Source organism: Carcharhinus amblyrhynchos, chromosome 12, assembly GCF_965287045.1.
Source record: "Carcharhinus amblyrhynchos chromosome 12, sCarAmb.v2.hapA, whole genome shotgun sequence".
Lineage (NCBI taxonomy): Eukaryota > Metazoa > Chordata > Chondrichthyes > Carcharhiniformes > Carcharhinidae > Carcharhinus > Carcharhinus amblyrhynchos.
In genome coordinates, this window is record NC_137335.1 from 48,797,465 (window position 1) to 48,858,412 (window position 60,948).

General features: G+C 43.3%; 1 protein-coding gene across 2 annotated transcripts; it reads right to left on the reverse strand.

Moving 5' to 3' along the window:
* Positions 1 to 18,709: 18,709 nt before the first annotated feature.
* nek2 (NIMA-related kinase 2) lies at positions 18,710 to 55,531 on the reverse strand. 2 transcript variants are annotated; one of them, XM_080199801.1, is made up of 9 exons: positions 55,306 to 55,531; positions 41,772 to 41,989; positions 38,627 to 38,864; positions 38,196 to 38,278; positions 30,216 to 30,342; positions 25,823 to 26,045; positions 24,597 to 24,651; positions 22,069 to 22,142; positions 18,710 to 19,746 (listed from the first exon to the last, which is right to left on the reverse strand). In XM_080199801.1, exons 1-9 carry the CDS (start codon positions 55,399 to 55,401, stop codon positions 19,520 to 19,522), a joined length of 1,341 nt encoding a protein of 446 aa, XP_080055927.1. In that variant the 5' UTR covers positions 55,402 to 55,531; the 3' UTR covers positions 18,710 to 19,519. The 2 variants fall into 2 exon arrangements, with proteins under 2 accessions (XP_080055927.1, XP_080055926.1); XM_080199800.1 differs by having other exon boundaries at positions 38,627 to 38,867.
* Positions 55,532 to 60,948: the final 5,417 nt, after the last annotated feature.

Consider the following 60,948-nt stretch of genomic DNA (forward strand, 5'->3'; position numbering starts at 1 on the left):
GGAAAATGGCACAGAGAAAAACATGCAGTACTTTCCCTCAGGAGATTGCATGAGTATATTTCATTAGCTATATATATTTCTTTTATTTCTCTATGCCTTCCATCCTTAAGGTAGCATTTGTACACGTTCACTTGTTGACAAAATAGAAAGCCTGCTGTTGTAACGAATGGGGCTTTGCTCCATGGTATTTATCCTAAATTTACCCTTCACAATGCTGAAGCCTTTTGACTTGCTGCCTGCCATATTTTCATCTACTTTATCATATTATATGGCTGATGAATATAGTTTCTGATTTGAAAAGACCATCCTCACATAGCACATATCCACTTCAAACTTAGCAAGCACACACACAAGAATTAGTTGTGCATTCTGTTACTCATCGATCAGGGGATACTATCTCAAAATCAACAGAATCAAATGTGTTTGTTTTGGAGGAGGTCTTTCTATAAATTTATTGATTATTTGTTTAACTTTGTGAGCATGTGTAACATATAATTATCCAACAAAAGTTACAGGAATACTGGTAAAAAATCAAATCAACACGTATCACGTATTATATGTACCGAAGAGTAATTCTAGGCTCACTATTGAGAAATACTGGTCAAGGTTCATCCTGATAACAGTGGTCCTTATCCACTTCTACTGACCCTAATCTTTGACATTTTAGTCCTGAATTTTTCTTTGGCGACCTTCTGTCTAATGAGACAATGATTTGCATGTTGGTGGTGTATTCTGTGTTAAAAATCACCTGGCATGACTCAGCAGTCCCACTCTAGCATGGCACTCACTGTTGCATTTGCTTCAGAGGAGATGATGATCTGAAATGGTGCAGGATTTGCTAGCCTTTGTTACCTTTGGACTTTCTCCTTGGCCAGTTGAGCTGTCTGTTTCTCCTTGACTTCTCCAGTGCCTCTCCAATCAGCCCCTAGAGGTCATGGCTGTCAACAGCTGTTTCCCAGTTGTTTATGTCAATGTCTGCTATCTTCATATCTCACTTGCAGATATCCTTGTCGCAAAGACATGGATGGCCGGGAGGTCATTAACTAGTAGCCAGTTTACTATACAAAAGGTCTTTGGGTATATGACCATCATCCATTTGATGGACATGGCTAAGTCAGCACAGGTATAATTAGTTTTGCAGTGAATAAATGCTGGAATTGGCATACCCCAGGATCCTGACTTGTCCTGCCAATAAATTCTGAAGATGTGTCTGAGACAGTGAAGGTGTAAACAGTTCAGCTTTTTCTTCTGCCTCATCCATGTCATCTAGGTCTCACATTTTAGCAGAGTGCACTGAGGGTGTAGGATTGATACACTCATATAAGGTAAAGGCAAAATACTACAGAATCTGGAACCTGAAACAAAAACAAAAAATGTTAGAAAATCCTCAGCAGAACTGACAGCATCTGTGGAGAGAGAATAGAGCTAATATTTCAAGCCAGGATAGATCCTTCATCAGAGCTGATAGGTTCAGTTTGGTATTCTCAGTTCATTTCAGTTTTTCCACATTCTCTTGCCGAGCTTGAACACAACAACTGCAGCTTTTGCAATGCATGTGTCTTAATCAGCAACAAGTGAAATATTGCTGGTGATTGTGGAACCTAGATATGTGAAGCTATCAACAATTTCCAGTGTTATATTGTCAATGCTAATAGATGGCAGTATGGCAATATCCTGGATCAAGACGTTTGTCTTCATGGTGCTGATGATTAAACCTAACTCGGTATACACATGAGAGAGGCTGTCCATTTTCTGTTGAAGATGTTCTTCCATATGGACTGCAAGTGCGGCATATGTTAGCGTATAACCACTCTCTGCAGAGAACTTGCTACACTTCCGCTTTGGATTTCAGGTAGGCAAGGTGAGTAGCTTTCTGTTAGTTCAATAAGCAGAACTTTTTGTACATGGAGCTGAAGTATATGACAGCAGAAAATATTATGCTAAAGAGTGTTGATGCCAGAATGGAATCCTGTTTTGACCCACTGTCAATCTTAAATAGTTCCAATGTTGCCCTTTCATAGCTGACATTACCCATCATATTGTCACAGAAGGTGGAGATCAAACCGGATCATTGAACCTGGTGGCTGTGGCTGTGGTGAGTGACTGATTTAAAGTAAAAACCGCTTTTCTCCTGTACTTCCGGTTCTCGGGGCTTGTTAGAGTGTAGTTTACTTCCGTACCGGAAGTTAGGCCGGGGATTGTCGTTAAGGGGGAGCGGGGGGTATAAATAAGGGGTAGCAGCATAGAGCGGGCAGCGTCGGGAGCGGGCAGCGGAGTGAGTGGGAACTGAGTGAGAAGGGCTTTGGCTTGCTGGGCTTAGGCGAGAGCAGGCTTAGAGAAGGTGAGAGACAGATTCCTACCTTGGGCACTTACAGGAGGTTGGGACATGGTAGGGAATATAGGGAGGAATGTAAGTTGTGTCAGGTGCCACATGTGGGAGTTCATGGTGGTGTCACGTGTCCCCAAGGTCCACATCTGCAGTAAATGTTTAGAACTGCAGCGCTTGAGGGCCCGGGTCAGGCAACTCAAGGGGCGGCTGGAAGATGCGTTTCTAGTCAGGGAGAACGAGGAGATAATGGCTGGGAACCATGAGAAGGAGGAGGTCTCAAGGGCTGAAGAGAAGGGAGGATGGACGACTGTTAGGAGGGGAAAGAGGAAGAAGAAGAGCAGTCAGGGTCCCCCGGCCTCCCCAGAGGCCCCCCAAGGTTCGTCGACAGGGGCACAGAAAGATAGGCAGGAGGGGGAGACTAACTTAGAGGGACAGAAGGGGGCTGGCAAGGTGATAGTGGTAGGGGACGGGAGGGTCAGAGGTATCGATAGGAGGTTCTGTGGACAGAGGCGTGACTCCAGGATGGTGGTCTGCCTCCCTGGAGCAGGGATCAAGGATGTAACGGACAGGGTAAAGGGAATTTTGAAAGGGGAGGGGGCACAGGCTGAGGTCATAGTACATGTAGGGGAGGGGGACATAGGAAGGAGGAGTAGGGTAGAGGTCCGTAGGCAATTTAGGGAGTTGGGGGCCAAACTAAAGAGTAGGACCTCTAGGGTGGCACTGTCTGGGTTGTTGCCCAGTACCAGCAGGGCAAAGAACGACGAGATCATGCAGCTGAATGCATGGTTGAGGGATTGGTGTAGGGTGGAGGGCTTTACTTTTGTGGATCACTGGGAGGTGTTTAGGAGAGAAGGGCAATTGTACAGGAGGGGTGGGGAGAATTTGAATGGGAGGGGAACTAATGTCTTAGCGGGGAGGTTAGCTGGGGTGTTTATGAAGGGTTTAAACTAATATGGAGGGGGGGTGGGGAGGTGGCTGGGAGAGAGTCGAGTGAAAGGAAAAGTATCAGGGAGAAGGCGGTTCCGAGGGACACTTGTGGGTTGAACTGTGTCTGTTTCAATGCTAGGAGTGTGACAGGGAAAACGGATGAGATTAAGGCCTTGATGTTTGTGAGGCAGTTAGATGTGGTGGCTGTAACAGAGACATGGCTAAGGGAAGGGCAGGACTGGCAGCTGAATGTTCCTGGGTACAAGTGTTTTAGGTGTGACAGAGGAGGGTTGAAGAGAGGTGGAGGGGTGGCACTGTTAGTCAAGGAAAGCATCGCAGTAGTGCAGAGGGAGGACAATATAGAAGAGATAGGGATTGAGTCACTGTGGGTGGAGTTGAGGAATAAGAAGGGGGAGATTACGTTGCTAGGGGTGTATTATAGGCCACCCAACAGCCCGAGGTCAGTGGAGGAAGGCATTTGCAGGGGCATTTTGGATAGGTGCAGGAAGAATAGGGTGGTTGTAGTGGGGGACTTTAATCTTCCTGGAGTGAATTGGAGGGGGCCTAGAGCTGGGGGTACGGAGGGAGAGGAGTTTGTGAAATGTGTTTTGGAAGGGTCTCTAGAGCAGTATGTAACTAGTCCGACTAGGGGAGGGGCTATACTGGATTTAGTGTTGGGTAATGAGCCGGGGCAGGTGGGAGAGGTAGAGGTAGGCGAACATGTGGCTAATAGTGACCACAAGTCCGTCTACTTTAGGATAAAAATGGAAAGGGACGAGTGCCGGCCGAACGGGAGTGTGCTGAACTGGGGAAAGGCGAACTATGGCAGGATTAGGAGGGAGCTGCAGGACACTGATTGGGAGGGACTGTTAGCTGGCAAGTCCACGGTTGGCAAGTGGGAGGCTTTTAAGGACAAAATGAAATGGTTGCAGGGGAGGTATGTTCCGGTTAAGCGGAAGGATGGGAAAGGTAGGATTAGAGAGCCGTGGATTACAGGGGGTATTGAAGACTTGGTCAGGAAGAAGAGGGAGGCGTATGTTAGGTCGAAACGACTGGGTACGGAGAATGCGCTGGAGGAATATAGAGAGAGTAGGAGGGAGCTAAAAAGGGGAATTAGAAGGGCGAAGAGAGGGCATGAAATGGCTTTGGCTGGTAGGATTAAGGAAAATCCGAAGGCATTTTATTCCTACATTAGGAGCAAGAGAGTAGTTAGAGGGAAAATTGGTCCTCTTAGGGACAAAACTGGGGAGATATGTATTGAGTCGGAGGGAATGGGGGAGCTCCTGAATGAATACTTTGCGTCGGTATCCACGAAGGAGAGGGGTTCGGAATCTTGCGGTCTGTTAGAGGGAGCTGAGGATCAGCTGCAGGAAATATCTATTACGAGGGAGGAAGTGCTAGGGCTTTTAGGTAGCGTAAGGACGGATAAAGCTCCAGGGCCTGATGGTATTTATCCCAGGCTGCTTAGGGAGGTGAAAGATGAAATTGCTGGGCCTCTGGCGCAAATCTTTGTCTCTTCTTTGGACACAGGTGAGGTCCCAGAAGACTGGAGGGTAGCAAATGTGGTACCGCTGTTCAAAAAAGGTAGCAGGGATAACCCTGGAAATTATAGGCCGGTGAGTTTGACATCGGTGGTAGGGAAATTAATGGAAAAAGTACTTAGGGGTAGGATGTATGAGCATCTGGAGCGTTGCGGTCTGATTGGGGATACACAACATGGCTTTGTTAGAGGGAGGTCTTGCCTTACGAATCTGGTGGAATTCTTTGAGGAGATGACAAAAACGGTTGACGATGGGAGAGCCGTTGATGTCACCTATATGGATTTCAGTAAGGCGTTTGACAAAGTCCCTCATGGTATGCTGGTAGAAAAGGTTAAGGCGCATGGAATACGAGGTCAGGTAGCTAGGTGGATTGAGAACTGGCTGGGTAATAGGAGACAGAGGGTAGTAGTGGAGGGGACTTTGTCCGGCTGGAGGCCAGTGACCAGTGGTGTGCCGCAGGGCTCGGTACTGGGACCTCTCCTCTTTGTAGTATACATAAATGACTTGGAAGAGAGCGTAGGTGGTGTGATCAGCAAGTTTGCTGATGACACCAAGATGGCAGGGTTGGCGGGTACCGGAGTGGATTGTGAGGTGATACAACAGGATATAGATAGGTTGGTGCAGTGGGCAGATAGGTGGCAGATGGAATTTAATCCTGACAAATGCGAGGTGATGCATTTTGGAAGGAATAATGTAGAGAGGAGCTATGTGATTAAAGGTAGACAAATTAGGAGTATAGAAACACAGAGGGACCTGGGAGTGCAGGTTCACAAATCCATGAAGGTTGCAACACAAGTGGAGAATGTTGTCAGGAAGGCTTATGGAATGCTAGCCTTTATAGGAAGGGGGATAGAGTTTAAAAGCTGCCGTCTAATGCTTCAGTTGTATAGAACGTTGGTTAGACCGCATTTGGAGTACTGCGTCCAGTTCTGGTCACCTTACTACCGGAAGGACGTGGAGGCTCTGGAAAGGGTGCAGAGGAGGTTTACCAGGATGTTGCCTGGCATGGAGGGGCTGGGGTACGAGGAAAGGTTGGAGAAACTGGGACTGTTCTCCTTGGAAAGATGGAGATTGAGGGGGGACATGATAGAGGTATAAAAGATACTGAAGGGAATAGACAGAGTCAATAGTGAGAGACTGCTCCCTAGATTGGTAACAAATACAAGAGGACATGATTTAAGGGTGAGGGGGGAGAGATATAATTTGGATATGAGAGGAAGGTTCTTTACGCAGAGAGTTGTGGGGGTATGGAACGCGCTACCGAGTAGGGTGGTGGAGGCGGGAACGTTGGACTCGTTTAAGGTTCAGTTAGATAGACACATGAGTGAAACGAGGATGGAGGGTTATGGTAGGGGTATTAAATAAGGGTTAGAACCTCGGGAGAGACCGGAAAGGCAGGCTTGTGATTAACGTTTTTGTCTTTTATTCCGCAGATGGAGGTCCACCTCATTGTCAAACGAGGGGCATGCACACGGTGGGTCGTGCGTGGGCTACTCTTGGAGGTTCCAGGAGTGGCCTAGTACTTCGTGTCGGTGTGTGTGCTTGATCCTGGACCGGTAGAAGGGCGCCGCAACAGCTCGGTGACTAGCACTGCTAGCTGTGCAGATACATGGATTTGGGCCTGTGTCTGTGGGAGTTTGTGCATTCTCCCTGTGGATGCGTGGGTTTCCTCTGGGCGCTCCGGTTTCCTCCCACACCCCAAAGATGTGCTCTTAGGCTGATTGGTTTTACCAAATTGACACTATTCTCCCCTGAATCTGGCTAAGTCAGGGGTTCTATTCGTAGACACGCAGGGTAGAATAGGTGTAGGGTGATGCGGCGGCGCGGGCTTGTTGGGCCGAAGGGCCTGTTTCCCGTGCTGGGTTGTTCTTTGTTCTTTGTTTGTTCTTTGAACAGCCTCTGTGGCCACCAATTTTCTTTAGCAGCTCAAATGACAGTTTCTGCGCACATGGCTAAATGCTTTGCTGAGTTCATTGGAGGCACTAAATAGGGGTCTCCCTTGTTTATGGCATTTTACTTGCACATGCCAGAATGAGAAATCACACTGGGGTTCAGGATAAATGTATTTAGCCAGAATGTGCAGCCTGCAAAGGACAAAAGGAATAAATTGTTTTCCACAATGCTCAGCAGGAAATTGACTTGAGTTGTTGCAATCAGTGCAGTTGCCCTTGCCACAGTCTTTGCAACATGCACATCCCAAGGCGCTGCCCCCTCCTGCTGCAGAGGTAGTGAAGTTTGAGCATATGCTGCAAGAATGTTAATTTCCTTTGCTTGATGAGTTCAAGTGGTATGACTCGTCACCTGGACCTTTGTAAGAGTGTAAATGACTTTGCTGAGCTCATCCACTGTGGGTTTGATAACCAGGACTTCCATGGTGGGTAAGCTGATAATCGGTAATAATGGGCAGGATCCTGCCATGGGCTGTACTCTATGGTAAATGTCATCCTCACTTTGAGGCACTACTAAAGAGACAGAAAATACATCATCTCAAACTGTTGGACACATAACAATTTTGGGTTAGTGAAAATATTAATTGTTCAAAGTTTAAAGTTTTAAACTTTATTTATTAGTATCACAAGTAGGCTTACATTAACACTGCAATGTAGTTACTGTGAAAAACCCCTAGTCTCCACAGTTCAGCGTCAGTTTGGGTACACTGATGGAGAATTTAGCATGGCCAATGCACCTCAGCAGCATGTTTTTCAGACTGTGGGAGGAAACCAGACTACAGGAAGAAACCCATGGAGACACAGGGAGAACGTGCAGACTCCACAAAGACAGCGACCAAGCTGGGAATCGAAGCCGGGTCCCTGGCGCTGTGAGGCAGCATTGCTATTGTAGTCTGTTTCTGCTAGGTCAATGAGAAAGAAGACCTGAGACCAGCACAAATGACTATGAGCGTGGTTAGTAATATAGGATAAGTAAAATTGGAACAGTTACAAAATTGATAACAAGTTGTGTGAACCACTGCTAGACTCATTAACCACAGCAGAACTGGGAGTGTGTTTCCAGGAAAGCCTACAATAAGAACCATAGTTTATAAAGAAAAGATTTCACATATCAAGGAAGGGGATAGCTTTCATCGTTTTGTTATTTTACCTGATGTAGTAACAAAAGTCATGCTGTGTTAGCAAAAGGGCAATATGACATTTTTGAAAACAGGTTACTGCACCAAGTAACCATCACATGTACTGAGTGATAATCTGCCCCAAGGAAAAACCCTAACTTCTGCTAGAATGAATCGGAGACAATTTCAACTGTTGATAACTTAATGTTGGGTAGAATAGGGCTTTCAAAAATGTATAAAGTATATATATAAATATGCCATTGAGTGACTTCAGCTTTTTGATCATAGAATTTTATGGAATTTACAGCATAGAGAGCATGTCATTTGGCTCAACTGCTCAATGCCAGTGTTGGTGATTCAAATGGGCCACCTCTCACTTTAGCTCATCTAATCCAATCAATAACCTTCCAATCCTTTCTCCATCATGTACTTATCTAGCCTCCTCTTAGATGCATCTATGTTATTTACCTCAACTGTGGTAGCAAATTCGACATTCCACCACCCTCTAGTAACGAAGTTTCTTCTGAAGTGGATCTATTCATGATTATAGCATTTGTAGCATTTTTGGAGGAAGGGGAGCATAAGATTTAAGAGAGGAATAGCCATTCTGCCCCTAAAACCTACTCCACCAGCCACTGAGATCATGGTTGATCTGGTGTGGCCTTAATTCCACATTCCTGCCCATCCCCCATTATCCTTGACTCCCTTGATAATCAAACATCTGTCACCTCAGTCTTGGATGTATTCAAAGATTCCAGCCTCCATTGTTCCCTGGGTGGGGGGTGAATTCTAAAATCTACTGGTCTTTTGAGAGAAGAAATTTCTTCTCAACCCTATCTTAAATGGAAGACCCCTTATTTTGAAATGTGCCTTATTATTCTAGATGGTCCTCAAGGGGGAAACATCTTTTCAGCATCTATTCTATCAAACCCCCTCAGAATCTTATATGTTTTAATAAGATCACCTCATATTTTTCTGAAATACTATGAATATAGACACAACATGCTCACCCTCTCCTCATAAGACAACCCTTTATCCCAAGAATCAACCCAGTAAATCTTCTCTGAACTGCCCCCAATGTAAGTATGACCCCCTTAAGTAAGATAACCAAAATTCCACACAGTATTCTGGATGTTCTTTAATCAATGACAAGCACAGTTGTAGCAAGACTTTCCTCTTTTACACTCCAAACCCCTTGTAATAAAGGCCAATATTCCATTTGCCTTCCTAATTACTTACCTCCATGCTGACCATTTGTGATTTTAGGAATTCTGAATCTTGGAGTCACAGTATCATAATTTCCATGCACCATCAGTTACTCAGGTAAGTTTATTTTATTCTTTCACTGGTAAAGCCAGCATTTGCCAACCATTTCTGATTGATCTTGAGAGGTGATGGTGAATTGCCCTTTTGAACCATTGTAGCCCATCTGGTGTAGATGCAGTCGGTTCTACAAGGAAGGAAATTCCAGGTTTTTGACCCAGTGACAGTGAAGAAATGGCACTTTATTTTCAAGTCAGATGGTGTGTGACTCGGAATGAAACTTCTTTGGATTAAACATTTTTAGTACTACTTATGTGCACGTGTATGTGTGTGTTGTGTGTGTTGAATATTTAGCACACTGTTTCCACCTAGTGGCAATTGTAAATGTAAATTCTTGCATACATTACATATGACTATAACAAAAATCTATGTAAAGTGGCATGGTTATCCTCAAATACTTCAAGTATACAACATATAAGAAGTCTGGAAAAATGGTTGAAAAGGAACTTCTCAAACCTAAATGCATAATCCATTGGTAGAAACAGGTGAATGTGATGCTCATTTTCAAAATGGCTGGCAAAACACATGAACTACTATAGATTAATTAACTGTGTAAAGCAATTGAATTGATTATCATAGAACTGTGTAATTTTTATCATAGAAGGTGATCATTGAGTACACCTTATCTGTGCCACTCTTTGCTATGGTGTGGAGATGTTGGTGTTGGACTGGGATGGCACAGTCAGAAGTCTCACAGCATCAGGTTATAGTCCAACAGGTTTATTTGGAATTACGAGCTTTCAGAGCACTGCTCCTTCACCAGGTGAGGAAGGACTCAACTGATGAAGAAGCAGCGTTCCGAAAGCTTGTGATTCAAAATAAACCTGTTGGACTTTAACCTGGTATTGAGAAATTTCTTACACTTTGCTATGACAATCCAAAACTAACTCTACCACTCTGCCTCTTTTTAGCTTTTACTTTTTTCTGCTTCAAATACTTGTCTAGATTTTGCTTAGATTTCTGAGGAATAATAACCTGTCTTGGTCACTCCCTTGGCACAACAAACATGTGGAAAGGCACTTCCAATCTCTCTCCTCATTGTGTTAGCCAATTGATGACCCCCTGCTCATTTCCTATCCAATTAAAGGAACCAAGCTTTCCCTGTTCAGCTATCTAATCCTGTTTTGGTTTTAAAAACGTCAATTAAGTACTTTGGAACATTCTGAGGTTGTAAATGTGGTATATAAATGCAACTCATCCTTTCTTCATTAGTTTTTAAACTTCATTATGGCCTAGTCTTCTCTATTGGAAATAGTCCCAAAATCTCAACTCTCCTCATAACTATAGCTGTTGTTCTTGACATCATTCAAGTGAATCTACACTGCACGTGTCCTAGGTATCTAATGCTGTGTATATAAGGTGGCCTAAACTGCACACAGTACTCTAGTTTTTAATCTAAGCTTTCCCCTATATAAACTTACCATCATTTCTTTAGACCTCATTGCCCTATTTATAAAACTTAAAGTATTATTGGTATTCTTTCATGGCCTTATCTATCTGCACTCATATTGTTAGCAAATTTTGCATTTGATTTTTTTCAACTTGGTGTTCAACCATGTCTTTCACCATATTTCATGGGTGCATAGAAGCAGGGGTATACCATTGAACTCCTTGAGCCTGTGTTAGATTATGGTTGATGTATTTATTCATCAATGGTGTTTACCCGCCTTTTTCCATATCCATCTGTTGATACAATTACCTAACATAAATTGATTGATATCAGCCTTGGAAAATGTCAAGTGATCCAGGATCCATTGCACTTTGGGAAAGTGAATTGCAGATTTCCACACCAAGATGCTTCTCTTTTCACTCCAAAAATAACATAGCTCTAATCTTAAGATTATGAAGTATCATTATGGATTCCCGTACCAGAGGAAATAATTTCTCAATCTATCTCATTAAATCCCTTATTCATTTAAAACATTTTGGTTAGGTGATCCCCTCAATTTCTTAACTCAAGGGGTGCAAGCCAAGTGCAACCTGTCCTCATAACTTAACTCTTTAAACCCTGGTTTTGCTACATCAAATGAGCTATATAAATGCAAGTTGTTTTCTTTTTGGTAGTGGTGGTGGTACCCTTTATGCTCTACCTCCAAAAATGCAGTACTTAAGACTTCTTCATGGGGCAGCATGATGGCACAATGGCCAGGAACCCAGGTTTGATTCTGGCACATTCTCTCCATGTCTGCATGGCATTCCTCTAGGTGCTCCAGTTTCCTCCCAAAATTGAAAGATGTGCAGTATAGGTGGACTGCCCAGGTCAATTTATCCCTTAGTGTCCAAAGATGTGTCTGTTAGGTGGATTAGCCATGGTAAATACGCAGGGTTGTGGGGATTTGGCAAGATGCTCTTTCAAGTGGTCAGTCGAGACTCGATGGAACAGATGGCCTCCTTCTGCACTGTGAGGATTCTGTGGTTCATATAAAATTGTATTTCAATATTTACTATTCCATTCATCTATCTGTGCCCTCGTCAAATCTTTTACACTCTTCTTTACTAAGACCCTACTTTTGTAACATCAGTAAATGTTGACATTGTGGTCTCTAGGTCCACATACAAAGTGTGCACAATGCAATTGGTTTCTTCAAATTTCAACAGCATACCTCCAATTTTTGCATCCAAAACATTTATGCATACGGTGAAGAATAATGGCCTAACATAGCATCATTTCCTACTTCCTGCATTTTTGAGTAACTTGCTTTAATTCCAGTGCCCTATTTTCTTAACCATTTTGCAACTAACTCTTGAGGTACTATTTCTATGTTTTTTGGAGTATAAACCCCAATCTCTCAGGACTTGCACAACCCTGGTTTTAATTACAATTACTACTTCTTATAACCAAAATGTAAAATTTGACATTTACCACTGTTTAATTCCCTTTAGTATCTTTTGCTCACTCCAACATCTTGCAAGTTTCCTTTGGACTTCAACATTATTCACTGAACATCTATTTTACTATATTCTGTAAATCTGGACACATCTCCCCATCCTATGTTCAAATCACTCATGAAACAGAAGAGATCTCAGAACAACATCTTGTGAGAAACCATCCTTATATTTAATCTGATTAACTTTTATTTGTTTGTTTCCTCCCTTTTAACAAATTTTAATCAATTTTGTTCCTAATCCCCATGGCCCTTGATTTTCTCCAATACCTCCTAACTTTGCCAAAGGCTTTTTGAAAGTCACCACATCAACTGCAATTCCTCCATCCACCATATCCACCACTTCCTCCAAGAACAATACGATTAAACAACTGTGATCTTCCTTTGAAATATGGCAAGTTACCGCCAGTTGTACTCATTTGCAACCATTCAAAAAGGTTCTTCAAACTAAATTAGTTTTTTAGCTGCAAAGGCACTGGTAGGCTAATTTTAAAAGTTTTTAAATATAAATAAATAAGTTTAGGAGGCATCTTGACAGATACAGGAATAGGCAGGCAATAGAGGGATTGGGACAGGTAGAAACAAAAAATCTTTAGTTTAGAAAGGCTTCATGTGTCTGTGCAGGTTTGGTGGGCCAAAGGGCCTATGCCTGTGCTGTACTATTCTTTGAAAAACTACTTAATTTACTGAAAAATGATTAGTAAGCAGCCCAGTTTTTTTTTTGACAATTGTTCTCAGTGATTTAAAATCAGGTTGATGGTGCACTGGACACTCATTAAGATGCTTATTGTTTGTAATAAATCATTTTTGCAGAGAGATCTGGATAGGCTGAGTGAGTGGGCGAGGACCTGGCAGATGGAGTATAAATTTAGCAAATGTGAGGTTATCCACTTTGGTAGAAATAATAGTAAGAGGGATTATTATTTAAAGGGCAAAAAGCTACAGCATGCTACAGTGCAGAGGGACCTGGGGGTCCTTGTCCACAAAACGCAAAAACCTAGTCTGCAGGTGCAGCAGGTGATCAAGAAGGTGAATGGAATGCTGGCCTTTATAGCGAGGGGGATAGAATATAAAAGCAGGGAAGTCTTGCTGCAACTGTACAGGGCACTGGTGAGGCCACAACTGGAGTACTGTGTGCAGTTTTGGTCACCACATTTGTGAAATGATATATTGGCCTTGGAGGGAGTACAGAGAAGGTTCACCAGGCTGATACCAGAGATGAGGGGGTTAGCCTATGAAGAGGGATTGAATAGACTGGGTCTGAACTCGTTAGAGTTTAGAAGGCTGAGGGGGGATCTTATAGAGACGTGAAAGATAATGGAGGGGCTAGATAGGGTAGAGGTAGAGAGATTCTTCCCGCTTAGAAAGGATAGCAGAACTAGAGGGCACAGCCTCAAAATAAGGGGGGGGGGGTGGCGCTGGTGGGGGACAGTTTAGATCGGAGCTGAGGAAGAATTTCTTCACTCAAAGGGTGGTGAATCCCTGGAATTCTCTGCCCATTGAAGTGGTGGAGGCTACCTCACTGAATATATTTAAGTCATGGGTAGATAGATTTCTGATAGACAAGGGAATTAAAGGTTATGGGGAGAAAGCGGGAAAGTGGAACTGATCCACTTCAGATCAGCCATGATCTTATTGAATGGAGGGGCAGGCTCGAACAGCTGGATAGCCTACTCCTGCTCCTATTTCTTATGTTCTTATCTTTTTATTAATAAAACTGCGCCAGGCTACTACTACGATATATCAATGAATTAGTTTTGGAAGTGAAAGTCCAGGAGCTAAGGCACTGAATGATTGTGCCCTATGATCATATGATTTTAACACAATACCCAGGTTGGTTCCATTAAAAACAAAATAAAATTAGAACTATTTAAATTGTTGAGTTACAACTTCTTTAAATCTTACCCACTCATTGTTGTTGTACCTTTCTAATGCTGGGCACAAATGCTAATATGCTCTTGCTCATTCAAACCAACCAATTAATGTCATTTGTATTATTCTGTTTTGGATGAGTTATTCAACTTGTGCAGATGAGGATGTCAATGCTGACATTTCTGATGTGTCATCACTCAGTGCTTGAATCAGTGGTTTCACATAATTTAGATGATGGGTTTTCCTCTGTTAATCCCAAAGCAGAAAAACACCAATATAGCCATTTTATTTTCTACACCAATCATCCTCGGGCAAAACAAGTTGGGGGTAGGGTGTTAGCGTGGATAGAGGATTGGTTGTCAATAGGAGGCAGAGAGTGGGGGTCAAGGGGTGCTATTGGGATTGGTGGTTGGTGACTAGTGGAGTGCCCCAGGGGTCGGTGCTGGGGCCTCAGTTATTCACCATTTATATAGATGATCTGGAGGAGGGAACAGAGTGTATGGTGTCGAAATTTGCTGATGACACCAAGATTGGTGGAACGTCAAATTGTGCGGAGGGTGTTGACACTCTGCAGAAGGATCTAGATAGGCTGGGCGAATGGGCCAGGAACTGGCAAATGGAATTTAATGTTGGCAAATGAGAGGTTGTCCACTTTGGTAGGAATAATGGTAGGAAGGACTATTACTTACGTGGCGAAAAACTGCAGCATGCGACGGTGCAGAGGGACCTCGGGGTCCTTGTGCATGAGTCGCAAAAACCCAGCCTGCAGGTGCAGCAGGTGGTCAGGAAGGCTAATGGGATGCTGGCCTTCATAGCGAGGGGGATTGAATATAAAAGTAGGGAGGTCTTGCTGCAGCTGTATAGGGCACTGGTGAGGCCGCAGCTGGAGTACTGTGTGCAGTTTTGGTCACCGCACTTACGCAAGGATATTTTGGCCTTGGAGGGAGTGCAGAGGAGGTTTACGAGGCTGATTCCGGAGTTGAGGGGGTTGAACTATGAGGAGAGGCTGAATAAACTAGGCTTGTACTCGTTAGAGTTTAGAAGAATGAGGGGAGATCTCATTGAGATGTATAAGATGTTGAATGGGATGGATAGGATAGAGGTGGAGAGGCTCTTCCCGCTCAGAAAAGACAGTAGGACTAGAGGGCACAGCCTCAGGATAAAGGGGGGGTGGTTTAAAACGGAGTTGAGGAGGAACTTCTTCACTCAAAGGGTGGTGAATCTCTGGAATTCTCTGCCCGTTGAAGTGGTGGAGGCTGCCTTGCTCAATATTTTTAAGACGCGGGTTGATAGGTTTTTGATAGGCAAGGGGATTAAGGGTTATGGGGAGAGGGCGGGAATGTGGAACTGAGCCACGACAGATCAGCCATGATCTTATTGAATGGTGGGGCAGGCTCGAGGGGCTAGATGGCCTACTCCTGCTCCTATTTCTTATGTTCTTATGTTCTAATCTTACTTTCTTGGCAACTTCTCCTTTCCTGAGCTTCTTATCAGATTTGCTCCTTTCTTCTCCTGAAGGTAATGATGCATGTTGGTGTTGCCTTAAACAAGTAACTATTTTTCATATACGAGCATCGACAGGTTATGAACTATGTGGAGTATCAGTAACAGAACTGATTCTCACCGTATCAGATGTACATGCGCACATTTCCAGAAGTCAATGGATCAAGATTTACTTCAGATCCTTCTTTAATCTTTTCTTTCACCATAAACAATGAACCCATATGCCAAATTTAGGATCTGAAACACTACCTTAGCTATGTACAGAAAATCAAGCAGGTATGAGGATCTAAGCTTTGGCTCAATGCTTAGAGAATTCTGCAAGCATCACTCCAGAAGTTGAGTGCCTATTTGGGTGGCACAGTAGCACAGTGGTTAGCACTGCTGCTTTACAGCTCCAGGGTCCTGGGTTTGATTCCCGGCTTGGGTCACTGTCTGTGTGGAGTTTGCACATTCTCCTCATGTCTGTGTGGGTTTCCTCCAGGTACTCTGGTTTCCTCCCACAGTCCAAAGATGTGCAGATTAGGTTGATTGGCTATGCTAAGAAATTGCCCCTTAGTTTCCTGGGATGTGTAGGTTAGAAGGATTAGTGGGTATAATATGTAGGATGGGGGTAGGGCCTGGGTGGGATTATGTTTGGTGCAGACTCAATGGGTCTGCACCAAACATAATCCCTGTAGGGTTCTACGATCTATAATCTACTCTGGTAATTGACAGTTCACCCGATGAAGGAGCAGCACTCTGAAAGCTTGTGCTACCAAATAAATCTGTTGGACTTTCACCTGGTATTGTGAGACTTCTTACTGTACCCACCCCAGTCCAATGCCAGAATCTCCACATCACGTGTGCAGCAACAAGGGAGTACTGTATGCTTAGTTAGTCAGCTTCTTTTGAATCTCAGCTATTATTTGTAAACGAGCAAGAGATGGCTTGGCTAATAATTGTTCCTCCCAAACACCACCCAAAAAATAGTGATTTATTTCATTGTTTGTGGAATTTTAATGGTTGGAAACCAACTGCTATATATTCAACAATAACAATGATAACATGATAAAAAGAAGCAATTAATTAGCTAAAAAGCATTTTGGGATGTCCTGAGAACATGGCAGGTACAATATACATGTAAGATCTTTGCTCTTTATCAAATCTTATTTGATCTATTGTTTATCACATTACAGTGTATTTATCCCCAAACTGATGATTCTTAATAGATTCTTGATAGAGCAGACGCAGCACGGTTTCGTTAAGGGGAAGTCGTGTCTGACAAATTTACTGGCGTTCTATGAGGACGTGTCTAGGGCGGTGGATAGAGGAGAGCCGGTGGATGTGGTCTTTCTTGATTTTCAGAAGGCGTTTGACAAGGTACCTCACAAGAGGTTGTTGCGGAAGGTCAGGGGACATGGAGTTGGGGGTAGGGTGTTAGCATGGATAGAGGACTGGTTGTCAAATAGGAGGCAGAGAGTGGGGGTCAGTGGGTGCTATTCGGATTGGCGGTTGGTGACTAGTGGAGTGCCTCAGGGGTTGGTGCTGGGGCCTCAGCTATTTACCATTTATATAGATGATCTGGAGGAGGGAACCGAGTGTATGGTGTCGAAATTTGCTGATGACACCAAGATTGGTGGAACGGCAAATTGCATGGAGGGTGTGGAGAGTCTGCAGAAGGATCTAGATAGGCTGGGCGAATGGGCCAGGAACTGGCAAATGGAATTTAATGTTGGCAAGTGCGAGGTGGTCCACTTTGGTAGGAATAATGGTAGGAAGGATTATTACTTACGTGGAGAAAAACTGCAGCAGGCGAAGGTGCAGAGGGACCTCGGGGTCCTTGTGCATGAGTCGCAAAAACCCAGCTTGCAGGTGCAGCAGGTGGTCAGGAAGGCAAATGGGATGCTGGCCTTCATAGCGAGGGGGATTGAATATAAAAGTAGGAAGGTCTTGCTGCGGCTGTATAGGGCATTGGTGAGGCCGCAGCTGGAGTACTGTGTGTAGTTTTGGTCGCCGCACTTACGCAAGGATATTTTGGCCTTGGAGGGAGTGCAGAGGAGGTTTACTGGGCTGATGCCGGAGTTGAGGGGGTTGAGCTATGAGGAGAGGCTTGTACTCGTTAGAGTTTAGAAGAATGAGGGGAGATCTCATTGAGACGTATAAGATGATGAATGGGATGGATAGGATAGAGGTGGAGAGACTCTTCCCGCTCAGAAAGGACAGTAGAACTAGGGGGCACAGCCTCAAGATAAAGGGGGGGGTGCGGTTTAGAACAGAGTTGAGGAGGAACTTCTTCACTCAAAGGGTGGTGAATCTCTGGAATTCTCTGCCCGTTGAAGTGGTGGAGGCTACCTCGCTAAATATTTTTAAGACGCGGGTTGATGGGTTTTTGATAAGCGAGGGGATTAAGGGTTATGGGGAGAGGGCGGGAATGTGGAACTGAGCCACGACAGATCAGCCATGATCTTATTGAATGGCGGGGCAGGCTCGAAGGGCCAGATGGCCTACTCCTGCTCCTATTTCTTATGTTCTTAATACAAAACAGAATCTGAAAACGTGATGTAGGAAAAATGATTTTTGTTTTACAATGGGTGGCATAGTAGTTAGCATTGATGCCTCACAGAACCAGGGATCCAGGTTCAACTCTGGTCTCAGGTGACTGTGTGCAGCTTGCACGTTGTGTGTCTGCATGGGTTTTCTCTGGCTCTTTCAGTTTCTTCCCACACTCAAAATGTGCAGTTAAGTTGATTCGTTATGCTAAATTGTCCCTTAGTGTCAGGGGACGTCAGGTCTCACATTAGGTTTTAATCCTGGGTAACTATTCAAACAAGTCCCTTGGAACTTTGAAAGTTCCAGCACAAATACAAGGAAGATCCTGGACAGGAGGTAAACTACAATTCCCATGTAGATCTGCACATCAGGATCTCAGCAGAGTTCTAACATGCATCTTCAGTCATACGTCCATCTCCGATAATCCAGACTCTGGAAGATTTGGCCCAAAATATCTGTTTCATCAGGGATTTCAGCTTTTATCTATGTAAATTGTACGGGCTTATATGAGGGAGTCTCAGAAATACCTCATTAATTTGTACAAGTTTTTATCAAGCTTGCTGAAGAATGTCAGTTAAAAATATGTTGTTGAGATATTCAAGTATGGAAACTGCATTGAAATGTAACATTTATATAAACAAAATCTGAAGTCAAATGAGTGTAGATAAAAATGTTTTTATCAATTATAGTCATAAACAAATAATTTAAATTTACATCTAAGAATACAAAAGAATAGAAAACTAGTTACTCAGTTTTCATTATATCCCAAGACAACTTTAAACTTCAGTGGGGCAAAAAAAACTGGAGATATCCAGTTGGCCATCCGATGTATACCCTGTGCAATTTTCTTTTCTTGGGAAAGGAAAATACAGGCAAGGAATATATTGGGCAACCAGCTTGATACAGCAAGTTTACTGCCCCTACAGTCGAGTTGCCTCCATAAATTATGCCGATATAGTAGTATAGGAACACAAACTGTACATTTTTAGAAATTAAAGTTTACACATAGAATGGAAAATTAAATTGAATACACATTTTAAAATGAAGCTGTTTAGTCTAAACTAAAGTTTTCTTAAGTTATTTTACAACTTATCTGATCTCTCACAAAAATGCACTTGCATTGGTACAGTGCAAAGTATAAAAGAAATAAATGTATGATAACAAAGTCAAGAATTGGTGCATTTCAAGAAGCAGGAATAGCCTAGTATTTACTGTAAGGTGTTTCATAGCAAAGCTTAAAAGTGTAAACGTTAGTGCACTAGGGAAAGGTGATGTGCAGTTCATGTATGCAGAGCCTCAGTGGGACTGGGACAGCAACATGCCACAAGATAAAGCAAATTATGGTACAAGAAGAAAGCAGGGTGGGTGATTTTTAGTATGTTCATTATAATTTGAATGTGGAATCAGAAGTTAATATTAAATAAAGATTTGATGTACTAGCTATGCACAGTAAGAGATCATCAAAGTCAAGATAGAGCATCCTTCTACAATTCACAGCTTTTCACAGGATCTAGTTTTTAAAAATTTATCTGGTACAGGCAAACTAGCGCATGCCCAAAAGTTGTCGGCTTTTTAGTTGGTAATTTTTTTCCATTTCACATAATGCTCTGGCACGGAGATTTGCAGCTTGCAATCTTTTCTTCAGATCCAGATTCTTTGGTTTGAGTCGTTTCATTGCATCACTATCCTTGAAGTGCATGTTTTCTTTACTTTCTCCTGCAAAATGAACTTTCTTTTTCCCTGGAGAAGAACCTGTATCTATATAGTCATCTAGCAGAGAAATCAGAGATAAAAAAAAGTTCTATCATATTTTACAAGCTGTGACAATTCCAAATTTTCAAAGAAGTACAAATGATCAAAGTCTCAGTTTTTTTGAAAAAGGGACCAGCTATTAAGAAGAACCATAACATCCCTACAGTGCAGAAAGATACATAATTAATTACTTCAATATTAAAGCATGTTTATTCCACTCGTGAGCAAATCATTTGAACTGTTTTTTTTATTTGTAAAGTTAGCTTTGTAAACAATCTAGATAGTCAATCTTTTGGCAACGTTAACTACCTTAGCAATTCCATGCCCATAAATCTTCACATTCCTGCTGGTAAGGATACTGAACTCATTTTGTAGCAGCGCAGTCAACAAAAGTATAAGTCAAAATATGGAATACAACACATTCAAAAAACAGATATGATTTGTTTAGTTCCACTTAGTGGTGCCACACCACAAGGTGGAGCATTTCCTACACATGTAAATACAATTAGGGACAAAGTCAGCAATATCCAATCTGACGAGATAAGGGAATTCGTTCTCTAATTTTTCAAAGATAAAAGTAAATGTGATACCATTGGGAGAAATAATAGTGCAGTAGAATTGCATTTAAAAGTAAATAATGATTTTTAAAATAGCTTTATTAATTCAATAACAAATTTGGGAACCAATCCAGATTGTCCATTGGAGCTGTACTAACCAGAGACTCAAATTAAAAATTTTTAATGAGTTAGTAAAAATTAATAAACAGATTTTGAATAAAATACTTCTAAAGTATTTTACTTTAGGAAAAGCAATCACCCAATATGGGGCTCAAAATCACAAGAGTCCAATGATCTATCAACTGAAATAGCCAGCAGGCATAAGACCTCCCTGCATGCTACCATTTCAATTTGTTCCTCAACTTTGTATAGAAGAAAACTGATTTTCAATGAGAATACCCGATAAATCAGAAAAAAAACCCCTGAAAGCTAATATCCCATTCACATGGCAGTGCTAAACTGACCTGGGACTAAAATGATATGCATTGCCATCTTGGTAGGAGAAACTGTGCATGTGCTGGCAATCAGTGCAAAGCTGAGTGTGGTTGTGCAACTGCTCCTAGCATCTGGCCAGTGGGTATCAGGAGTTAGTGTATTTGTTTTGACAAGCTTACTAATGACAATAATGGTAAAGTTTGATGGCATTGCAACTGCAGAGGTGCACTCCCCACATTAGTTGCAATGCCTGTGATGTCACTCCCAGCAACATCCCAAAGATGCACCAAAGATATCCAAAGCTATGCAAAAGCTACAACTTGAACTGAAACTGCAAACAATACAATATCTTTTTCTCCAAAAAAACCTGCCATTTTTAATAAAAATTATATTATTTATGCAGATTAGATAATTATTGCATGAAATTGTGACAATGTTCCAGAAAACAGATTTTTCCGATCTGATGGGAGATTGGCAGATATTTTGATAATTTTAACAGATAGCATGCTGCTTTCTATCTAACCCACGCTGCATCTTTGTCAAAAGTGAAGGGACAATGTACAGAGCAGTTTCCTTTATATCTAACCACTGATGTGAATACAGGAGAAAGGTGACAAGCGAGGGGCAGCAGAAGGAGAGTGGAACGGTGAAGGTTCAGGCTAGCTGCAAACTGAACTAGGCTCACACAATCCAGCAATGGTACTAGCTGGTGGGCACACACCAATGACATCAGCAGTGAAAGATATTGCCTATGCACCAACAGACATAGCTCAAGTCAAGAGCTTACGCATATCAATTCCTTGCGCATGGCCATTTGGTGTTTGAAGTTAGTGTACAATAATTTGATGCAGCAGATGAAGGAAAAGCAAAGTGTGGGGCAGCACGGTGGCACAGAGGTTAGCACGGCTGCCTCACAGTGCAAGGACCCGGGTTTGATTCCCAACGGGTCACTGTTCATGTGGAGTTTGCACATTTTCCCCACATCAGCATAGGTTTCCTCCCGCAGTCCAAAGATGTGCAGGTTAAGTTGATTGGCAATGGCAAATTGCCCATGGCGCCAGGGGGATTAGCACGGTAAATATGTGGGGTTAAGGGGATTGGACCTAGGTGGGATTGTGAATGGCGCAGATTTGATGGATTGAACGGCCTTTCATATTGTAGGGATTCTATTCTAAAAAAGGAGTTTATAATGTATGTAGAGCAAAAATAAATATGCAAAACCCATGAGAATAATGTTGGAAATTCAGATACTTCATTAACAATTAAAATAACAGATCTGTACACCATTCATATTTATCAAAGGTCTATCCAGATAGGAGTGCCAAGTGGTTTTACCGATATTACCTACCTAACCTAAGGACTGCAGTCTTCAGTATTTGCTGTTCTTTCATCACGGTATAGTTCTTTAGTAAGCTCTCTGCTCTGTTCACAGAAAGTAAACATTTTAATTTTACAATTGCACCTGAATAAGGATTCAAGAAAGAAGACCTCACTCAGCCTCAGCAGAAATATTAAGATAAAGGCAAAATACTGTGGATGCTAGAATCTGGAAAAAAACAGAAAATGCTGGCAAAACTCAGCAGGTCTAATAGCTTTTACGGAGAGAGAATAGAGCCAAAGTTGAGTCTAGATAACCCTTTGTCAGAGCTAAAGGCAAAGAAAAGAGGACAAGATTTATACTATGAGGGTGGGTGGGTGGGGTAGGACTGGAATTAGACAAAGGTAGCATTCAGGTCACTTAATGGATGCTCTAAGCACCTTTATCGCCATTTACATTCCCTTTGTCCAAATACAGCCCCCTACAAAAAAATGAGGACTCTGTTAACTTCTGCAGTGAACATTCCATTTCTTTGTCAGGATACATAGCACATTGCGTGGGTTATTTTTCAATAACCTATAGAAGAAAAATTGAGAGGAGATCTGATAAGTGTTCATGAGAGTCTAAGCAGAAATTGTTCATGTTGATTGACAGGTTGAGAACCAGAGGACACAGATTTAAGGTTATTGGAGAAAGAACTAAAGACGACAGGAGAAAATGCTTTTTAAAAAAAAGTACAGAGAATGGTGAGGATCTGGAACATAACATCTAAAAAGGGTGATGGAGAGATTCAATCATGGCTTTCAAAGAAAAAAAATGTAGGGCTATGAGGAAAGAGCAGGGGAATAAGACCAGCTCTTGCAGAGACCCAGCATGGGCTCAACAGCCAAATGGCAGCCTTCTGCACAATAACCATTCAATGATTCTATGAAATGTAGTCATTTATCCAGCAAGGGAAACACAGTGCAATAAAGAAGAGCAAGTCAGAAATGGTAAAATCGTATCTTCTGGGTTTTTCCCATCTTAGATTTGCATTTCGTGAGATGCATCAAAACTAGGTAAAAAGAATTGGACATCAGCAAAATGAGCCAGTGAAAGCACTATACGTTCACGTTATGCCTGATGATTATTTGTACAAAATAAACTGTTCTTCAACATTGTTCTGCACCTTTAATGCACTCAAACTTCTGAGTTAACACTTAATCTGTACATTTTATGAGCATTGGCAGGTCCATAAAAAGATGTATGTTTACAAAAAAGCAGTAAATGTCAGTAAGAGGCTACTGACTATTTTGGTTTGCAAGATAGTCTCCTCGGGAAGTCATTTGTTTCTTTGATATGCAACTCATAAGGAAGACTTGTGAACATAAATGGCTTTGGAGGTGGGGGTGGCGGGAATAAGACATGGACACCAGTTCAGTTGGGCCTTAAATTTCATGGCATTCATATTTTGGTAGTCACTCCTTTAATGACCCTTTCATCTGTTATTATACTGGTACAGAACTGCACTAGCTATACTAAGTGAAATCTGGGAACTTCAGACACGAGTAATACATGTCAGTTTTAATTTAACACAACCTGTTCATTTCACACTATTTGGTAAAACAGTAAAACTTAAAGTAATTTGGGAAGAACTGAGCAAAGAATTACAGCATTCATGGAATACAAGCTGAAGATTGCAATGCACAAACCAAATATAGTTACACATACTTTGTGTTAATAAGCTTACAGTTGTGGTTTCCAGTCAAAATTAGGTACAAGATCTTATAGTTAGAAAATTGACTTGTATACAGATAAGAACATAAGAAATAGCAGCAGGAGTAGGCCATCTAGCTCTTCGAGCCTGCCCCGCCATTCAATAAGATCATGGCTGATCCGAAGTGGATCAGTTCCACTTTCCCACCTGCTCCCCATAACCCTTAATTCCCTTATCTATCAGAAATCTATCTACCCATGACTTAAACATATTCAACAAGGTAGCCTCCATCACATGGGCAGAGAATTCCAGAGATTCACCACCCTTTGAGTAAAGAAGTTCCTCCTCAACTCCTTTCTAAACTGCCCCCCCCACCCCCCGTTATTTTGAGGCTGTGCCCTCTAGATACAATTAATATAGTTAACATTAGGTTTTTCTGCCTTTATTTAATGGAGAGAGCATATGCATTGCATAATTGAGACACAAGAGTTAAAAAAGTCTCTCTGTAATAACACCAATAAATCCCCTTCTTGTTCGTTGCACTTGCATTAGATTTCAGCAATCACAACACACAAAAACAAGCATGTATTTTTAGAATGCTACTGAGAAAATTGGTTTTAAACACAGGGACTTACTGACTACACTGTACTAGAAATCACCCCCAACAGGAGTGATATCATTCAGCCACTGTAGCTTTCACCAGTGCTGTTTCAGGAACATGACAACTTTTCAAAAATCACTTCAACAAGAAGTTCTCCAATAATTATTTTTCATATGGGGTGGAACATTGAAATTAGATTCAAATGTACAAGTCTGCTACCTAATGTCCATCGTTCAAAAGAAAATGCTAGTAAGCTGTTACCTAGAAAACTTTTCTTCTGCCAGTCTCTCTCGAATGCAAAGCTCCCGCTCGCGTTCTAAAAACAAACAAATGAAGTCAATAGTAACTATAGTTTTCACATACATTTTTACTATTTAACATATTCAAAATCTACTTTTTGCTTGCAGGGTAATAAACTGAAAGAGATACGCTAATAGTTTGGTGCACGAAGTTATGCACTGATCAAACATACAGGCCATAATTTCGCCAGTTCATTTCACCCATCAGTGGGCAGTGGCAAGGTGCTAGGCTGGCAATGCCCACCGAGCACCTTGCCACTGCCCATCAGCCAGTGCCTGAGGGGTGGGGCCACTGCATCTGCGATCCGGGGATGTGGGCTCACCATTGGTCTCAGGCCCCTGTGATTGGGGGCGGGATGGGGGGGAGAGTTGTTGGTTTGTTGGCTAGTTACAATAGCAAAGGCCTGACAGCTCTCTCTCTCTTTCTCTGTCAGTCCTCTGCTGTTGGAATTGCACATGTGCAGCCGCAGAGGTCTAGACATACACAATAGCCCCCTCTGCTTCCTGATTAGACTGCCTGGCGATTTAAGCTCTGCCCACTGCCTCTAGTAACTAGAAACAGTCTATCCCATCTTTTCAAGCACTGTGTGCATAAGATTGAGAGTAAAAGCTCAACCAAAAAAAATGGATCGGCAACTCTCCCATTTTCACACTAGCTGAATACTTTGACATTTTCTCACAGTGAAATTTTCTCATAAAGTGAAATGTGAAGTTCAAAGTGGACTGCTGGATTATGTAAATAATTTTCATTATAAACATAATGCACATGTACGATAATCTCGATACCACTTCCTCTTCCTATAATACAACTAATTGTAATTTAGATTTTATAATAGAAGCAAAACAGTTGGTAGAACTTCTTCAGCTATAGTCTGGTGCTGAAGAAACAGGAAAAAGTCTGCATATAATTTGGAAGTGTTTTGTATTGAAGCACCTTTGTTCACTATATCCTACCTCCAACAAAAGAAACTTTACAGATCAATCTGCTTGAAATCAATCGGGGTCATTAATTCATATTATATTTACTTTTAACTAACTGTTGCTCTACTTCACATTCTCGTAACATTAATAGAGGAAGAAAGAATTGAAACCTTAAATAAACTGGCTTTACTTTGCTGTATTTAATCTCTTCCATTCTGTTACAGTATACCACAAATAAACAAAATAATTTAAAATTAGTACAATTACGTTCAAGAAATTCTTCCCTTTCTTTCAGGGCCTTCTCCCTATTGTGAAGCTGTTCCTCTTTAAGTTTCAGCTCAGTCACCAGCTGGTCACTGTCTTGGAGATTCTCATTCTCTACAGATCTCTTGCCTCGTCTTTCGGCAGATATTTTTCGCTGCTCTTCAGCCACCAAATCAGAAATCAAGTTATGCTGCATGAGCTCATCCACAGAAGGCCTCAGGTAATCCTGATATATAAAAGACAAATCGGTTACTTGGAAAGTATAAACCACATGTCAATTACATGAAAACAAAAAATTTTTGTGTGTGACATTCATTGTTCCCCTTGTCTTTTTTTAAAGAGAACATCACTTCATTTAAAAGTATACAGCATTACATATTGGTTGGTTCTACAAGTAAAAGCCCAAGACACTACACGTCAATGGGGCCAATGGGTTCAATGCAGAGTTGCATCATATAAATAGCCTTCATCATGTTCCTTCAGAATTGCTTTAACCTACTGGGCTTCTCATTTCTGAGCAACAGAGACACCAGAGTCAGAGTCAATCTGATGATGCTTGCTTAGTTTCAAAGATTCTTTGATGCCAGGTCAATACATTGATTGGCATTATGTTCCTGTACTAGCAACCCAGAGTTCAAATTGGGAAATGGAATCTGGTTTGATCATTTGTGGGCTGGCATCAAATAAGAACAATGATGAAAACTGCTGGTTTGTAGTTAAAAAAAAAACCAGGGGTTACTAATTTCCTGGCTGCTCAACTCAATTCCAATCCCTCACTATGTGGTTAAATGTAAACACCCTTAATGAGGCTAGGCACAAGTAAAGAAAAAATTCTGCCTTGTCACAAATAGAAACTACTATTTTCAAATAGATAGAATTTCTACCACTAAATTAGTCAACAGAATGACCATCCTGTTGCAAATTTTGAGGACATACACTACATATTATCTGATTCTATGTCACCAGACGCTCCCAGAAATGGAATCCTTACAATTGAGAGTGTACCTTTTCCTGTCCAAGATCAACCAAATACAGCATGAATTGGAGATGCTACATGGAATCCTTGCCTTTTCAAGAACATTTTTGTTAATTCATACGTATGGTTCGGTTTGAAATAAGTTTGTGTATTCACCAATTATATAACATTTTGGATTATATCTGTATGCCCGGTCAGAATTTAATTAACAAAGCTCAGTGCTAGAGCCACAATTGTTCTCAGTCTACATAAACGAATAGGATAGGGGAACCAGATGTAATATTTCCAAATTTGCCGGTGACACAAAACTAGGCGGGAATGCAAGACCTGAGAGGCATACTAAGAGGTGTCAAGAGGACTTGGACAGGGACAGGATAAGTGAATGAGCAAGAACATAACTGATTGAATATAATGTGAATAAGTGTGAACTTATCCACTTCAGTGAAAAAATTAGAAAAGGCAGAGAGTATGTCTTAAACAAATAGTGAGATGTTGGGAAGTGTTGAAGTCCAAAGGGAACTGGATGTCCTTGTTCATGTGTCATAAAAGCTAGCATGCAAGTGCAGTAAGCAATTATATCAGCCTTCATCATAAGGAGATCTGAGTACAGGAGTGACAACATCTTGCTGCAATTGTACAGAGCCTTGGCCAGACCACACTTCCAGTGTTGTGTACAGTTTTGGGGTCTCCTTATCTGAAGAAGGATATAATTGTCATAGAGGGATAGCCCTGGAGGTTTACCAGACTGATCCCTGGGATGGCAGGACAGTCTTATTAGGAGAGATTTGAGGAAACTGGGCTCATATGCTATGGAGTTTTGAAGAATAAGAGGTTCTCATTGAAACTCAAAATTATTCAGGGACTGGACAAGGTAGGTATAGCTGGAATGTTTACCCTAGCTAGTGAATCTAGAACCAGGAGACTTCAGTTTCAGAATAATAGGCAGGCCATTTAAAACCAAGATGAGGAGGAACTTCTTCACTCAGAGGGTGGCAAATCTTTGGAATTTTATGTACCAGAGGACTATGGAAGTTCAATCATTGAGCATTTTCACAACAGAAATTGATAGATTCCTGGAGACTAATGACATCAAGGGATATAGGAATGGTGCTGGAAAGTGGCATTGAGGTAGATGATCAATCATTATCCAACTGAATGGTGGCACTGGCTCAACTGTCTGAATGATCTACTCCTGTTCCTATGTTATAATTATTCTTGTATAAGTTAAATGTAGCAGATGCTAAAATAATTATTCAAGAAATACCCATTTAACTTTTAATTTATACAAGCTTGTAGCTTGTACACTGAGAATATCAGTAGTTTCATCTTTTTTTTTCCCCAATGACAAGGATTGATCCATGATGGGCAATTAGAATTCACGTACAGAAATGCTGGAAAATCTCAGCAGGTCTGACAGCATCTGTGAAGAGACAATAGAGTCAATGTTTCATGTCTGGACGATCTTTCGCCAGAGATTCCAGCATTTTCTGTTTTTGTTTCAGATTCCAGCATGAAATCTTATGTAGGTGGATCCATTGCTCTCCCATTTTGGCCAAATTGAGATTTGTCTTGTCTTAATATTGTTAATTTGTAATGTTTTTGATTCTAACGTATCAATGTTTTAATTTTATTGAACTGAATAAACTTTTTTTGCCTTTGTGAAACGAAATGTTTAATGAAAAGATTTAGTCTTTAAATTAATCAGGCCACCTAAAAGAATTTCCCACAACTCAGCATCTGCAGTATTTTGCTTTTGTTATTGTAAAATTCACATCTCTTATCGGAAATAAGCCAATTTGTTATTTTTGCAATTGAACCTATTTTCACTGGAATGCTTTTCAAATCACCTTCCATGAAGAAAGAACACTGATATGGGTAGATGAAATTTCAGTAGCCAGTGAATGGAGCAAGGATCCAGTGCTAGCATTCCCAATTCACACCATTATTTAAAGGAGCATGGGTTTCCATTTGTGGGTATGATGGGTGATAACTAGTCAGATAATATGCAGTGATTAATCTAAAAAAAAGCAATAAATGATTATACTGTTGACTCAACTGGTAATAGTGAGGCAATAAAAGTTTCTCATACCTGCTAGGAAATAATATAAGGCTCCAACACAGAGTACAAATGCAGATTTGAGATGATAGAACCTTGATTTTGTTAAACAAACAGGAACATTTACAACATGGAATTCAATTCAGTAAGTCTATGCCAGCTTGCTGTAGACCATTCCAGGCTGCCCATTCCCAAGCTCTACCATTGTAGCCCTGCAATTTTAGTTCTCGCAATCAATTTGGTATTGAAATTATTGATCATGTTTTTTTCCACCACCCTCGTGGGCTGTATTTAACATTGAAACACAGAAAATAGAAGCAGAAGCAGGCCATTCGGCTCTGAGTCTGCTCTGCCATTAATTTTGATCATGGCTGATCGTCAAATTCAATATTCTGATCCAGCCTCTCCATATTCCTTTAGCACCAAGAATTATAACTAATTACTTCTTGAAATCACACAACATTATGGCCTCAACTACTTTCTGTGGTAGAGAACTCCACAGATTCAGCACTCTTGTAAAGGAATTTCTCCTCCCGAGTCCAAAAAGATTTACCTCTTATCCTCAAACTATGACCCCTAGTTCTGGATTCCCCCACCATTTGGAACATTATGAATTCACCCTGTCTAATCCTCTTAGAATTTTATAAGTTTATGTGAGATCCCCTTTCACTCTTCTAAACTCCACTGGATATAATTCTAATCGACTTAGGCTCACTTCATATGGACCTGCTATCCCAGGAATCAGCCTGGTAAACCTTTGTTGTATGCCCTCTATAGTAAGAAAATCATCCTTTCCAGGTCATTATCACTAATTGTGTCAAAATATTCTTTCTCACATTCCCCTGCATCTCTTGCCCCAAACCTTACATCTATGTCCCCAACACTTGTAACACCAGACATTGGGAATAATTGTTCTTTGTCTACCTTATACAAACCTGTCATAATCTTGTACACTTCTATCAAATCTCCCCTCAATCTCCTTTGCTCAAGGAGAACAACGCCATCTTCTTCAAGCTAACCTGCATGTCTAAAATCCTCTATCCCTAAAATTTTTTTTGCTAAATCTTGTCTTCAACCTCTCAAAGGACCCTACATCTTTTCTAAAGTGTGGTCAGACTGGACACAATACTCTAGTTGCGGCCTAACCAAAGCTTTCTAAAAAGGTTTACCATAACTTCCCTGCTATATAGCAAGTTATGTCTATAGCTAACTTACAATTTAAGTTTCATATGTTTCGGTACAGGGACTGCTGTTGTGGCAAAATAAGCCAGTAAATAACATAGATGATGGAAAATGAAATAAAGAGAAGTGCGTAAAAAAAAGATCAAAATCCACATCAGACAAAAAGAAAAGCTGATACTAACCTTAAGGTTTAGCATCCTGCCAAGGAGATCATTCAGTTCATCAGAATACCGATAAGGAATCCGTCTAAACTTGCCCTCTCTTATTTTCTCTGCCAATTCCTTCTGATTGTATGCAGTGAAAGGTGGGCTTTAAAATAAAATTATAAATTGAGTCAACTATTCTTCTACATCTATTGTGTATGTTATAATCCAGACAAAGCACAGTTGTTTAATCAATTGTTTAATCAATAGCAAAGCTTAAACTGGACACGATAGCCGTAAAGCTTGAAAGATGTAAGAATCTAGCTATGTCAAAGCTTTCTAGTTCCGAAATTACTGACTCATCAGTACAACCTGAAGAAAGGCTATTCATAGATTTTGATCTTTACCTCTAACCATCTGTTGAGTCTTCAGTAGTCACAATGTGGAGATGCCGGCGTTGGACTGGGGTAAACACAGTACGAAGTCTGACAGCACCAGGTTTAAGTCCAACAGGTTTATTTGATAGTAAACTCACAAGCTTTCGAGGTTAAACTCTTCGTCAGGTGAATGGAGAGTTCTGTCCTCAGACAGAGCATATAAAGCACAGACAGTTTACAGATTACTGATTAGAATGCGAATCTTTACACCTAAACTGCTATTCAAGTCTTAAAGTGGCCGACAATGTGAGTGGAAGGAGCACTGATCACAGGTTAAAGAGATGTGTATTGTCTCCAGACAGTACAGTAAGCGAAGTTTTGCAAACCCAGGCAAGTCACGGGGGTTACAGATAGTGCAACATGAACCCAAGATTCCTGTTGAGACCATCCTCATGTGTGCGGAACTTGGCTATCAGTCTCTGCTCAGCGACTCTGCGCTGTTGTGAAGGCCACCTTGGAGAATGCTTACCTGAAGGTCAGAGGCCAAATGCCCATGACCACTGAAGTGTTCACCAACAGGAAGGGAACAGTCTTGCCTGGTGATTGTCGAGCAATGTTCATTCATCTGTTGTCGTAGTGTCTGCGTGGTCTCCCCAACGTACCATGCTTCAGGACATCCTTTCTTGCAGCGTATCAGGTAGACAACATTGGTCGAGTTGCAAGAGTATTTACCGTGTACCTGGTGGATGGTATTCTCATGTGTGATGATGTCATCCATGTCGATGATCCGGCATGTCTTGCAGAGGTTGCTGTGGCAGGGTTGTGTGGTATTGTGGTCACTGTTCTCCTGAAGGCTGGGTAGTTTCCTGCGAACAATGGTCTGTTTGAGGTTGTGTGGTTGTCTGAAGGCAAGAAGTGGGGGTGTGGGGATGGCCCTGGCGAGATGTTCGTCTTCATCAATGATACGTTGAAGACTCCGGAGAGGATGTCGTAGCTTCTCCACTCTGGGGAAGTACTGGACAACGAAGGGTACTCTGTCCATAGGGGATGGCTTCTTTAACACCTCAGCACCTCACTGTACTGCAAGCCCACAGACAACCTCACAATGCTCCACTTCTCCAGCTTCCACCCTAAACATGTTAAAGAAGCCATCCTCTACGGACAAGCCCTCCGTATACACACGATTTACTCAGATAAGGAGGATTGTGACAGACACCTCCAGACGCTGAAAGATGCCCTCATAAGAACAGGATATGGCGTTTGACTCATTGATCGACAGTTCAGATGCGCCACAGCAAAAAACTGCACCGACCTCCTCAGAAGACAAACACGGGACATGGTGGATAGAGTACTCTTCGTCGTCCAGTACTTCCCCAGAGCGGAGAAGCTACGATCTTCTCCGGGGACTTCAACATATCATTGATGAAGATGAACATCTCACCAGGGCCATCCCCACACCCCCACTTCTTGCCTTCAGACAACCACACAACCTCAAACAGACCATTGTTCGCAGCAAACTACCCAGCCTTCAGGAGAACAGTGACCACAATACCACACAACCCTGCCACAGCAACCTCTGCAAGACATGCCGGATCATCGACATGGATGACATCATCACACGTGAGAATACCATCCACCAGGTACACGGTAAATACTCTTGCAACTTGGCCAACGTTGTCTACCTGATACGCTGCAAGAAAGGATGTCCTGAAGCATGGTACATTGGGGAGACCACGCAGATGCTACGACAACGGATGAACGAACATTGCTCGACAATCACCAGGCAAGACTGTTCCCTTCCTGTTGGTGAACACTTCAGTGGTCATGGGCATTCGGCCTCTGACCTTCAGGTAAGCATTCTCCAAGGCGGCCTTCATAACAGCGCAGAGTCGCTGAGCAGAGACTGATAGCCAAGTTCCGCACACATGAGGACGGTCTCAACAGGGATCTTGGGTTCATGTTGCACTATCTGTAACTTGCCTGGGTTTGCAAAACCTCACTTACTGTACTGTCTGGAGACAATACACATCTCTTTAACCTGTGATCAGTGCTCCTTCCACTCACATTATCGGCCACTTTAAGACTTGAATAGCAGCTTAGGTGTAAAGATTTGCATTCTAATCAGTAATCTGTAAACTGTCTGTGCTTTATATGCTCTGTCTGAGGACAGAACTCTCCATTCACCTGACGAAGAGTTTAACCTCGAAAGCTTGTGAGTTTACTATCAAATAAACCTGTTGGACTTAAACCTGGTGTTGTCAGACTTCGTACTGTGTCTTCAATACACAAGAATGTCCACTAGATATCATTATCGACCACATTAACATCTCCATTTTGTACCAAAGGCACAATGTAATCTAATAATACAATGCAACAGTTGAGATACGTGGCACAGACCAGTGATAGACAACCTAGGCTGGTGAATGGGCCTCCATCTCATTGAACTGCAAAATTGAAATCGGACTTCTTCATTAACCATGACCCCATGAATAAGATTAACATTTAAACTGAATATTTCATGAGTTAAAGTTTATATATTAATAGAACTAGCAACTTCAAATGATAAAATAAAAAGAAATGCTTACACTTTGGACACACTCAGTCATTGTGTGCAATCAGCATGCACCTCACTTGCCCTTGCTTAATGTGTGTAACACTCCAATCATACCCATTGGAAAAATACTACATGGATACATTTATGAAGAGTTTATTCATAAATGACCTGGATGAGGAATGGGTTGGTAAGTTTGCTGACGACACGAAAGTTGGTGTGTTGTGGATAGTTTGGAGGGTTGTCAGAAGTTGCAGCGTGACATAGATAGGTTGCAAGACTGGGTGGAGAAGAGGCAGATGGACTTCAACCCAGATAAATGTGTATTGGTCCATTTTGGCAGGTCAAATGGGATGAAGGAGTATAATATCAAGGGTAAGACTCTTAGCAGTGTGGCGGATCAGAAGGACCTTGGGGTCCGGGTCCATGGGACTCTTTAAATCGGCCTCGCAGGTAGAGGATGTGGTTAAGAAGGCGTATGGTGTACTGGCCTTCATCAATCGAGGGATTGGGTTTAGGAGTCAGGAGATAATACTGCAGCTTTCTAAGACCCTAGTTAGACCCCACTTGGAGTACTGTGCTCAGTTCTGGTTGCCTCATTACAGGAGGGATGTGGAAGCTATTGAAAGGGTGCACAGGAGAATTACAAGGATGTTGCCTGGATTGGGTGGCATGCCTTATGAGGATAGGTTAAGGGAGCTCAGTCTTTTCTCCTTGGAGAGACGAAGGATGAGGCAACCTGATAGAGGTTTATAAGATGTTGAGAGATGTAGATAGGGTGGATTCTCAGAGGCTATTTCCCAGGGCTGAAATGGGTGCTACGAGAGGACACAGGTTTAAGGTGCTGGGGAGTAGGTACAGAGGACGTCAGGGATAAGTTTTTCACTCAGAGGGTGGTGAGTGAGTGGAATCGGCTGCCGTTGGTGGTGGTGGAGGCAAACTCATTGGGGTCTTTTAAGAGACTTCTGGATGAGTACATGAGACTTATTAGGATTGAGGGTTATAGGTAAGCCTAGTAGGTAGGGACATGGTCAGCGCAACTTGTGGGCCGAAGGGCCTGTTTGTGCTGTAGTTTTTCTATGTTCTATATCAGCAGGATGTGGCAATGGTCAAAATGTCTCATGGGCTACCCTCAGAACCCAGATGGGAAGCATGTGGTTCCCAGGCCACAGGCTGCCCATTACTGGCAAAGAGATTCCCCTTTGGGCACATCCAGAAAATTGTGCAAAAATACACAATCATGAGGTGACAGTTTAAGGTTTATGTTGAAGTTAATTTGAATAATAAATATTAAATTGTTATTGAATGGGCTGGATAATGGAATGTGATTATTCTTTACTTCTTTCCACTATAACATATTCATTGATGTGTTTAAGATTGAGTTGAAGTTTTATTACTACAGTTGAAAGAGGTTATCAAAAATAAGCATTTTAAACAAGGGTGTTCTATAGAATCCATAGAAACCTTATGGTGGAGGAGGCCATTCAGTCTACCGAGTCTGCACTAACTGTCCAAAGAGTATCCAGGCCTCACTCCTTTACTTCTCTAATCCCCTTAACATCTTTGGGCATTAAAGGACAATTTAGCATGGCCAGTCCACCTAACCAACACATCTTTGAATTGTGGGAGGAAACCAGAGCACCCAAAGAAAACCCACACAGATACAGGGAGAACATGCCAACTCCACAGAGTGAACCACAGTCAGAATGGAACCCAGGCACTGTGGGGCAGCAATGCTAGCCACCATGCCATTCTATCCTCCACCAGTGAATTCAATTTAAAAACGACTTAAACATCATTACAAATCCATAATGAAACATTTAATAGCTTTATTGGTGTGCATAAGTCAGTTTCTTCAGAAATTATAGGCAGAATCTTTCCAAAAAATGACTGAGGGTGCCATCTCACAAAAAACATTCTAAGTGCCGAACAAGCAAGAAAACAGGAGCTTCAGCCCTGTTTTTTGGGCGAGTTTGGAAATACAATCATATAACACTCTGTCATTTTTTTTGGACAGATGTGCGATTCTCACCAATGATTTCGCCGGTGAAGGCATTCGCAGACTGTCTAGGGCACCCTGATCTCCCAGTGAATTATCCCATGTCAACATGGGTCACTGGCATTCAGGTCCTATCAATGGGCTCCTCATCACATCACCCACCACCACCCCCCCCAACACCCTGTTCAGACTGGCACCACCCAGCCAATTGCTCCCTGTGCAAGAGTTCTCCTCCCCTGCAGGTTACGCTCACCCTCACTCAGGTCCCAGTGGGCAGTGCTGGTCTGGGTAGTCTAGCCATGATCATTGAAGCCCCAGGGCTTCAATGGCTTCCACTCCCTCTGGTGAAGCCATTATGCCTGATGTCTGCTAGTGGAGACCAGTAGTGATCCTGACCAGGTTCTCAGCGTGTCAGAGGGTTGGAAGATCCTGTGACTTGGGAGTCTAGCTTCAAATGGGCTAAGCATATCTAAATGCTACTTTAAGATATGCTAATCAGCCTCAGTCCTTTTCTGAGCTGATCCAGTTAGTGCGAGGACTGACCGGTGAGGACGATGTCACTCAGAATTTGCCAATAACATGTAAAACATGTCATCAATATTTAAAGCAGCTCCATGCCCAGAGTTCACTGGCAAAACGGGCCTGGTAAGATCATGTGAGACGAGAAACCGGGCATAAAACCGATGTTCTGCTTCTCATGCAAAGATCGCACCCTAGGTGATAAAAGGACAAGATAACCAGAGTGACTCACACGACCAGTCTGTCTGGCACCACAACCACCCCACATTTAGTCACTTTTTGGGAGAGTAGCTAGTTGCACTTCAGTTCTGGGAGGGGCAGATCCTAAACACATCAGTGAGACCAGCTGCAAAGCAATCAGGTGCCATTTTGAAAGGGCGCCTCAATCTCAGCGCACTGGAAAACACCCCCCCCCCCCCCCTCCCTGACACAGATCGGTGGCATCAGGTCTAGCCCAATGGGTTTCCATCATGCCCTCCCCCTCAGGCCCCGTCCACTTTTTATTTATTAGTGTCACAAGTACATTAGTTACATTAACATTGCAATGAAGTTACTGCAAAAGTTATTGCTGGCACACTGGCATGCCAAGGAAAGCTTCAATGGCCTCTGAACCCCCCTTAATGTATGTAACCAGCATGCCCTATCTCCTTCCACTCGTTTAATAAATGGAAATGCATTCCTAAAAAAAGTATAGGTGTAAAAAGTATTCCTGAAATTTTTCTTGCCACAGCACAATTAAAATGTTTCAAAACACTTATTTTGCACTTATTTTTAATGACGTACTAAATTAAAATTTTCAAATGATGGGGGCGATCCTGCCAGGCCATGGTGCTGGGGACGCGAGATTGGCCTGACACATCCAGGGACCCAGCAATTGGGCCATGTGGGGGTCAGAGGGGCAGCAATGCAGGGTCATGGGGCTGGCCAGTGATGCAGGGCTACTGCGCATGCACCGATTTCAGCACTGACAATGCTATGCTGCTGGCCTATCCAGCGGAATAGGCCCCGGCCACTGATTTCAAATAATATTCACGGTAGTGTGCTCTGCAGCGTGGCTAGTTGTGCATCAGTTCTTGGAAATCTTGCTGAAAAACCAGCGGAATTTAAGCAAATTCGACACTTTTTGCGAGAATCATCCCTGAGATATCTATGAATGACTAAGGGGGGCTCAACACCTTAAGCCTTCTCTGCCATTCAATAAGATGATTGCTGATCCAACTGTAATCCCAACTCCACATTCCCAATTTCAACTTCACATTCTCGCCTACCCCGATAAGCCATTATCAAGAATCTATCTCTGCCATAAAAATATTAAAAAGACTCTGCCTCCACCATCTTTAAGGAAGAACTGCAAAGACTCACTGTCCTATGAGGGAAAAATTCTCCTTATCTGTCTAAATTGGGCCCTTATTTTTAAACAGCGATTATAAACCAAATCTAATTCAAAACATCAAGATTCAGAAAATTCCATGCATTAGAAAGTTTGCCAATTTTTCCAAGTAAAAATTGAATCAACAAAAATGAATCTGAATAAAGTGATTTGCAATTTAAAGTGTTACCACTTTTGTACAGAACAATGACTTTTTAAAGTTCAATATTCAGTGACTGGCAGAAAGGATCACACAACAGAATTTCAAGTTTTAAGACTGCTACCGTAACAAACACAGCAAAAGCAACACTGACTAACCACTATTTCAATGGGCAACATATACTCTACTACAGAATTAAAAATCCCCTCCATGGTGAGACTTTACTTTATCCCTGGGTGGACACCTCATTCTCCAGTAACTACTCCAAAGCTGTTCTCAGCTTTGGTTGGCTTGCTTTCACTTTTTTCCAGCCTGCAGCTTCTAATCCCCAAATGGACTTCCTTGATAACCTCTGAGATCCCACCGTCAAACCAAAGCCAGCTGAACTTTCCAGTCTCATTTAAATCCTCATAAAGCTGGTCTCTTCAATTCAAGCAGGAGCTGCCACCCATATTCTGAGTGGTGAACAACACTGTCTAGTTGCTAATCTCTCAGAGTCAGGTGAACTGACCCAATCTGTGAGCTTCAAGAATATTTTAAGAAAATCCCTAAAAGCCTACATTACAATGGTCTGTTATGGAATCCTAAGGTCGGGGGTTGGAGGGGTTGGGGGGGTAGTGATTGGAAAGAATGCTCGGCAAAAGGAGCTCTTCATAGGTTTGCAATCTCTACAGATGAGGGGAAGGGATGGCAGGAGGTCTCCCATTTCACTGGGTTTGGGGCACCTGCACAAAGGCACCCAAAACAGTCTGCAGCCGGTTTCACCAGTAAGCTTAGGCTCGTGCCCCCACTTCCCACCAATCGCATCGGGGCTTTTTTCGCTGCAAGACTGTGACTCAGAGCAAGTGCCATTTTCTCACTTGTCAGGAACTTCGAATTTTTTTTCGTGACATCGCATCCATTATTCTTAAAAAAGTTATTTATTTATAACAAAAAATTAAAGATGGCAGAAGTAAAAGTATAAAGCAGAATAAGACAACTAAGACAAACTCACAATTGAACCAAGAGATACTGTGGTTAGAATAGCCTTAGTACAGTACTTACGAAAGAGCACAAAGTTCATACAATAAACATCCCAAGGACCATATGTCAGACTTCTCATTATAGGACATGTAATTAATTTGTTCCTGCAAATCAAAACATACAAATGATTAATATAAACTTATATTGTCAGTTACCCAGTAATTGTCACCCTTAATTCACCCACTCTAATTAGTTACTTTAATACAAGTTAGATAACAGATCAAAGTAATGAAAAGTAGTGTAATATTTAACAATTAGATTTAAAAAAGATTGAATAATTAATAATTGTAATTAAATGGTTACTATATTCCAATATCCTTTCCTCTTGAAAAGGCCAAGTGACAAACCATTACGTCATTGGTGAAAGCAAAAGTTATTAAATTATTTTCAGGATTATTAACACTGACTATTATATACATTTCCATATATTATAAACAAAAATGTATACTCACTGGAGACATGTAATAAGGAGTGCCAACAAATGTTTTGGCAAAACTAGTGTCATGTTGTAAAATCCTAGCCAAACCAAAATCACCAAGTTTGACATTATGCCGTACGTCAAGGAAGACATTTGCAGGTTTGAGATCTCTGTGTAGCACTGTGCGGCCACTTTCACTGCGTCTGTGACATTCTCGTAACGCCAAAGCTAACTGAGCAAGAACACGCAGGGCAAAATCTTCCTCTAAATACCTTCTGAAAGGCAAATTGATTTTTCTTTCAAAAACTCCTGAAACTATTAAATATACATAACCTAATTAACAAATTCATATTCTTTCTACAATTTGGTTTAAACAAAACATGGAATAAAAACACAGCAACAATATGCACTCTACAGGGATTATCTTTGTTATTACCTGCTGCAGTGTATTAAGAGCTGTCATCATAATTTAAATTTTGAATCAGAAATGTTACAATCTTTTATTCTTATTTTCTTTTACTTCCTGTTGTGTCATAGAATCGTAGAAACGCCACAGTGCAGAAGGCGGCCATTTGGCCCATCCAGTCCTCACCAACCACAATCCCACCTAGGCCCTGTCCCCACAGCACCATATTTTTATCTTGCTAATCCCCCTGACAATAGGGTCAATTTAGCATGGTCAATCAACCTAACCCGTACATCTTTGGATTGTGGGAGGAAAACCCACACAGACACGGGGAGAATGTGCAAACTCCACATAGACAGTGATCTGAGGCTGGAATTGAACCCATTGGATCCCTGGCATTGTGAAGCAGGAGTGCTAACCATTAGCATTGTGCCGTCAATATCTGTCTGTTGATATTCATTCTGCTGGGGCACAGTTCCACGGACACTCTCTAATATCTCAACAAATTGTCTATCTTTATTCATAAATAATAAACAAAAAGTCAAAGGCTAGAAGACAAAGAGCCTACCCAAAACAGTGGTTCTCATCAGATACTGCCTAATCTGCTGAATGATTTCAGTGTTTTCTGCTTTTGCTTATTAGGCATGTGCGAAATCTTGCACAGCTAATTGGATGTAGATTAAATTAACTTTAAAGAAATGAATCTTAGACAATAGTTTAAGTTAATGTAGGGGCATAGTAGCTGCAACATACATTTCTAGCTATTTCTATGAATTGTGGTCAAATGGACAAGGCCTTTGAAATTAGGCCCAACATAAAAATGGAAATTTTAAATGAATACAGCTAAAAACTACTTCTATGAGGTGACACAGGTCAAAAGACAACAGGGACACTTATCAGAACTGTCTTGCATATTGAACACGAATGCTTCACCTAAACAATAGGGAAGTCACCATGACCTGAAGCCAGAACCCAGACCTCTTACGTATTGAATAGAGAGGCTCAAATTTTACAATGGAAGAGTCATGATGGGCCGAAACCCATCAGGAGGTACTCAGACATTATGATTGTATATTCCCTAGCTTCAGGCAGACTCCCTGCTATTGAAGAGATATATACAACTAGGGTAACCTGGCCTAACCTCATTGGGTGTTGTGATCCCCAATCTGTCACCACACTGGCCAAAAACCATTGAATATTCAAAAGAGAAAAAAAGGATAAAACAGCCACATTAAAGACAAATTCCAGCAAAGACTTGGGGTGACACAAGATAAATTCAGTTTAAAAATTGTATGAAGAAAATTATTTTCTGGACCTCAGTTGGAAAATAAATGCATGTCTTCATAGGTTTTGGCATTAAACAGTGGCAATATGGCTGATAAATAAAACATGGCCAAGGGAAGTTGGTCTGAGTTAGCAGGCAGCCAGTCAAATAGCTTTACAGACCTTCGCTGACAAAACATCCCATGCAAACATGTTTCTGAGCAAACCAGGCAGAAAAGAAAAGTTAAAAAATATTCAAAAGCACAAAGCCAAAAGAACATATTGGGCAAAAAGTAAATTTGGTCTATTGCCTTGATGAAGAGTGAGGCTTCCACAGCTGCTATTAGCATGACTAGCAGTGAAAAAGATAAGCAATGGAGTTAGCTGGGAGATTAGTGCCCAGCTAATATGTTCACACATCATACAATTACTTATGCCTTGTAATAGAATAGATATTATAATAGTACATAAATTCGTCAATAGCTTGCATTGATATAACACCATTAAAATAGTAAAATGACCCAAGACATTTCACAGGATGTTATCAAATAAAATTCTACACCAAGCCAGATGGATATCAAAGCAGATGACCAAGATTTTAAAGTGTGTCTTAAAGAAGGAAAGAGAGGCAAGGAGGCTTAGGGGGATAATTCCAGAGCTTAGGGCCTTGGCAGCTGAAGGCATGGCCACCAATGGTGGAGCAATTAAAATTAGGGGTGTGCATTCGGCCAGAATCGAAGGAATTCAGGTATTTCTGAAGGTAGCAGGATTGGGCAAGGTAAGAGATAGGGAGGGGCATACTCATGAATGGATTTGAAAACAAGTATGAGAATTTTTAAATTGAGGCATTGTTTAACTGGGATCCAACAGAGGTGAACCATACACATTATGACTTAGGATTTGGACTATTAGTTTTATGTAAACTTACAGTATCTGAGTTTTTTTGAATCAAGTGAGTGCAAAACAGAACTCATACGTCAAGCAACATGTTATTAACCTGGAGTCTTCAAGCAGTTTCACATATTGGCGATTTACTCTTAGTCTGGGGCTGAACATACCATAGTAGTACTAAGTCTTATTTTCTCCTTATTCATGACAGATAATAGTTTCTATTGCTGCCCACTAATAAAATGTTTTTTTCTTATTATTTATACAGTCCTGTAAAAAATGGAAGAACGAGTCCTCAAGTGTGTTGAATTGTAGCTTTCCACTCAAACACAGAAAAGTTTGAAATATTGTTTTTCTAGCAACAATTCTAATACAATAAAATTAACATTGCTACAAGTGAAGCATTCTCCCTTTCTCCTGGCTTATCCTCAGAAAAAATCTTGTTGGAATAGGAGTCAAGTTTAAAAACAATTACACTGGGAAGTCATAGTTGTGATATGGGTGCATCTTTCAAAAAAAACCATGGATAACAAATTCTTGTCCAGCGAAAATTGAAAAACCCCAGTCATACAATGCCTGTTAATACAGGCACCATTAGTATGTATTATATAACACATTTTACCTTTCTCGTATACACTTGTTAATCAGACTGGCCAAGTCGCCTCCTTCACAGAACTCCATTACTATGTACAAAGTTGCATTTGTTCTGTCAATAATACGGTCGTAGTATCGAACAATGTTTGGGTGTTTAAGTTCACGAAGCAAGTTCACCTCCGAGACAAGCATCTGTTTTTCTGCCTCAGACATGGATCCATAGTCCATCTCCTTCCAGACCAGGACCTGTAAAAGTTAGTTCACGTAATGAACATCCATTTCAGATGGATGACAGCAGTTTGGTATCACAAAGATAAGTTAGGTCACTTAATTTTTAAAGTTGAAATTTGAGGATTATGTTTACATCAGAATGGTTACAAATTTCGCTGTGTGTTGTATTGCATATTTACAAGTGCTCATTACCAAATATAAATTTATCAGTTTAATTTTTGAAATTTAACATATTTGACTTGACAATTTGTGTATGAGCTTCATATAAGGTATACTTTGGACAGATTTATTTGTGACATCTACATCTAATTTTCCAATTATCAATGAAAGTAATGGTGCAGAGGGACCTCGGGGTCCTTGTGCATGAGTCGCAAAAACCCAGCCTGCAGGTGCAGCAGGTGGTCAGGAAGGCTAATGGGATGCTGGCCTTCATAGCGACGGGGATTGAATATAAAAGTAGGGAGGTCTTGCTGCAGCTGTATAGGGCATTGGTGAGGCCGCAGCTGGAGTACTGTGTGCAGTTTTGGTCGCCGCACTTACGCAAGGATATTTTGGCCTTGGAGGGAGTGCAGAGGAAGTTTACTAGGCTGATACCGGAGTTGAGGGGATTGAGCTATGAGGAGAGGCTGAATAAACTAGGCTTGTACTCGTTAGAGTTTAGAAGAATGAGGGGAGATCTCATTGAGACGTATAAGATGATGAATGGGATGGATAGGATAGAGGTGGAGAGACTCTTCCCGCTCAGAAAGGACAGTAGGACTAGGGGGCACAGCCTCAAGATAAAGGGGGAGTGGTTTAGAACGGAGTTGAGGAGGAACTTCTTCACTCAAAGGGTGGTGAATCTCTGGAATTCTCTGCCCGCTGAAGTGGTGGAGGCTGCCTCGCTAAATATTTTTAAGATGCGGGTTGATGGGTTTTTGATAAGCGAGGGGATTAAGGGTTATGGAGAGAGGGTGGGAATGTGGAACTGAGCCACGACAGATCAGCCATGATCTTATTGAATGGCGGGGCAGGCTCGAAGGGCTAGATGGCCTACTCCTGCTCCTATTTCTTATGTTCTTATGAAAGATCAAACCATTTGATCTTTACAAAAGTCGTATTCTTCCCAAACAAAAATATCCTTCAAGAAACATGATGTTCATTATGGCATTCAGTGGAAATGCTAAGAATGCCAGGTCTTCAAAATTAGCAATGGCACTGAAGTTATTCATCGTAACTCACTTATCTTTTAGTAGACCAGGGATTCCCAGACTGGGTTTCATAAAACCCTAGGGTTCTGTGGGACTCCTCCAAGAGTTCTGTGATCTGTCTAGTCATTTTAAATTTCAATTTCCAGCTTGACCAATCGAAGGTGGTTGTTTCACTTTGTTAGCCACTGATAGGCACACAAGTCAATCAATCAATGAGCAGCCAATGTACTGAGAAAAGCATGATATCTAAGGTACCCACTGCAACCCAAAATAACATGTCCATTATATATCAGCATAACATGCACTTCTACCTCATCTGCATCTTCATAATTAATCACAACAAACCTTTCCTGGCTGATCTCTCATACTTCTATTCCTAATGGAAGCAAGCTTGACATTCTAAAGTTTCTCAATTCTTTACTGTATTTATTAATGACAATCTCAAATCTATGGTCCCATCTTTTAGCTTCCCCCATAAGTGGGAGTATCTCTACATCCACCCCATCAAACTCATTACCTGGCCCAAGATTGTGAAGGATAAGCACATGGGAAGCAGCCAAACATCTCAGATTTCACCACCCAGAACAGGCTGAAGCTAAGCACCGACAGCGAAAGGAGTGCATGACAACCTGGACACTGCACCCACCCGCCCACTCCTCCAACCACCGTCTACCCCACCTATGCCAGAGAGGGTACGGCACACATTGGGCTCCTCGGTTGCCTGAGAACTCACTTTTAGTGTAGTTGCGACTCATCCTGGACTCCGAGGGACTGCCTAAGACAGGCAGTTATTTGTCGGACCATTGGGGAAAAAATGACGCTCAGTCTGTTCAATATTTTCTCAGGGTCAGTCTGGTACCATCCTTTGGAATCAATATTACACCTTTGAATTTTCTATTTAGCAGTTATAGATGTGTTTTGTATGACCAACATTCATCCAATGGGGTGAGGTGCATCTTTCCTCATATACCATCTCTACAACAAACGCCACATCCCGGAAACCAAGATAGAATCCATATTCTCAACTTGCACTCAGGATGCAGACGAGCTGCAAAACTCTGCCAAGCAGACGAGACAAAGCAACTACACCATTTACATGCACACCAAGAACGTGATACTTGAGAAACTCAGCATCACCACCAGCAGCAACCAAGCCTCCCCAGTACCACAGCAGAGAACAGTGCCACTACAGGGAAGTCCATTGTCAACTTGTCGGACTACACACTTCAACCAGATGAAGTCGAAATTCTCAGCCGAGGGCTCAATTTCTGCCCCACACCAAAATAGACCCCATCAGTCTCGCAGCAGACACACAGGAATTCATCAGGTGAATGAGGCTGCGGGAGTTCTTCCACAAACCCCAAGAGGCCAACAGCGAACACAATGAGACAACCAATGAACAGGAACAGCCGACAGAGATCGGCGGTGCAGCAACCGAAGAGGAAGGAGTTCAACTGGACTCCTCTGGAAGGCCGCTGGCCTCGACTTGACATGTATGCCCAAGCCATCAGGAAGTGTATCAACACTATTTTCATCAACTGCACTCACAAGACAGCATCAAAAAAACAAGTTCCGCACACATGAGGACGACCTCAACCGGGATTTTGGATTCATGTCACACTATCTGTAACACCCAAAACTTGCCTGGACTTGCAAAATCAATCTCACTAACGGAGTTGAGGGGGTTGAACTACGAGAGGCTGAATAAACTAGGCTTGTACTCGTTAGAGTTTAGAAGAATGAGGGGAGATCTCATTGAGACGTAGAAGATGTTGAATGGGATGGATAGGATAGAGGTGGAGAGGCTCTTCCCGCTCAGAAAGGACAGGAGGACTAGAGGGCACAGCCTCAGGATAAAGAGGGGGCAGTTTAGAACAGAGTTGAGGGGGAACTTCTTCACTCAAAGGGTGGTGAATCTCTGGAATTCTCTGCCCGTTGAAGTGGTGGAGGCTGCCTCGCTCAATATTTTTAAGACGCGGGTTGATAGGTTTTTGATAGGCAAGGGGATTAAGGGTTATGGGGAGAGGGCGGGAATGTGGAACTGAGCCACAACAGATCAGCCATGATCTTATTGAATGGTGGGGCAGGCTCGAGGGGCTAGATGGCCTACTCCTGCTCCTATTTCTTATGTTCTTATGTTTCCTATCTGGAAACAATATACATCTTTTTAACTTGTGCTTAATGCTCTCTCCACTCATTGTCTACACCTTTAAGAATTGATTAGCTGTAAAGACGAGTGAAGGAGCAGAGAGACAGATAAGAAATTACCTGTTAAAAACCTGTTTAAATAAGTTTAAAGCACTTTCGTAGTAAGAACTTACCTTGTAGAACTGTTTAAATCATTTAAAAGCATTTTAGCGGGCTTTTTGTATTTACCGCTTTAAGAATTCTAAGGGAGTGGATTGCAGAGAGTTGTGGGGGAGCAGGCTTTAAAACAGCGCCAGGTTTAAAAGGAGGCCTGGTGTAGACAGCAGGCAGCGTTGGAGCGGGCAGCAGAGTGAGTGGGAAGCAGAATGAGCGGGAAGCAGAGTGAGCTATTAGGGCTTAGGATCAAAAGGGCTGGGGAGAAAAAGGGCCAGGTAAGTTCGTGTGGAAATTTTCAATATTACTACAGTGAATAATGGAGGGGCATGTGATGTGTTGTTTCTGTATGATGTGGGAGCTGGTGGACCCTAGGGTCCTTCCCAGTGACTATGTCTGCAGTAAGTGCAGGTTGCTGGAGGAGCTCCAGCTCAAGGTAGATGAGCTGGCCTCTGAGCTACAGACACTGAGGCTCATCAGGGGGAGAGAGGGTGCCATTGTCAATGGGGTGCAAGTGACATCCATCCCCCCTAGACTGGCTAACTCTAACGGTCAGGAACAAGAGGGGGCTGCTGAGCGAAGGAAGGGGGGTGGGGAGCGGAGGAAGAGGGGTGGGGAGCGGATTCCTCAGCCTCTCAATCTGCATAACAGGTTTGAGGTTCTTGCTTCCAGTCTGGACGAGAACGAGGGAGGTGAGGCTGGTGAGCAAACTGCACACAGTACAGTGATGCAGCAGGACATAGGCAAAGAGAAGGTGAAAAGGAACGTAGTAGTAATTGGGGATAGTGGGGTTAAGGGTATTGACACTGTCCTTTGTCACAATGACAAAGTGCACAGAAGGGTGTGTTGTCTGCCTGGTGCTCGGGTCCGGGATGTCGCATCTGGGCTGCAGAGGAACCTGGAGTGGGAGGGTGAGAATCCGGTCGTTGTGGTACATGTGGGTGCCAACGACGTAGGCAAAATGCGAACTGAGGATCTGGGGAGGGAGTATGAAAAGCTGGGAATGGAATTAAAAAGTAGAACCGACAAGGTGGTTATAAGAACATAAGAAATAGGAGCAGGAGTAGGCCAACTAGCCCTTCGAGCCTGCCCTGCCATTCAATAAGATCATGGCTAATCTGTCGTGGCTCAGTTCCACATTCCCGCCCTCCCCCCATAACCCTTAATCCCCTCTCTCATCAAAAACCCATCAACCCGTGTCTTAAAAATATTTAGCGAGGCAGCCTCCACCACTTCAACGGGCAGAGAATTCCAGAGATTCACCACCCTTTGAGTGAAGAAGTTCCTCCTCAACTCTGTTCTAAACCGCCCCCCTTTATCTTGAAGCTATGCCCCCTAGTCTTACTATCCTTTCTAAGCGGGAAGAGTCTCTCCACCTCTATCCTATCCATCCCATTCATCATCTTATACGTCTCAATGAGATCTCCCCTCATTCTTCTAAACTCTAACGAGTACAATCCTAATCTATTCAGCCTCTCCTCATAGCTCAACCCCCTCAACACCGGCATCAGCCTAGTAAACCTCCTCTGCACTCCCTCCAAGGCTAAAATATCCTTGCATGAGTACGGCGCCCAAAACTGCACACAGTACTCCAGCTGCGGCCTCACCAATGCTCTATACAGCTGCAGCAAGACCTCCCTACTTTTATATTCAATCCCCCTCGCGATGAAGGCCAGCATCCCATTAGCCTTCCTGACCACCTGCTGCACCTGCAAGCTGGGTTTTTGCAACTCATGCACAAGGACCCCGAGGTCCCTCTGCACCGTCGCCTGCTGCAGTTTTTCTCCACGTAAGTAATAATCCTTCCTACCATTATTCCTACCAAAGTGGACCACCTCGCACTTGCCAACATTAAATTCCATTTGCCATTTCCTGGCCCATTCGCCCAGCCTATCTAGATCCTTCTGTAGACTCTCCCCACCCTCCGCACAATTTGCCTTTCCACCAATTTTGATGTCATCAGCAAATTTCGACACCCTACACTCGGTTCCCTCCTCCAGATCATCTATATAAATGGTAAATAGCTGAGGCCCCAGCACCGACCCCTGGGGCACTCCACTAGTCACCATCCGCCAATCCGAATAGCACCCATTGACCCCCACTCTCTGCCTCCTATTTGACAACCAGTCCTCTATCCACGCTAACACCCTACCCCCAACTCCATGCCCCCTGACCTTCTGTAATAACCTCTTGTGAGGTACCTTGTCAAACGCCTTCTGAATATCCAGAAAGACCACATCCACCGGCTCTCCTCTATCCACCGCCCTAGACACATCCTCATAGAACTCCAGTAAATTTGTCAGACACGACTTCCCTTTAAGGAAACCGTGCTGCGTCTGCTCTATCAAGCAGTTCCCCTCAAGATGCCTCGCTATTTCCTCCTTGATGACGGATTCTAACATTTTACCTACAACAGACGTTAAACTAACAGGCCAATAATTCCCCGCCTTTTGCCTGGCACCCTTCTTAAACAACGGCGTAACATTAGCCGTTTTCCAATCTTCCGGCACTTCCCCGGAATCCAGCGACGTCGGGAAAATAACCACCAAGGCATCCACTATCACCTCCGCCATTTCTTTCAGGACCCTCAGATGTATTCCATCCGGTCCTGGGGACTTGTCCACAATCAGTCCCTTCAGTCTGTCGAGCACCACCTCTCTAGTAACAGTAATGTCATCGAGACCCTCCAGTCCTACCACCTTTCCATCTCTAACATCTGGCAAATTATTCACGTCCTCCTCCGTGAAGACCGAAACAAAAAAGTTATTCAATACCTCCGCCATATCCCCATCCCCACCACTAAGTCCCCCTTCTCATCCTCTAAGGGACCAACGTTCACCCTAGCCAGCCTCCTCCTTTTTATATATTTATAAAAACTCTTGCTATCTTTTTTATATTAAGCGCTAGCCCAGCTTCAGTTTCTCCTACCCTCCTTTATCAACTTCTTTGTCAATCTTTGTTGACATTTAAACCTCTCCCAATCCTCTTCTCGCCCACTACTCTTAGCTACTCTAAACGCCTCCGCTTTTAATTTAACACTTTCCTTCACCTCCTTCGTTATCCACGGCTTATTACCCCTCCTCCTACGGTCCTTTTTGACCATCGGAATAAATTTCTGCTGAGCACCAAGAAAGATCTCCTTAAAGATCCTCCACTGCTCCTCAGCAGACCTACCTTCCAACGCGCTCCCCCAGTCCACATTCGCCAATTCTTCTCTCATCCTACCGTACTCCCCTCTGTTCAAACAAAGGACGCGTGTCCGGGAGCCCACTTTCTCCTCCTCCATCTGCACCAGAAACTCCACCATACAATGATCACTCTCCCCAAGAGGATCCTTCACCGCAAGGTCCCTAATTCTACCCGCCTCATTACATAGCACCAGATCCAAGATAGCTCGCTCCCTCGTCGGCTCCAACACACACTGTTCAAGGAAACTATCCCGGCAGCATTCCAAGAACTCCTCCTCGAGCCCACCGCTTCCAACATGGGTCGACCAATCAATATGCAGATTGAAATCCCCCATAACCATGGCCGTCCCATTCCAGCACGCCACACTTATTTGTGCGTTAACAGCCCGCCCCACCTCCAGATCATTATTCGGGGGCCTATAGACGACACCCACCAGCGTCTTCCTCCCTTTGCTGTTCCTAATCTCTACCCACAACGGTTCCACCTTCTGCTCCTTGGCTCCAATATCATCCCTCGCTACCACCCTGATGCTATCCTTAATCAGCAGAGCTACGCCCCCCCCTTTTCCCTCCCGCCTATCCTTCCTAAACACTTGATGCCCCTGGACATTCAGCTCCCAGTCCCTGTCACCTTGCAGCCACGTCTCTGTAATGGCCACCAGATCATATCCATTTGTGTCGATCTGCGCCACCAACTCATCCACTTTATTCCTAATGCTTCACGCATTCAGATAAAGCACCTTCATCCCAGCCTTCACCTGGACCTTATTTGCTGGAACGCCACCAACCATACTCACGCCCCTTACTCCCTCTATTATTGGGACATCCTCAGCGTCTATCCTTACCTGTACCGTCTCCTTAACTTTAGACCCTGTAATGTCACCTACCCTCACAACCCCCCCCTCCCCCCCAAATTAGTTTAAAGCCCTGTCTACAGTCCTCTTTACACGATTAGCCAGCACTCTGATCCCAGCACGGTTCAGACCAACCCCATCCCACCTGAACAGGTCCCACCTACCCCAATACTGGTGCCAATGCCCCATAAATTCAAACCCATTCCTCCCACACCAATCCCTGAGCCACCCATTCACATCCTTAATCCTATCAACCCTACGCCCGTCTGCACTCGGTTCAGGCAGTAGCCCAGAGATGACCACCTTGTCGGTTCTACTTTTTAATTCCATTCCCAGCTTTTCACACTCCCTCCCCAGATCCTCAGTTTGCATTTTGCCTACGTCGTCGGCACCCACATGAACAACTACGACCGGATTCTCACCCTCCCACTCCAGGTTCCTCTGCAGCCCAGATGTGACATCCCGGACCCGAGCACCAGGCAGACAACACACCCTTCTGTGCACTTTGTCATTGTGACAAAGGACAGTGTCAATACCCTTCACCCCACTATCCCCAATTACAACTACGTTCCTTTTCCCCTTCTCTTTGCCTATGGCCTGCTGCATCACTGTACCGTGTGCAGTCTGTTCACCGACCTCACCTCCCTCGTCCTCGTCCTCGTCCAGTTATCTCTGGGCTACTGCCTGAACCGAGTGCAGACGGGTGTAAGGTCGATAAGATTAAGGAAGTGAATGGGTGGCTCAGGGATTGGTGTGGGAGGAATGGGTTTGAATTTATGGGGCATTGGCATCAGTATTGGGCTAGGTGGGACCTGTTCGGGCAGGATGGGGTTGGTCTGAACCGTGCTGGGACCAGAGTCCTGGCGAATCGTGTAAAGAGGACTGTAGACAGGGCTTTAAACTAATCTGGGGGGGGGCCAGGAGGGTGCGAGCGTAGGTGACATTACGGGGTCTAAAGTTAAGGAGAGGGTACAGGTAAGGGAAGAGGCCGAGGATGTCCCAATAATAAAGGGAGTAGGGGGCGTGAGTATGGTTGGTGGTGTTCGGTCAAAGAGGGTACAGGTGAAGGCTGGGATGAAGGCACTTTACCTGAATGCACGAAGCATTCGGAATAAAGTGGATGAGCTGGTGGCGCAGATCAGCACAAATGGATATGATCTGGTGGCCATTACAGAGACATGGCTGCAAGGTGACAGGGACTGGGAGCTGAATGTCCAGGGGTATCAAGTGTTTAGGAAGGATAGGCGGGAGGAAGAAGTGGGGGGCGTAGCTCTGCTGATTAAGGATAGCATCAGGGCGGTAGCAAGGGATGATATAGGAACCAATGAGCAGAACATGGAATCGTTGTGGGTGGAGATTAGGAACAGCAAAGGGAAGAAGACGCTGGTGGGTGTCGTCTATAGGCCCCCGAATAATGATCTGGAGGTGGGGCGGGCTGTTAACGCGCAAATAAGTGCGGCGTGCAGGAATGGAACGGCCATAATTATGGGAGATTTCAATCTACACATTGATTGGTCGACCCATGTTGGACGCGGTGGGCTCGAGGAGGAGTTCTTGGAATGCTGCCGGGATAGTTTCCTTGAACAGTGTGTGTTGGAGCCGACGAGGGAGCGAGCTATCTTGGATCTGGTGTTATGTAATGAGGCGGGTAGAATTAGGGACCTTGCGGTGAAGGATCCTCTTGGGGAGAGTGATCATTGTATGGTGGAGTTTCTGGTGCAGATGGAGGAGGAGAAAGTGGGCTCCCGGACACGCGTCCTTTGTTTGAACAGAGGGGAGTACGGTAGGATGAGAGAAGAATTGGCGAATGTTGACTGGGGGAGCGCATTGGAAGGTAGGTCTGCTGAGGAGCAGTGGAGGATCTTTAAGGAGATCTTTCTTGGTGCTCAGCAGAAATTTATTCCGATGGTCAAAAAGGACCATAGGAGGAGAGGTAATAAGCCATGGAAAACGAAGGAGGTGAAGGAAAGTGTTAAATTAAAAGCGGAGGCATTTAGAGTAGCTAAGAGTAGTGGGCGAGAAGAGGATTGGGAGAGGTTTAAATGTCAACAAAGATTGACAAAGAAGTTGATAAAGGAGGGTAGGAGAAACTATGAAGCTGGGATAGCGCTTAATATAAAAAAGATAGCAAGAGTTTTTCTAAATATATAAAAAAGAGGCTGGCTAGGGTGAACGTTGGACCCTTAGAGGATGAGAAGGGGGACTTAGTGGTAGTGGATGGGGAAATGGCTGAGGTCTTGAATAACTTTTTTGTTTCGGTCTTCACGGAGGAAGACGTGAATAATTTGCCGGGTGTTAGCGATGGAAAGAACATAAGAAATAGGAGCAGGAGTAGGCCAACCAGCCCTTCGAGCCTGCCCCGCCATTCAATAAAATCATGGCTGATCTGTCGTGGCTCAGTTCCACATTCCCGCCCTCTCCCCATAACCCTTAATCCCCTCGCTTATCAAAAACCCATTAACCCACGTCTCAAAAATATTTAGCGAGGCAGCCTCCACCACCTCAACGGGCAGAGAATTCCAGAGATTCACCACCCTTTGAGTGAAGAAGTTCCTCCTCAACTCCGTTCTAAACCGCCCCCCCCCTTTATCTTGAGGCTGTGCCCCCTAGTCCTACTGTCCTTTCTGAGCGGGAAGAGCCTCTCCACCTCTATCCTATCCATCCCATTCATCATCTTATACGTCTCAATGAGATCTCCCCTCATTCTTCTAAACTCTAACGAGTACAAGCCTAGTTTATTCAGCCTCTCCTCATAGCTCAACCCCCTCAACTCCGGAATCAGCCTAGTAAACCTCCTCTGCACTCCCTCCAAGGCCAAAATATCCTTGCGTAAGTGTGGCGACCAAAACTGCACACAGTACTCCAGCCACAGCAAGACCTCCCTACTTTTATATTCAATCCCCCTCGCTATGAAGGCCAGCATCCCATTAGCCTTCCTGACCACCTGCTGCACCTGCAAGCTGGGTTTTTGCGACTCATGCACAAGGACCCCGAGGTCCCTCTGCACCGTCGCCTGCTGCAGTTTTTCACCCCGTAAGTAATAATCCTTCCTACCATTATTCCTCCCAAAGTGGACCACCTCGCACTTGCCAACATTAAATTCCATTTGCCAGTTCCTGGCCCATTCGCCCAGCCTATCTAGATCCTTCTGCAGATTCTCCACACCCTCCGCGCAATTTGCCGTTCCACCAATCTTGGTGTCATCAGCAAATTTCGACACCATACACTTGGTTCCCTCCTCCAGATCATCGATATAAATGGTAAATAGCTGAGGCCCCAGCACCGACCCCTGGGGCACTCCACTAGTCACCAACCGCCAATCCGAATAGCACCCATTGACCCCCACTCTCTGCCTCCTATTTGACAACCAATCCTCTATCCACGCTAACACCCTACCCCCAACTCCATGCCCCCTGACCTTCTGCAATAACCTCTTGTGAGGTACCTTGTCAAACGCCTTCTGAAAATCAAGAAAGACCACATCCACCGGCTCTCCTCTATCCACCGCCCTAGACACATCCTCATAGAACTCCAATAAATTTGTCAGACACGACTTCCCCTTAACGAAACCGTGCTGCGTCTGCTGTATCAAGCAATTCCCCTCAAGATGCCTCGCTAATTCCTCCTTGATGACGGATTCTAACACTTTACCTACAACAGACATTAAACTAACCGGCCTATAATTCCCTGCCTTTTGCCTGGCACCCTTCTTAAACAACGGCGTAGCATTAGCCGCTTTCCAATCTTCCGGCACTTCCCCGAAATCCAGCGAAGAAGGTGGTAGGACTGGGTCTCAATGACATCATTGTTACTAGAGAGGCGGTGCTCGACAGACTGGAGGGACTGATCGTGGACAAGTCCCCAGGACCGGATGGAATGCATCCGAGGGTTCTGAAAGAAATGGCAGAGGTGGTAGTGGATGCCTTGGTGGTTATTTTCCAAACGTCGCTGGATTCCGGGGAAGTGCCGGAAGATTGGAAAACGGCTAATGTTACGCCGTTGTTTAAGAAGGGTGCCAGGCAAAAGGCAGGGAATTATAGGCCGGTTAGTTTAATGTCTGTTGTAGGTAAAATGTTAGAATCCGTCATCAAGGAGGAAATAGCGAGGCATCTTGAGGGGAATTGCTTGATAGAGCAGATGCAGCACGATTTCGTTAAGGGGAAGTCGTGTCTGACAAATTTGTTGGAGTTCTATGAGGATGTGCCTAGGGCGGTGGATGGAGAAGAGCCGGTGGATGTAGTCTTTCTTGATTTTCAGAAGGCGTTTGACAAGGTACCTCACAAGAGGTTACTGCAGAAGGTAAGGGGGCATGGAGTTGGGGGTAGGGTGTTAGCGTGGATAGAGGATTGGTTGTCAAATAGGAGGCAGAGAGTGGGGGTCAATGGGTGCTATTCGGATTGGCGGTTGGTGACTAGTGGAGTGCCCCAGGGGTCGGTGCTGGGGCCTCAGCTATTTACCATTTATATCGATGATCTGGAGGAGGGAACCAAGTGTATGGTGTCGAAATTTGCTGATGACACCAAGATTGGTGGAACGGCAAATTGCGCGGAGGGTGTGGAGAGTCTGCAGAAGGATCTAGATAGGCTGGGCGAATGAGCCAGGAACTGGCAAATGGAATTTAACGTTGGCAAGTGCGAGGTGGTCCACTTTGGTAGGAATAATGGTAGGAAGGACTATTACTTACGGGGCGAAAAACTGCAGCAGGCGACGGTGCAGAGTGACCTCGGGGTCCTTGTGCATGAGTCGCAAAAACCCAGCTTGCAGGTGCAGCATGTGGTCAGGAAGGCAAATGGGATGCTGGCCTTCATAGCGAGGGGGATTGAATATAAAAGTAGGGAGGTCTTGCTGCGGCTGTATACAGCATTGGTGAGGCCGCAGCTGGAGTACTGTGTGCAGTTTTGGTCGCCACACTTACGCAAGGATATTTTGGCCTTGGAGGGAGTGCAGAGGAGGTTTACTAAGCTGATGCTGGAGTTCAGGGGGTTGAGCTATGAGGAGAGGCTGAATAAACTAGGCTTGTACTCGTTAGAGTTTAGAAGAATGAGGGGAGATCTCATTGAGACGTATAAGATGATGAATGGGATGGATAGGATAGAGGTGGAGAGACTCTTCCCGCTCAGAAAGGACAGTAGGACTAGGGAGCACAGCCTCAAGATAAAGGAGGGGGGTGCGGTTTAGAACGGAGTTGAGGAGGAACTTCTTCACTCAAAGGGTGGTGAATCTCTGGAATTCTCTGCCCGTTGAGGTGGTGGAGGCTGCCTCGCTAAATATTTTTAAGATGCAGGTTGATGGGTTTTTGATGAGAGAGGGGATTAAGAGTTATGGGGAGAGGGCGGGAATGTGGAACTGAGCCACGACAGATCAGCCATGATCTTGTTGAATGGCAGGGCAGGCTCGAAGGGCTAGATGGCCTACTCCGGCTCCTATTTCTTCTGTTCTTTTGACTCACGTTCCGATCTCTATTCTTGTAAACTGAGTTTGTGTCTTTATATGCCCTGTTTGTGATCAGAACTCCCACCCCCCTGACCAAGAAACAGCCAGTTCCCAAAGCTAGTGGCGTTTGCTACTAATAAACCTGTTGGACTTTAACCTAGTGTTGTGAGACTTCTTACTCTCTTTCTAATTGGCCAGGGAATGTGCTGGAGTCAGAGAGGTCAGACTTCCAGGGACTGGTTGGGATCAGAGGCGGCCGCTTCGTCTTTCCCCGATGGTACCTACTTTCCCATGACACCGCCACTAACCCTGCATCCCGTCAGGTTGACGGAGAGAGCGCAGTTTCAACCGTCCAACCCGCTCACCTTCCCGTCCGACTTTCGTCTGATCTTCTGACACCTGCCGTAAGAACCGGAACCGATACTCCCCAACAGTTCATAGTCTCCCAAGCGGGACGGCATTTTTTCCGGACGAGACGAACGGCCGCAAGCATCGATGTCTCCCCTCGCTTGAAGTTGAAGGCGGCTGTGCGAGCTGGGCCGCTGCCTCAGTGTGTGCCCAAGCAGTGCGAGCCTAACGGACCAGGCGGTACGGGCCACCCGCCGAACTTTCAAACCGCCTCGTGCCCCAGCTCCATTCCCATTGGTCGCTGGGCCTCGGCGTCTCGACCTTTGATTGGCTCACGAACATAACAAACAGTTGCCATGGCAGCGGCTGGCGGCGCGGGAGCAGCGCGCGAAATTTAAACGCGATCGGCACTGGCCTGAGATTGCAGCGCCTGTTTTGGTTACAATTCAGGCAGGCGTTTCTGAAAGTCCAGTGCGCGTTAATTTGTTGTTAGAGAAAAGGTGATCCAGTTTCTAAAATAACGTGTCTTTGAGGATCGCAGCAAAGTGAACTAGAATTTTACTAGGTTCTGGGGAAAACGAGAGACTTCCTTTTAAGTTTATTTATTCTTGTCGCAAGTAGCCACTAATAACGCTGCAATGAAGTTGCTGAGAAAATCGCCTAGTCGCCACACGCCCATACGAGAGGCAGCAATGCAGTGTCCGTAGGGCTGACGCCTTCCGCGCCCGTTGGGCGCCGCTGGCATTATCGACCCTAATAATCACATTTTAATTTGATGTTTTCAGGTTTCCTTTGTATTTTGATTTTGTTCAGGCTATTCCCCCTCCTTTTAGGGAGCTGCCGCTTTTACTTTGTCCTGATTTAACTTGAGTTTGTTTATTTGGTTTGACCTTAAAAGAGGCCACACTCCTGCACCTTTCGGGTGCACTGAGCGAGAATTTAGCACGGCCAATGCACCTAACCAGCACGTCTTGCAGACTGCAGGAGGAAACCCAAGGAACACATGGAAAACACGCAGACTTCGCACAGACAGTGACCCAAACCAGGAATTGAACCCCGGTCAGGTGGAGCAAAAGAGAAAGTTAGAGATAGGTTAGGTGCCATGAGGCTGCAGTATTTACTTGATTTTATTTTTAAAAACTGTCTTTATGGAGTTTGCACATTTTCCCAGTGTGTTGTGTGGGTTTCCTCCGGCTGCTCCAGTGTCTTCCCACAGTCCAAAGATGTGCAGGTTAGGTGGATTGGCCAAGGTAAGTAAATATGTGGGATTACAAAGTGACGACCTAAATAAGATACGCTGTCAGAAAATCAGTACAGACTTGATGGACTGAATGGCCTCTTCTGAACTGTAGGGATTCTATGAAAAAAAAGTTAAAATTGATTCTTGACTATACCCAGACAACCTTTTTTTCCATTTTCAATATTTTTGTATCTGGTAAAATGTTCAAAGAAAATGTTTTAAAAACTATCCTTTTTAAATGTCCCTGTGGTTTTTCTCCAGGGTTGCACACAGCTGTGTCCTGGATATTAATCCTCAATTCCTGAAAACTCCAGGCAATTCTTGGAGATTTGACAATCCTGTTAGTGTCCAAAAATTAATTCATCTGGGTTTTGAATGTATTCATCAGCTGAACATCCACAGTCTGCTGGGGTAATGAATTCCAAAGATTCATATCCCTCTCAGTGAATACAATTTGCCTCATGTCATTTCTAAATGGCTAACCCCATATCCCAAGACTATAACCCGTAGTTTTAGACTCTTGATCTAGGGAAAACACCTAGAGAACTTGACAGGGTAAATTCTAAGACATTTCATTAGATCTTGGCCCATTTATTTTTCATCTCTAGTGACTAAAGACTTATTTTCCTCAGTCTAAGGTCGAATAAAGTAGTATGAGGATTGAGTTGATTTGCTCTGAACTAATGTTTTATTCCTTTATCACCCACTTTGCCTTCTGTTTCATGACACCTTTGTCATTTAATCGCCCATCTAAGCTATCTCTGATTGCTCCACCTGCCGCTTCCCCATTTTAATGAAACGCATCACATCTCTACCTTTCTTCAGTTCTGAAGAAGATCCATATTGGACTCGAAATAATGATTCTGTTTCTCTCTGCACTGATGCTGCAAGACCTGCTGAATTTTGTTTCCATTTCAGATCTCCAACATCTTCATTGTTTTGTTTTTATTTCCTACTTTTATACTCCATCTCTCTAGGAAATCTTTCAAACATAGTTCAAGAATTGTTCATGAGTCAGGCTCAAGTGAGTTGTCCAAATGCAATTTTATTATTCCAATGTCAGTAGTATAGTTATTGCAGTTATACGGGTGACTTATGCAATCTGCTTCCTTGCAGACCAAAGGTGATCAAACTTGGTCTCTGTAGATGTTGGACTTCTGACCTTAAAGGGGCTGTTTCACAATATTTAGTATACTTTTTTTGTGATACCCAGCAAGTATGTGGAAGTGAGTTCCTTCTCACCCCGTCTCCAGATTTGACATAATAGTTTATTTGATTTGCTTTATTATTGTCATATGTATTAACATACAGTGAAAGGTATTGTTTCTTGCACACTCTACAGACAAAACATAGCGTTCGTAGGGAAGGAAACGAGAGAGTGCAGAATGTAGTATTACAATCATTGCTAGGGTATAGAGAAAATCAACTTAATGCAAGGTAAGTCCATTCAAAAGCCTGACAGTAACAGGGCAGAAGGTGGAAAAAAGAATGTCTGGAGTGCATGGGGTTCTTAATTATGCTGGCTCCTTTGCTGAGGCAGCAGGAAGTGTAGACAGAATCAATGGATGGGAGGTGGGTTTGCATGATGGATTGGGCTACATTCACGATCTTTTGTAGTTCCTTGCAGTCTTGGGCAGAACAGGAGCCATACCAAGCTGTGATACAACCAGAAAGAATGCTTTCTGTGGTGCATCTGTAAAAGCTGGTGAGAGTTGTAGATGACATGCCAAATTTCCTTAGTCTTCTGAGAAAGTAGAGGCATGGTTGGGCTTTCTTAATTATAGTGTTGGCATGGGGGGACCAGGAAAGGTTGTTGGTGATCTGGACACCTAAGAACTTGAAGCTCTAATAGTGGTCTTAAAGGTTTAATTGTTAAGCAGTTAATATTAAAAAAAGAACCAGATGGACACAATTATGAGATACAGATAGGGTAGATAGTAAGAGGGGTCAATAATGGGGGTGCTGCATAGATTTAAGATAAGGAGCAGGAGAGTTAGAGGGGATATGAGGAAAAACGTTTTCACCCAGAGGGTGGTCGGAATCTGGAACTCACTGCCTGAAAGGGTGGTAGAAGTGGAAACCCTCACAACAAAGAAGCATTTAGATGAGCACTTGAAACACCATAGCATACAAGATTATGGACCAAATGCCTGAAGATAGGATTAGAAAAGATAGATGCTTGAAAACTGCACAAACACGATGGGGTGAAGGGCCTCTTGCGATGCTGTAAAACGCTTTGACTTAGATAATCTCAATTTGTTAAGTGATAGTGCTTGAGTATTTCCACTGTTCTGGTCAATACCTAATATTCAGATCTAACATGGGATGTAGCCAACTGTCTCCTATAGTTTTTACTCCCATTGGCTAGAACTGTTATAACTTCCCATTGTATCATGATCACCAACCCCATCAAATCCAGACTGGATGGGCCACAGAAGTGTTAATAAAGCAGTACATTGATTGAAACTGGTTTCAGGGACTGCACCCTTATTACTCAAGGACTCAGCAGATCATGAGAACCATTAGTCACCAGCTAGTCTGAAAACCAGATTCTGAAACTAGCTCTAGGTCATCAAGTTGCTAAGTATCTAACTTGTTCCAATTTTAAAGTTTGCCTGAGAACCATCTTCTCAATATTCATTTACAAGATACTTCACAAGCAATCATGAATCTTTCACTTTACAAGACCTCCACCTCAACTTTAAATAACGAAATCCATTCAAGAAACAGACTCGTTACATGAGCAGCTGGAAATCTTAAATTAGAGACTTACGTAATTGTAATCTGTAAAAATGCACCACCTTTATCCATATCCATGCTTACTCCCCTGAGCAACCTCAGATGTATCTGATCCAGTCCTACAGGGTGACTTGTCAACTTGAAGTACAGCCAACTTTTCCACTACAAACTCTTCTTATCAATTTTTAACCCATATAGTAATTTTACTATTTCTCTTTCACCATGACATTGCAACTGCCTTTAGCAAGGAAACAATATTGCCAAAGTACTCATTTAATACCACAGCACGGTGAAGATTTCCTTTTATGTAGTAGGAAAATTAAATAGATATAATGTAGTGAATGGTGGGGTCCATATCAGGGATGAAAATGTTCCTTTTAAAAACCTCACATTGCTGTCCCTGTTACCAGCTGTAAAGAATGAAAGGGCAACAGTGATCTTCACAGGTCTTTGTGAAGAAGGTGACACAATTCTGTTAACACCTCCATAGTAAAGCAAAGCTCTTGAAGCACTGCTTCTGGCTCATCCCAATGTGGTAGTGGTGCTTCCAGGAGTCCTTCTCAAGAACAGCCCTTCTTTTCCTCCCTTCTCATAGAGGTTTCTGTTTGCCTCCCCTGTATTTCTGTTCATGTAAGAAATCTCACAACACCAGGTTAAAGTCCAACAGGTTTTTTTGGTTGCAAAAGCCATCAGCTTTCGGAGCTCTGCCCCTTCGTCAGGTGAGTGGGGAGTTCTGATCACAAACAGGGCATACAAAGACACACACTCAGATTACAGAATACTGATTAGAATGCTAATCAAGTCTTAAAGGTGCAGACAATTTGAGTGGAGATAGCATTAAGCATAAATTAAGAGATGTGTATTGTGTCCAGACAAGACAGTAAGTGAGATGTTGCAAGCCCAGGCAAGTCAAGGCCGGGATCTTGGGTTCATGTCACACTATTTGTAACCCCCATGACTTGCCTGGGCTTGCAACATCTCACTTACTGTCCTGTCTGGGGACAACACACATCTCTTTAACCTATGCTTAATGTTATCTCCACTCACATTGTCTGTACCTTTAAGACTTGGTTAGCTGTAAAGACTCGCATTCTAATCAGTATTCTCTAATCTGAGTGTATGTCTTTATATGCCCTGTTTGTGATCAGAACTCCCCACTCACCTGACGAAGGGTCAAAGCTCCGAAAGCTAGTGGTGTTTGCTACCAAACAAACCTGTTGGACTTTAACCTGGTGTTGTGAGACTTCTTCCTGTGTTTACCCCAGTCCAACGCTGGCATCTCCACCTCATTTCTGTTCATGTTACAGAGAAACTATTGGCCCTATAGCCTTTCAAAGCCATGTAATTTTCTCCCCTTCTCTGGCCAGCAGAAGCCTTCAAACACCTCCAGCAACTCTTCACCAACTTTACCTAAGCACAAGTAAGCCAAAAACACTTCAGCAGCAGCTTGTTGAATGTTTGAATAGCCTCAAAACAGAACCCACCTTGCTTGCTAATGCCAGAATTCATGTTTTGAATTTTAACATTTTACTATTTTTCCCAAATTTGACTTAGTCATTAATGCCTTATTAACTACCTCTTCCTAACACTATTTGATTTGATTCAAATTGTGACTCCACAGCCATGATTGTGTCTAAGAGTACACCTCTCAAACGGACAAGACTCCAACCACCCATTCCCT

Excerpts from the sequence above, each read along its gene's own strand:
- nek2 (XM_080199800.1), bottom strand. The coding sequence starts at position 55,401 with ATGCCGTCCCGCTTGGGAGACTATGAACTGTTGGGGAGTATCGGTTCC. Across the intron at positions 38,279-38,626 it reads CTCCTTATTACATGTCTCCA|GAACAAATTAATTACATGTC; the intron begins GTGAGTATACAT and ends TTTGATTTGCAG. Across the intron at positions 22,143-24,596 it reads GCAGAAGAAAAGTTTTCTAG|AGCAGAGAGCTTACTAAAGA; the intron begins GTAACAGCTTAC and ends TTCTGTGAACAG.